The following is a 69,084-nucleotide window of genomic DNA, read 5'->3' as shown; positions in this document are numbered from 1 at the left end:
CCCACAAAGAGTTAACATTTTGAATATCCATGAAGCTCAAAAAACGCGAAATTAACATCCGATTCCATTCAGACTTGGTATATCTCAATATCATCAACACAAGATCTGTTATAAAAATGGTAGAGATTTCTTTTCCTACCTGCCCATAGGTTTCAAGATTATGAAAAACAAAACGATCAAATTTCATATATACAAACATTTTTGCTAATACACAACAAATTTGTGCACGCCACTCACAAAGGGTCACAATACTTTTATATGTCATAACTTTCAAAACAAGTCAGTGATTCTTTACAACGTACTATAAATAAATATATCTCTCTTTGGCAGAAACCTGAGATGAATATGAAATTTATGATTTTCCATAAATTGGATATAAATGTTCGATTTTCTTGTAATATTGCCCATACCAAGACTTGTATATGTATAAGATGAATCATGAAAATGGAATACTTCGATCACCTATATCTTGTATCTCACGCACATGTTAACATTTTCTAATAATTATCACATATGTCATGCAAAGTGAAGGAAGTTACCAATGTAGTCCAAACCTGGAACATCGCAATATTTATATCATATTTATTTAGGTCCGTTTCTTCGGAACCTGCTCCATTGAGGGTCAACAAGTTGAATTATCATAACAGAAGTCAAAGTCAAAATATATTTTAATAACCGAACATTGGCATTTTAACTTGTTAATGTTCCCTTTAATTTCTTGTTAACAAATATTAACACTTTTGATGCACACACTATATTTTATGGTATCAGTTCTCAATGATCTCCGGCGGTTGTATAGTATCTTCATAAAATCGCCTATTCAATGCCCCATAATAATGGTATCTCGGCCGCTTTGTGGGTTTCGATTTAACAACATGGGTCTTATTCGACGTTACATGTTCCTGCGCCAATGGCTTGTTTGTTTTCTTTGTATTCGTCAACGTTATTGGTTTCTTCGGCCTGGTCCATTGTTTGAAAGTCGTCTCAGTTTTGTTACGCAAATCATTCACAATTTTCTTCACCTGATTCACGACACGATTAACAGGCGTTTGTTTATTCGCCGTAGCATTGTCTGTTTGAAAGGAGGTAAGTGATACTGTTTAAAATACTTTGATAGAATGACATTTTATTATTTTCTCCAACAACAACTTACAGAGAGGTGTAACATTTTCATCAATTTCTAAATTTGCATTGGATTTTGAGGCACCGCAGCCGGTAGTTACTAACCATGAGTAGAGTAGAATCCATACAACTGTTGCGCGTAACATTTCGATCCATTCTTTGGTAGGGAATTGGGTTTACCGCAGCAGTTTTAACTTGTATTTATAGAAAACAAAATCGATGCAAAATGAAATTTTGAAATGGTTTGAGAAATATTAAAAAAAAAGAAGAAAGCTTTCTCATCGCACAGTCTTTATAATGGAAGTCATTCATAAAATTCTCTTGATTATTTACACTTTTTGTTGTTAATAACAACTGACACTAGCTTACAAGAATGATAAATAACTATTTTTTGTAATGTTAGAATGAAAGTTTTTCAAATAAGAAGCTAATAAGACCTCTCAGGGAAGGCCATATCATTTTCATTTTTTCCTTGTTAAAATTTCCATGAATAGTTATTTGCAAAAATATATGCAATTGCGCCGAAATTGAAAAAATATCTCATGCGATAAAAATATGACAAAACATTACAGAAAGAGTAAAAAAGCAGTAAGTTCGGCCGGGCCGAACTGTGAATACCCTCCACCATTGAGAACAAATTTGGAAATTATCAAAAAAAAAAAAATAAAATCCGTTAAAAATAATGTTAAAATCTTAAAATAGACGTTGACCTGCATAGGCAACTTATGTCATAAGTCATTACAATATTAAATTTTTATACCCTACAACACTATGTGTTGAGGGTGTTATAAGTTTTATAGGGCCATAGTAAAATATATATGAATCTTCCTATCTCGCCGAGCTGAATCGATCTAGCTATGTATGTCCGTCCGTCTGTCCATGTTAATTTGCAATCACGCTGCAGGTCCGATCCTCACGAAATTCGGCATGGAGGTAGGGTTATGGTCAGAATAGATCCCTATTGCTTTTGGAGATGATCGTATAATATTTAGGGGTTGAAATTGACTAAAAACTGAACAATTTCCTGATTTTGCAGTTCCTCTACAGGTCGCAATTATAAACCAAGCGACGCGGAAGTTAGCATGAGGCTAGAGCTTAGGGCTGTGCAGAACTCTTCCAATTTGGATGGTCATCGGATAATATTTGGTGGGTGAAATAGACCATAAAATTTGTGTTAATTAAAAATCACATTTTCCATAAAATTTTTAATATTTTCAAATTTTTCCCGCGAAATCACAAATAGACGAAAAGGTCAATTCTGACCGTTATGTTGATGCCGATAGTAAATATATGGGATATATAGCGAAATATATACAATGTGTATATACAAAGGAAGGGGATGTTAGTTAGAATGCTTATATATCAAGAATGGCTTGGGCGATTTTGACAAATTTTGTCAATTCAGAATGCCTTCTTGGCATAAAAGAATAAAAAAAAAAAAAGCAAACCGCATAAACAGATACCAATAACGATGTTAATAAAGATGTTGTAGACTTTTGTGATATTTTTTTATTTTACATTTTTTTATCGCATGCGATTTTTTTCAATTTGAGTTATAATACTGGAGTGTATATTTTGTAATGTTTTTTCACCTTACAACACCTTATATAGTCCTCAGGAAAATTTTCATAAGGGTAGGGTTAGGCTCAGAAGGGCTAGGCCCATTGTTTTTAAAGATGTCCGCAATATATTTAGAGGTTGAAATGGACCAACAACTAAAAATGTTCTTGATTTTGCAGCCGTTATAAAAGTCACAAATAGAAAGCGACAGCAAGAAAGCAACGAAATCTCACATGAAGTTAGAGTTTAGGACAGCGCGTAGAATGGACCACTACTTTCGTGTGAAAAAATACCAACATTTCCATTCTACCAAAACGCTGAAAATAACTTACAGGCGAAATCCAAAATACTTAAATGGCGAACTTCTGGCTTTTTATGCTGATTTCGTTGGCGAATATAGCCAAATATCGTAGACAAGCAAATCATATAGATGAGTCTTAATTTGGAGATACAGAGGGACTTCTTGTATTTGGAGATGACCGCAAAATATTATTTTTATTTTCCTGATCACATAATTGAAACCAATCGACACGGAATTTTGCATGAGAATAGAGTTTAGGACAGGGAAGAAGTCTAGCATTTTGGATTACTATTATATTATATTTAGCTTTAAAATGGCCCACAACTTTCTTGTAAGATTGTTTTGAATATTAGCAACACAACGGAGTACGTAAAGGGTAACATCTGGGCAGTGCTTTATGACATAATTTCAAAAGTAAAATCTTCCAAAATGGATTTGGACAAAAGGGAGCTTCTACTATATTGTAGTGTTGTAGGGTATGACATGGTCGGCCCGCGCGTCTGTAACCTTTGCTTACTTTTGTCATAATCCATTACAATATTACAATATTCAAACACGAAAAAAAATCCGGTGATAATTGTAGCTAAAATTATCAAAATACCGAATATAGGGAGATACCGTTATATCGGGGCTATACGAAGACCTGAACCTGCAGAGACAATTTTCTATCACGGACTGTAGTACCTATTAGGAACTTCAAATTTCAAACAATTTCGGTGATTATTGTACCTAAAATCGTCAAAATAAAGAATACAGTCAATTTTCTGTCATAGACTCTAGTTCCCATAAACGGAGAAAACCAAATTCGGCAGTTCACCATTTTCGGCCAAGGAAGCAACTCTTTGGCTCTTTTGAGTCTATTTTCTTTTAGTTTCGGTGTAAGTATTGCACTTTTGAAATTGCAATGGCTTTACACCGAATGTAATATTGTGATATGTTCAGCTCACGAGCCATTTTTCGGGCACTACGACGCGAACTTCGATCATGTCGCTTCTTTACTTTTCGAACCATGTCTGCTGATGTTGCTGTTTTCTTCCGTCCACCTTCTTGACGTCGGGCTACTCTACCAGTATTACGGTAACGAGCGATGGTACGAGACACATTTAAATGCTAGAGTGCTCTATCGATAGCCACTTGTGGTTTTCCAGCCAAATATATAGAAATCACACTATCACGCTTTAATTCCATCACGAATAACTTTTTTTCTGGAAAATTCTCATCAAAATGCTTTTGTACGCTTGTAAACAATGTAATGAGATGTCACTGCAATAATTTTAACAGCTGTCGGACGAGTGGCTTAGAATTGACAGCAGTCTGAAGTTGGTTGCAGTTTTTTCATACATTTCCAAAATTACATCTATATCTCAATTCCAGATACAAACAGAGACCTCAATATCAAATTTCGGGACTTCAGCCCAATAACCAGTACACAATTTATTACCACTTAGTATTTTTCAAGCAATTACAATTCACATTTCCAAAACCACCTCCATATCCTAACTACAGACACCAACCGTTACATCTACATCAAATTTCAGGATTTCAGCTATATTCTTTCACCCAATACCAAACATAGAACTTTTCGCACAGTTATAGTACACATTTCCGAACCACCTCTACATCTCAATTCCAAATACCAACTGACCCCTTATCCAGCACTAAATTTAGAATAATTTAGTAATTTTTGTACAATTATAGTACACATTTCAAAACCTCTTCCATTCATAATTCCAGGTACGAAAATATACTGACAAAGACCTCGAATTAAATTTGAGGATTCCAGCCCTATCCCTCCACCAATACAATACAATTAGTACTTTTCGTACAATTTTAGTACACATTTCCAAACCCATATTTAATTCCAGATAGCAACGAGACTTCAATAATAAACTTAAGGATTCCAACCCATTCCCTTCACCAAGCATCAAATTTAGTAAAATTTAGTAATTTTTGTACAATTACAGTACACATTTATATATACCACAGACACCAACAGTGGCATTTATATCGGATTTTAACTATATTCCTTCCCCATATTAATTAGCATTAAGTACATTTCGAACAAATATAGAACCCATTTCCAAACCGCCACCTAATCTCAAACACAGATACTATCACCTAATATTAAATTATACCAAATATAGTACCATTTAAACTGTTCGTGCACTTGTAGTACACATTTCACAAACCTACCACCATACAAAATTTCAAAATACCAGTTTCATCCGTTCGCCCTAAACCAAATTGTTTTAAATTTAGTACCATTTAGTACAGTTCGCACACTTGGTATACATTTCGAAAACAACCTTCAAAAATCAAACTTACTTTCCAACCTAGATTATCATACCAAATCGCATATACTAAATGGTACCATTTAAAAAGTTTAGTACTATTTATGAAATTTTCGTGACCTCTGTCGAATACAAAGTATTCCATTTTTAGTACATTTAGGTACTATTTCAAAAACCGCGCCTTATCACACACCTACGCTGGCCCTCGTGCAACATTTCTAAATCAGTTATTTTAACGTAGTGTTCTTAAAACTCATTGTCCTTCAGGGTATCAAGTTATCGCCATAAATTGTACATTTTTATTAATTTTTCCTTGATTACAAAAACAAAATAACTTAACTACTATTAAAAAAAATAAAACTAAAGAAATTGGATTATTAACTTAATTGGTAAATAGGAAACAGCTTGCTTTGTTCAATGTTAGAACACGTTTTAATCTATCCGAACCATTTGCCAAAGAATGGTTTGAAGCCGTGCAAACCTAAGCCATGGAGACCCAAACCATGTAAACCCAATCCACCCAATCCACCGAAGCCACCTTTGAAACCGAAGTTCAAGCCACCAAATTTACCAAAACCTAAACCACGGGCACTGCGCACCACAGAATCATCATCACTGGCTGCAGATTGTTCAGTGGCAGGTTCAACATCCAATAGAGATACGGGGACAACAGCTACTTGAGGATTTGTTTCGTCTTGAATTATGGCTGGTAATGGAACGGCAACTTGATAGGCGTGTTCGGTGTTTTCTTGATTTTCATGTTCAATTACAGCGGGAATGGGCACGGCAACTTGGAAACCCGAATTATTTTGTTGTTCCTGCTCTTGAGTTTCAGGTTTTGCACTCTCCACAGGGATTCCGTAAATATTACCCGCCAGGCAGCCAATCACAACTAATGTCACTATTACTGAATTCATATCGTGTGTGTTTCTTTTCCGATCCACTGAATCTATACTGACTTGACATCGAGAGGGTATTGACATTTTATACGCCAGATTTAGCAGCAATCCGAAAAATACTTAGAGCAAACATTAAGGGCCACATTACCATCATCAGCTGCCTCATTACTAATCATGGTCATCTCATGTGGAGGAAAATTTTGTTTTTGTAATACCCATTCCCGAAATTTTGCCTAGTTTATTTGTAATTATTACCAAATTAGTAGACATCTCAAGTGTTTGACCATCGTGGGAAGGTGTGAATGGAAAAGTTAAATAGTCGAAAATTTCTGCTCGTCTAAAAATTACCAACGATAAAATGAACAACAGTCGGTTGGAGGGGATAGCTTCGGGTAACAGTGTGAGGTATTTGCAATTTACCCGTTTCGTTGCGATGGGAATTACCTGACGTCATCACTGACAGCTCATTGTACATAAAGGAGATAATCAAGTTTTTAGTTACGCTATGCAAAAACTCCAAGTTAAGCTCAACATAAAATAGGTATGGAGTTCTGAAGTATTAAATTTTACAGATCTATACATATATAGTCTTAAATTTCACAGTATTTACATTTGAGTATAGGAAAATTGACAGAATTTAATTCATTGAGTGCTTGAAAATATCATCATCAAAACCTGCAAACACTGCTCCTTAAAATCCCCTTTAATAGGCTTTAGAATCTTTTTAAATATCTTCCTAAAATGATCTTGAGTTTAGCACTGTCAGCCCTTCAAATAATCTCCCGAAAAATTATCATATTATCATCCTAAAAACAAAATTATAGCTCTGATACTCCCTGAAGAAATATATTCATAAAAATTACTATTATCCATGATAGTCTTAAAAATGATAATCTGTTAAAAACCTCGATATCAACTCTGAAAGTCTTTAAAAATATATTCTGTTAAAATTCTCGGTTTTATCTCCTATAGTCTTTGAATATACAGGGTGAGACTTTGTAAAACTCCAACAAAGTCAAACGCCATAATTTTTACATTTTTTTTTAAATTTTATTGAATAAAAGCAAAAAAGGTCGGAAATAGCATCAAATTTTAGAATAAGATTATACTTGTTCGAATTGGTCACCTTTGGCACGGCGAAGCGCATGCTTGGAGTGATCAACACTTTGGTATTTTTTAGTGCCAACCTTGCTTTCCAAAATACTCCAGACACAATAGTCCAACGGATTGGTATCCGGAGATTTTGGTGGCCATTGTGCGCTGGAAATGAAGCGAGGAACCTCATTTTGTTATCAATCCTGGGTCCTGTTGGAATGTCCAAGGTCTGCGGCCAAAATGTTTGCGTGCCCAAGGCTTTAATACACCCTCCAGAATATTTTCGAGAAAATATTCGGCATTTATTCTGATGCCACGGTCGATTAATACGAGCGGAGAGCGACCATCGGCTATTATGGCGGCCCACACCATCTCCATGGCCGGCGCTTGAGTTCTGGTGGCCAACCGAAGGTGCACATTTTCAGCAGACCTCTTTGCCAAGTAAACACCGTCATTTTGTTTGTTTACAAACTGCTGGACAACGAATGTTTTCTCGTCGGAGAAAACCAAATTCGGCAGTTCTCCACTTTCGGCCAAGCGATGCAACTCTTTAGCTCTTTTGAGTCTATTTTCATACTGTTGCGGTGTAAGTTCTTGCACTTTTTGGAATTTCAATGGCTTTACCCCGAGCTCATTTTTCAATATTTGCCGAATGGAATATTGCGATATGTTTAGCTAGCCATTTTTCGGCCACTGCGACACGGGTTTCGATCAAGTCGCTTCTTTACATTTTGGAACCATTCTGCTGATGTTGCTGTTTTCTTCCGTCCTTTTCCTTGACGTTGGGCTACGCTACCAGTACCACCGTAACGAGCGATGGTACGAGACACAAAAGATTTATTCACATTTAAATGATGGAGTGCTCTAACGATAGCCACTTGTGGTTTTCCAGCAGAATGTCTACTATTTAAACTATGATAATATTCTTTAAAAATTTAATTAAAGATTCACTAAAGTCCTTCAAATTGTATGCTCTAAAATGGTCCCACTACAGTCCTTTAAAATATTATTTAAAAGGACACGATTATACATGTGATAGTTCTTTAAAAATATATATTCCCTTTAAAGAAAAAACGATCTTTGAAAAGATCTTCATAAAAATGTATATTTGTGCATAGATAATCCCTGAAAAATATTCCTTAAATACAGTATATGGTCCATGTTGAAATATATAAACTCATATAGCCCTTATAGTTCTTTAATATACCAACATTTTCCCCATCAATTTCATTTTTCACAATTTGATTCGACAATAAAGTCTGTGACGACCTCGAATACACCTACAAGCATGATCTAAGATGTAAGTATTTCGCTGAGACACAAACAAAACGACGAACTAAATATACCCGCAACGGAACAAAAATGTATCAATGGCACCATAACTGATTATTATGACGCCATTAACGAATTTTTTCATGTATAGTTTTCCTGAAATTTCACACCTTCCCTAAGCGTGTAACCTTTTCTGATCAATGAACCCATTTATTCATGACTGCTTGCAGTTTAAGTGTTGTTCGTCTACTTTGGAATTTGATGAAGTAACAACTTCTTCTCACGAAATTTGTTTTTTTTTTTTTTATTTTGTGGTTACATCACAGATTTTGCTAATCAGGGTTCAATTACCAATTGGGGCTAGGGTAAGTAAATAAAAAACTTATGAATGAGAAAATGAGAAACCTTAACAAAAATAGGAGTGGTTTGAACTTGAAACGAAGTTAATTGTTAGATTAAATACCGTCGGTGACCACGACTGAAAAATATGTAAATAATTCTCAATAAAAAATCATAATCAAAGTGTGTAGATAACGTGCATATTTCATGATAAGGTGTTCGGGAATATATCTCTGTGGTTTTATACAGAATTGTCAGGGGAGCCTGAAAATTAAGCTATTTTCACAGATCAACATCTGGATTACGTTCAAGCATAGCAAGGAATTGGACCCGCTCTCAAAATCATGGCATTTTAATTTTCGTAAAACACCCCAAGTATTAAAAAGTATCAGTCGTTTTGCCGACAGATGTATACCCTCAGCCTATGTCAGTTTATTAAAATATATTTTGACTTACATTATGTTTATTTAAAATGGTGTCCCTTTATGGAGGAGATAACGAAGTAGTGGTCCAATATTGTCCACTTCTCCTCTGAAGCAATGTAATAATTAGAAAGAAAATCAGACATCTATAACCAATTTTCGGGAATAATTGTTAATCATAATTTTTGCCTTTTGTGGGGAGGTACAAGAAAAAGTGAGCCGATATATTCCATATTCACGTCAGATCGTTGATTGAAAACAAGTAAGCACTTGAAAACTAGTAACAAGAAAATCAGTAAGTTCGGGCGGGCCGAACTTTGAATACCCTCCACCATTTGGAACTAATTTAGAAATTTTCAAAAACTAAAATCCGTTACAAATTCTGTTAAAATCTTAAAAATACTGAATATAGCCGTCATATTGGGGTCTCTACGACGTGAACTTACGTAGGCTTTATTTGTCATAAGCCATTGCCATATTTCAATTCGAAACTTGAAATAAATGGTGAATAATGTATCTAAAATCATCAAAACACCGTATATAGGGAGCCTCTGTGGGAGAGATACCAGAAGGGGTAAGCCGATATCTATCATTTGTAAAAATATTGAGAAAATTTAAATATGAAGACAATATGAGAGATAAAATTGTTCAAAATTTTGACCCGTTGTGGGGGATGTTCCAGAAGGAGTGGTCCCACATATTCCATCCTAACATCTGGTTTTATGTTGATATAAATATTGGGATACATACTTATTGAAAAATTTGACCCGTTATGGGGAAGGGACAAGAAGAAATGGACCGATATATCCTACCATCACACCAGATCTTGTGCTAATAAAAATATTGGAATATATGAAATTTGAAACAATTGGGCTCTTATTTAACATTTCATAAGAGTTATAATCATTTCAAATTTTGCCCTTTGTGGGGGAGTGGCCCGATATATTCCGCCTTCAAAACAGATCTTGTGTTGGTGGAAATATTGGGATGTGCAATTTGAAGACAATCGGATTCTCATTTCACATTTTATAAGAGCTATAATTGTTCCAAATGTTGACCCTTTGTGGAGGAGGTACTCGATGCAGTGGACCAATATTGGCCATTTTCGCAGCTGACCTAGCACTGACAAAAATATTGGGATTTGCAAAGTTTGTACAAAATCGAATGATTCTTTCTGCTTCTATGAGGTAAACTATTTTCTTTGAACATTCTGGCGTTTTGTGAGGAGGTACCATAAGAAGTGGACCGACACCCCTAGGTCGATTCCAAATGTCCTTTAACGGATTTCGTCCAAAGAGACCTAAGGTCTTAAACATTATTTCGATGAGGCACGTTTTGGCCGTATTAAATGATATATTCCCTCTGTAGCCATATGGCTGATGGTTTAAAAACTCGACTCCAAGAGATGTCAGAAATCAATCAATAATTTGGGTATAGCTTTGTTGATTTATTATATAGTTCGCCTTAAATCGAATTCTTCTTTATTTTAATTTTATTTATTAATTTACAATACTTAAATATGAAGCTACTAGAACACAAAATGAACAAGTAGTACTAAATTGTACTAACTTACTTATAAAACTATTAATGTCTAAGTAGTTTACTGAAAATTGCAACCTTTTTTCTATTTTTTAATGACAAAACTATTTGTCTCTACATTTGAACACAAATATCAGTGTCTGTGATATAGTTAAATCTTACATTAGTGGAGTGTTTATTATGTGTAGCATCTCAGGAGTAAATCTCTATTCATAAGCAATGCATATGTGTTTATGGGAGGGAGCATTGTTTGTGGCACCATCTATAATTGTTATAGCGAGCTGTGAACTGATGGAGATATTTCAATTTCCATTGTAAACATCACTATCTCCCTTGACAAATTTTCCACACACATTTCAGAATTACCTATGACATTTTTTATCCTTTTATAAGGCGTTGTAAAATATCTGTAATCAGTAAACTTGGCCTCACATAACGAGTCTCGTTTGAATCGAAAATCACACAATTTTGACCTTCTGGACAGCCAGAACAAAATAAATTCCTACATACATTTCAAATTTGATTAACGACAATTCTGGAAACGATATTATCATTTTTTGTGAATTATAAATCATAATCATGGTAAGCTTGATCCAATGGGATATTCTAACTTAGGATCTACTTATTTTGCTACGACATCATTCATAGCAAGCATCCTTTAAACAAATTTGAAAGTTTTGTAAAAGTTGATGATGTTTGACATTTTTCCATTTGATAAGTATTTTTCCATTTGAATATCTTATGTCTGACTCGGGATCAGCCGTGTAAATATCAATTTCACATTATTACACTCATCGTTATTATCCTCATGGTCCGACTTAGTATCATTACCTATTATTTATTGGAAATGTTCGGCTGTCTTCAAAAATCATCTCTTCTAATTCGGAGGGTTATTTGATGAGGCCAGACAGTGTTGGCTTATGCCGCGAGCAATGAATTATGATGGTATAAATATACCTTCATATTCCATATAAATGAACTTCACAGGAACATTCTGTCCGACACATTTCCCATATGTCATATGTAACTGGCTGTAATTTTGAAATTAATTTGATGATGGTGTTGTTGAGTCAGTTGTTGGAGGTTTCTTGATTTTAAGCACTGCATTAGTACCTGCAAAGTAAACAATTTAAATGGTACCATAAAAATTGTTTGTTTTAGTGTTTTTTTCCAACCTGGTTACAAACCCAGCAGTTCTTGCTCCTCAAGGTCTCTATCCACGTCATTTGAAACAATACCATCTTCTTCTTCACAAACGACTTCCTCATTAACAAAGTCATTTTCATCTGCCAGATTATGGAGGACACAGCAGGCACTTACAAATTGGCATAATTTCTCGACGCCCTTCAATTTGCAATGATAAAGCTGTCTAAACCTTTGCTTTAGCAGGTCAAATGTTTGTTCAATCCTGACACGGCCTGAGCTTAGATTCATATTAAACTTTTGCTCCTCGCTAGTCAAATGGCCATTATCCACACACGGTATTATGATATTTTTATGGCTTGCATATTCAGAATTGCCAAGAATAAAATATTCTATATTAACGTATTAGTAGTAATATAATATGAGTAAGAGTTAGTAATACCTCACCCCTACATTTATTTCCCAGATTTTGTAAGATTGGAGAATTTTGCATTTGCAAGCTGTCGTGCGAAGTTTCAGAGTATCGGACGACAATGTTAATAAATTTCCATTTTTCATTGCAAATTCCCTGGAGGTGGATAGAATTATCACCTTTCTGATCAGCATTATCGTTTTTGGAACGTGTGGGTGGGTCTATAGTGATGTCTGTTTTATCTATACAACCTATGTGGAAGGAGGAAACAATATATTAAAGAAAAAATAAGTGTTTATTTAAAACGTGAGAGATTTGTATTGATAAAACAAAAACTTACCTATTACACCAGATACACCGCACGTTGTTTGAAAATACTGGCTTGATGCTTCCTTTTCCGCCGCAGTTGGCCATTTTATGACCTGTTGACTCAAATCACTCAAGAAACTGGTAACTCTTACAATGACGCGGCTGACGGTAGAAATAGTTACATTAAACCTATTCGATAGGTCACGAAAACTACACCCTTCGTGACCGGCAAACCACAGAAATATGGCCAAATGGTCGTCACTCGACAACCTCTTATCTGGCCGCAGTTCTTTGTATTGAGCGCTCTCCAAAAATGTTCTGCTTAAAGTGTTGAAAAGTTTTCGAGTAATACGGAAGTGCAATAGGAATTCCCCGTCGGTGTATGCGTTGATGACACTATGCCTCTTCTTGGGCATTACATTTCGTTTACCTGTAAAATGTTGCCATATTACTGAATTGGATAGCAAGATTTTAATTTCTGCAAACAGATATCGACCATTTTAAAATTTTAAAAAACAATGGCTAAATCAAGTCTTAAAATTAGATGAAACAGATTTTATACAAACCTTTTTGGGGTCCAAACCTATTGTTGTCATAGAATGTATATTTAGATTGTAAATGCCCACACAACGTAAGAATCCAGAAAAAAATCCTCTTATGGTGAGAACACATAACACATAGAAGGAGCAAACCATAGACCTAGGGACCATAGTTTGCTCCAGATTTTGCTGTTGCAGTGCCTACAAAAATGCAAAATTTGGACAAATCTAAGAGGTCAGTTCAATGAAATATACATTTGAAAGTGAAACGATCAAGTTCGCCGATATCCAGGATACGAAGCAAGATATCACCCCAATTTGGGATTTGCAGAGTCGGTCAGATTGAAAGCAAATAAACGTGATGAACTTCACTGTGCTTCCATACTAAAATCATACTGGCTAGCTTGTAAGAATAAGCGGTAGAAATGAATAATGCAAAAAATATATATAATTTGGAAGATCATTGCCCGGAATGTTTGCTCCGGGTTTTCTTAGTTGTAGTCCAAAAAGTGGAAAATTTGGCCAGATAAGGTTGATGTGACCGGCAATTCGCAGATCATTCAAGAATACTAGGTCATGGACAAAAACGGGTCAACACAATTATCGTTGGAAAATGTTGCAAATGTGAACAGAAATGGAAAGTCATTGCGCTTAACCCCAACAAAATCTCGAAAGTGATGTTAAAACGATTGGATGATCCCTATGCATAGTTCCCTATGCCTGGCAAATCTGTAGGGCAGTCCTGCTACCGAAGCTAGGCAAGGTTGCCGAAAAAGTGGCTTTTAATTGCTAACTTCACTGCTGTTGTCAGGCATTACTCCCTCCCAGCATCAGAGAGAGTTTCTCAGTAGCCGATCATTATTATAGAGTGCGTAAGCAACACAATACAACAACAGCTTTACACGCCATTTGCACACATATTATGGGGCAGGACTGCCAGAGAAGTACTTGATATATCAAAGGCATTTGATACGATCAGTCACCCCATACTAGATGAGAATGAGGTGCGCAACAAGTTGAAAACGTTTGGTTTTCAACTACAGGTGGTGCTACTATTCCCTGCCCTCTCGACGACGATGAGGTAAACTTTGGCTTAAAATGCCGACATCTGAACCTATTATGAAAGACACTTTCGATCGGTTTAATCGCTACTTAATTGATCAAAACGCTTTCTGCATTGCTTGGATAGAATAGCCAAATCTTTGCTGTTATCTGTGCAAGTTACAGCCTCAATAATTATGTCCACTGACTACTGCAAGGTACAGAGATTACATGGATATCTCATCAAGTGGTCCGGCATGCCGTAGCTAACTGCGATAAGAACAGAGTACGTACAAATCTCTCATACCTAATACAATGTAATCTAAAAGCACGATCTAAAGAAGCAACAACTTCAATTCGTACTGCGCTCGAAATGGTAGCAGAAAGCAGGGCGGCTGTCCGACTTATTGCACAGGACCAAATGACACGTTCAATTGTCCAAACTGGTCGTCCTTTTTTTCATCAGAACGAACACACCTGAACATGCTGCTACAACAACAATAGAGTAATTAATAAACAAAGCTTACATGTTTGATCTCAAAAAAAAAAACTATTCCCATTTTTTCATTTAAAATACTGATTTGACTTTGGCGTAGTTGGTATTTTTCGGTATTACGGAAATCTTGTTTCAAAAAACTAAATTTATTTGAAATTTCAATGAATTCGACTGAAATCCACAATAAAAATCTGCATTTTATCGAGCACTATATGAGGACATAAATAAGTTTTCAATAGAAAGGCCATAAATTGATCTGATTAAATGTATTTTATCATGCATATATGAAAAAAGCAAAGTATTTGTTGTAATCGTAAAATTCAATTCTCATCCCATAGAAACATCAACTACGACAATGAACTCGTCGATAAAAGACAACGCCAACCGTAACAATTCATTAATAAATTCGTTCGGTTTTAACACCGTTTCCCACAAAACCATTTCGTTTCAAACACCCTTTTTATTTAAGACGCTTTTTGCTGTTGTTGTATTGTCTCAAAATCAAAATTTATTAGCATTTTCAATAATCAAATACAAAAAATAATCAATATTGTACAACCAGTTGAATAAACATGTTGAAATTTCAGCATAGAATTTCCAAAATTAAAATAATTAATATTAAAATATAATATTAATTAAAAATGTAATAAATTGTCGCTTAATTCAAAATTTATACAACTACAACTAAATACAAAAAAAGTTTATTCAATACCTGTTACTGCAGGTAAAAAAGGAAGGCAAATTTTAAAGTTAGTAAAAACAATATAATTCCATTATTTTTTCTCAGGATTGCAAGGTGTGATGAGGAAGGGTTCATAAAAAATATTTGTTTTTTTTTTTTGTATTGTGTTGTTTCAACTTAATAAAAATTTCATAGAATAGGATTATAAAGAACTCATTAACGGCATTGGAAAAACAAAAAAAAATTAGAAAAAAAATGATTTTGAACCTTTTGATGGATGGCTAACACAAATTACAATCGTTCGTTCTTTACAACCCTATTCGATTCTAGTTTAATAATTACTTCAGACATACTTAATATATATTTGTTTATATATCTATATTTAAAGTATATGCTATGATTTTGTTTTAGTCCAACATAATTCAGCTGGAATTTCCCTTAAATTAGACATTACCATTGCTGGTACTTTTCTGTTGTTCTTTTTCTTCCGTTACGGGCTGCGTTTCTTCTGTTACAGAAGGATATGCAGTGTTTTGTTCTTTACTAGTTGCATCAATACACGAGATTTCAGCTTCTCGAGTTGTTGTAGGCGTTTGATTAATATCCGTTTGAATGTCATCACTTTCCATAGTTTCATCTACAAGGGGGGTAGATGGTTTTTGCAAAATATCGTCGGTAACTTCTTCGATGGCGCTATCAATACATTTCTCGATGTTTGAGTCTTTTTCAGTGTCTCCTTGAGTTAAATTGTCATTATTCTCAGCATTTTGCTCTGTTGTGGTCATAGTATTAGCAACAGCAGCAGTTATCTTCTCCTGTACAGTGTCCTCTGTTTCTTGTTGTTGTTCCTCTACGCTGCTCTTTCGTTGCAACACCTTTGCAATTTCTTTATAAACATCTACATCATCACTGTCGGCTGCAATCTTTGCTGGTGTTTCTTCCTCACATCTTTGAGATTGTTCTTCTGGGGAAGCATCAACTTCCATTTTAGACTCTTCACTCGTTTCCACCACAGATTCCTTTGATTTTACCAGTTTCTCTATTGTTTCAGTAACTGAAAACTCTTCACTATTTTCCTTGGGCTCTTTAGATGAAGATTCAATAGCCTTTTCGTCGATAGACTTTTCTTCTTCTATCGTTGTTTTCGCCTCTTTCTGTCTTAAACTTTCTGAACTATTTTCTTTGGCATCTGCCAGCACATCATCAGATATTTCAAAAACTTCCATTGCAGTATTTTTCTTTCCATTACCATCTTCGTCTTCGAGATTTGTTTCGGTAATTTCTTTTCGCTTGTGTTCCTCATTTTTCGTTTTTTCTCTGTTGCCATTTTCCTCCTCCTTAGAGGATTTCTCCTCAAGTGAACTGTTCAGCAGATCATCTTCAATAACTAAATGAACTTCCACTGTCTCCTGGCCTGTATTTACCATCATGGTAGTACCATCCGGCGAGCTCTTCACTTTCATATCTTCTTCATTTTTCTTCTTAGCCTCCAATAAGTTTTTGACGAAGGGATATTCATCTTCAGCCCTACTCAATTCCACCTTACATTTCATTTTCAACTTCTGATCATTACGTTTCATTTCTTCCAAACGTTCTAGCTCCATAATGGCCTTCTGTTTAATCAACGTCGGATTTGGTTTGCTGGTCAATTTCTTACGTGGCTGCTTTTTCTTGTGTGGTGTTGAATCGCAACTGCTAAGCGAAGAGCCATCGTTGACATCAACTTCCAACATGCTGGCCAGAAAACTTTGAGCCATACTCATTAAATCCATGTTGTCCTCTTCCTCGCTAGGCACACCCTTCGGCGGCGTTGGGGTTGGGGTTGTGGCGGTGGTGACCGGAACTAGAGGGGGAAGAGGCATTGGTGCCGGGGAATGGCCAACTTTGATTGGAGTAATTTTTGCTGCAGTTGGAGGAACATAGGTACCCCTGGCACTCATAATATTGTTGGAAGCTGATGGTGTTTTTTGTTGGTTCAACAGTAGAGGTGTTATGACGACCCGGCTTTGAGCTATGGTTGTGGATGTTGGTGGCGTAGCTGGTATAGATTTTTGAATTTTAATGAGTGGCTGTGTTTGTGTGGGTTTAGACGCTGCCGTTGGTGTTGCTGTTGGTGTTGGCGTAGGTTCATCATCATCGGAATCCAGGGTTATAAGATCGGTTTTAGGTTCCACAATTTCAATTTCATTATCTTCATCATCACTGGCTTGTTTGTCTGCAAAAAATCAAATATGACAAAGTCAATACACTTTTAGGGATTTGTTATAACTAACCAATCAAGAAAACTTGCACAAACTTTGAAAATTAATTTTTTTTAAGAAACAAAAAAAAATAATTTCCCAAAGAAAAAGGGTTATTAATTATTTTCTTGTTTAGAATAAGTAGCTATCCAGCCACTTCTTTATAAGAGAAAAGTTGTATCCGACAACAGCATTCAATTTGAAGCAATATTCAAATCGACCCGAAGCATTGGAAAGTAAAACCATGTACTTTTTCGTAATTAAAATGCCTTGCGTTTATTGGCTTACAGTTGTAGTATATTCGTTATATTTGCGCACAATATTCTCAAGAATTTTGTGGTATTGGATGTGTATTTTTGAAATATTTATGACTACTTTAGTGAGAGAAATACAAAAAGATTATAAAAATATAAATAATTAAAAATAAAAAAAAAGTTATAATGTAAAATGGCGAGTGTACGAGAAAAGGAGACTAAAGGATAATATCCAATAAACAGATACAAAATATATTAATACAATCTTTAAAAACTTATTCTAAAGTGTGAGAAAAGTTTGGGGAATATGGGGAATGAGCTTAATTAAAATGAGATACACAATTCTAAGAATAATTTAAAAATTCCATATCATCAATGGGTAGGTTTTTGCAATACTGTTCCATTTTGGAATTTTCCGAAATTTCACCGTTTTCACGTCTGTAGCGATAATAGCTGAATTTGGCCAACTGCCAGCGTAGTTTAATCGTCTTGACTTCACCTACAAGTTTGAAAAAAAGAATCGCTTAGATTTGAGTTACAAACAGTTAAGTATAGACCTACGTTTGAATTCTTCCAATTTTGTGGCAATCTCTTGCCAGTGATTATCACGTATCATAATATCATTGTAGTCCGCATTATTTGTATCCCACAGGGCAGGATATTCCCTGACGCACTCCACTAATTTCTGAAGGAATTCTTTATCGTCTGGCATATCTTGTAATTTTGTGGGTGTTGCTTTCAGAGTTTTTTCTTTCTGTTCGTTACTCTTATCGGCATTTGCCTCTTCTTGACCACTATCATGCTCGGAGGTGTCACCACCAGCATCGGATTTCTCTGCCGTTTTACGTTCAGCTGCTTCTGCAGCTTCTCGTTCTTCTTCTTCGGCTTCTTCGTCATCTTCCAACTCAAAACAATCCTCAAAGAGCCCATTATTCTCATTGCGCAATTCACTTTCATCTATCTTATAGAGGAAGTATAGCTTGGCAAGATATTTTGAGTATTTCAATTCAAGATTAGCACGATCTTCTGAAGATTTAATGGTTTTTAAACGGAAGGTTTTATACATTTCATATAAATGTTGCCAACGGTCCTTTATGTATTCGGTGGTTACATCTGGGTACGATATAAAAGTCAAAACTAATTAGAAACGTAAAATTAAAAGAAAAAATCAATTGAATCAAGAGATGAATTAACATACTTAAAACCAAGAGGAATGACAATAAAAACCTCAAACTACGTCAAAAGTCTTTTTCTATAAGATTTTATACACTCGCCGAATTTAGACGTAGGACAGGGTATGGACAGATGACAATGTGTATAGGCGTGTATAAAATGACAAAGGGTATGGATGGATATTTGAGACTTATGACAAAGTTAATCCGTTAGAAAATGGTGGCTGACCCTTCAAGGCATCGAAAGACAGGAGGTATATGGTTATACTAAAATCTAGACATATAACGAGAAACGGGGAGTGCCTTTCGAATCTCCATCTAATATCTCTTTTAACCTTTTTAATGTCTGTAAAAAAGGTATGTTGGGCAACGAAGCGTCTGACTATATAGCCAGGCACTGTTATCCGTCTTCTTATTTAACTGCAGAAATTTTTGTAACCTCCTCCGCTTGCCAATTTGTTTTCACCTCTTGATTACTAATTGAATAAATCATAATTTGTTTCTACTTACTCTCCATTGATTTGGCCAATTGTTTCCAGACAGTGCAACGAGTTTGTTCATCAATTTTATCGGCCTCCGGGTCCATTGATTTTCTCCACAACACTGGATTTGTTTTGACAAATGTTATAATTTTTAAATCTAATGGATCGATTTCAATGGGTTTTATGGCTGGTTGATAATTATGCGGATTTCTTGTTACTGTAACAGCAGAAGAACCACCATCTGCGCCTTTTCTACTGCCAAATTCATCTTTTTCTCGACGTATTAAATTCTTCTCCATCGCATCCAATTGCCGGCGATCATATGTGTCACCATCATCTTCACCACAATCAACGGGCAGCCATTGATTTGGTGGTAAATCACGATTTGCCAAAAACGCCATTGCCTTGTCAAAGTGTCCATTGAAACGTTTTCCATCGGCAATACGTTTTTCAATGCGTACAAAACGTTTGCGTATATTCTTCCAACGTAGCTTAATATTTTCGTTACGATCAAAATGAGCTGCAATTATGCGCCATTGTTTGCGGGTCACCTCAAAGTTGCCATAATCCGGATGTCGAGTGCACCATATTGAGGGATATTGTGACACCAGACGCGTTAGTTTCCGATCATAGGCATGAGATTCTTCATTGCGACGCATGGATTCTTCGGTGCCCTGCATAAAACCACTACCATAACCACCCATAGATCTGCCATAACCATCCTCGTCGTCATCATTATCCATATACGATTCATCGGGCTCTTCATTTTCTTCATTCTCTTGATCGTAGGTCGGAGCAGGAGAATCATCACCACCAGCTAACCATTGATCGCCGCCTTTTGTTGTTTCACCTTCAGGTGCTTCCAATAGACTATCTTCGCCATTTTCATCATCGGATATTTCATTTGATTTACCTTGTCCCAATTCAAATATCGGGGGCAATGGTGATCGTGGGCCATCTTCACCATCCTTGAGATTGGCATGTAAACTTTTGCGATATTCATACACTTGATTGTGAAAACTATTCGAACCAGTATTGAATAAATCAACATCGTCCAACTGGCCATAGCAGACATAATCAACAGCTGAAGGTGGGTGAAGCGGCGAAGTAAATGATTAACCATGAAAAAAGGAGGGAATAGATAATTAAAAGAAAAACAATTAAAAATAACGTCAAATGAGTTTTAATTTCATTGCCTTCAGACATTTTTTCTTTTACTCGATCGTTTTCTTTTCTTTTTTCATACGGCGTGAAGAAAAGAAGCAACGATGCGAGTATTACAACACATGGACCAAAAATCAAGGTGCCATTGAGAGACACATCGTTTTTTTTCTATATATGAGTTAAAAATTCATTAGCAGTTGGTTGGGAGAAACAGGAACTGCATCGAACTACTTCTATGGAGTCCATGCTGGTTATTTTAATATCCAATATTTATTTAATATAGAATAGTAGCAGCCGGAAGTCAATGAAATACAACTCATTTTCGGTTAGTCTTTAATATCTTTTATGTACTTACATTCCGGTTTTGTAAATTATTTTTTATCTTTAGTGAAGCTTTCTTCATTTTTTTCATTAATGATTATTTAACATATTTTCAGAACATCTTGTTTTTCGTATAACACTTAATTTAAGTCCATGTGTAAGAAAAATGACTTAAGACAATGATAAATACATAAATAACATATTTTTTATAAAATTTTAAATTACAACTACTAAATTAATTATGGATGCCATGGGGTTGGAATTTAGTCCTATTCACTATTATGGATCGTACATTAATTCCTAGAATGCAATGGGCCTTAAGACCTTCTAATTAAAGGGTTTCTTACCATGATGGTATTTAAAATCGTACATAAATTGCATTCTGATGAAATGTCAATGACAAAACATCTTGTGTGTGTCCGATGCTTTTGGACAGAAAACCGTCTTCTACTACGTAAACAGTTGGGACCTTCTTTATCCCTTCATAAGGTATATTTTTGCACTCTACATTACTAATGTTCCAACTTCTACAATCCTCCATCTAATGTTTTCAAATTTGTTCATACTGTTAATACAATGGTTTGTAAGTGATGTTTGTGCCTCACAAAGCAAAACCTAAACCGCAACTAAACTTGAAACAAGTTTTTCAGCCGATAGACCTTCCAGACAAAAATATGTTCTTCAGATATAAACCATCTCTTAATTGTGCTCCTTTCCTAGTACTTTCTTTCAGATGCATGCTTTTTCAGCTAGTATCCTTTTGCTTTGCTTCCCTTATTCTACTCTCTCCTTTCTTTCAGAATCACTGTTTTGGATAGTGTGGCCCAATGAACACTTTTTCGCAAAGGGTGTCAGAATATTTAAATTTGTATTTAATATATCATGCGTATCTTTTCCAATACACAGTTTGAACATACCAAAAAACTTATATTTCTATTGTTCCTTGTTCCTTACGGCAAATATGCTTAGTGAGTTTCGAGTAACACAAAACAATAAAAAGGGGCTAAACCCCTTTGAAAATTGTATTCCCAACTTTAATCGTAACTGAACCGTTCCATGCATAGCTAAAACCCAGCATATGTGGTGGAATCAGCCGGTTTGCAATTTCCATTTTCAAAACTCTTCATGCCCATGATATACAGGGTTGCCCATATTCGACGAACCCATGACTCTTTGGGTCCATTCCAATCGACGAAGCTTGTCCGCAGGCAACATTCTTTGCGTCAATTGAATTTTGTACGGCAACAAATGCAAATCAATGCGAATAATCCGTTGAAAAGTGGACCGAGCCATCCCCAACTGCTGAGAACGGCGTTTTTGGGATGTTCTTGGGGAACACTGGCTCGTACGGCAGCGATATTCTCGAACGATCGTCTTGGTCGACTTTTATATGGCCTCTTCGGATTAGAAAAAGCCTTACCAATCGAAAATTTTTCGTATAAACGCTTAATGGTGTTCTTAGAAGGCGCACTTCTCACATTTTTTTATGTTTTAAAAGCACGTTGAGTTTTCACAATTGATTTCTTCTGTTGAATGTAAATTTCAACTATTTCGCGTGGCGTGTATGTCATTAAGCGATGTGACATCTCTGTCAAAAGTTATGGCGTTGCCAGATGGGTCCGTCGAATATGGACAACCCTGTACCTTCCATAAGATGAGATGCTCCTAAATTGAAAAGTCTAAAAGAGATGTGAAACGTCGAATAAAAATCCTGAGAAAAATAAAGATTTCAGTTTGAAAAAATCTAGAGCTATAAAACTGTTGGACATATTTGATATTCCGCTAGGAAATTTAAGGCCAATTTGTTTATCCCCCTATAATCGGACCGTATGATTGCGATTATCGCGTCCCTCCACTGTGTGTTTATAATTTAACATTCAAATACATACAGGGTGAAATAAAAAAACTGCAACCAACTTCAGGCTGCTGTCATTTGTAACCCAATCGTCCGACAGCTGTTAAAATTATTCCAGTGATAGCTCATTATATTGTTTACAAGCGTACAAAAACATTTTGGTGAAAATTTTCCAGAAAAAAATTTATTCCTGATGGAATTCAAGCGTGATAGTGTGATTTCTTTATATTTGGTTGGAAAACCACAAGTGGCTATCTTTAGAGCACTCCAGCATTTAAATGTGAATAAATCTTGTGTCTCGTACCATCGCTTGTTACCGTGATACTGGTAGCCTAGCCCAACTTCAAGCGGGCGACGGAAGAAAACAGCAACATCAGCAGAAATGGTACAAAAAGTAAAGAAGCGACTTGATCGAAACCCGCGTCGCAGTGGCCGAAAAATGGCGTGAGCTGAACATATCGCAATATTCCATTCGGCAAATATTGAAAAATGAGCTCGGTGTACAGCCATTGAAATTCCAAAAAGTGCAAGAACTTACACCGCAACAGAAAGAAAATAAACTCAAAAGAGATAAAGAGTAGCTTCGCTTGACCGAAAGTGGTGAACTGCCGAATTTGGTTTTCTCCGATGAGAAAACATTCATTGTCCAGCAGTTTGTGAACGAACAAAATGATCGTGTTTACTTGCCAAAGAGGTCAGCTGAAAATGTACACCTTCAGTTGGCCACCAGATCTTAAATGCCGGCCATGGTGATGGTGTGGGCCGCCATAACAGCCGATGGTCGCTCTCAACTCGCATCAATCGACCGTGGCATCAGAATAAATCCCAAAATGTTTCCTCGAAAATATTCTGGAGGATGTATTAAAGCCTTGGGCACGCAAACATTTTGGCCGCGCTACCTTGGACATTCCAACAGGAAAAATGTGAAAATTATGGCGTTTGACTTTATTTTTTTATCTCACCCTGTAATTGGCCTGAACAAATACGATTTATTAAAATATTATGATAAAACGCATTAGTAGTAACTAACACAGAGGTATAACGCTCACATATTTCACTTCAGTATGTCACAAAAATCCTTTAGTATCTGAAGAAACAGACAGATTCTAATTCTAATTGATAAGGGAATTGAATTTTTAACCGAATGCGCACTCTTTGAACTCGTGTTCAAATTCAATTATACGAAAGCAAGCTTAAAACTATTGCTACAGCAATTTGGACGTGTTTATCTTCTTATTACCATATTGGTATTGCAAATGTACACAACCTTTATGGATACAGAAAAATCGTTTTTTTTTTTCAAATTTTTCGAAAATGTGAGTACTACAACCACTCTCTATTCGAATAGAGTACTCGGAGTAATAAACAATTTTAAGGCTATGAACAACTCATAAACAAAAACAAAACAAACTTACCTGCTGCCAGTTGGCCATTTTCTAAACAATCAGCATCATTACCAAAGCCAAGATGACGCATATCAGCCAAACATTTATCTTGCAGCCCTTTAAAACGACCAATCGCATAGGTGAGCAAATACGACAAATGTATATAGAGTTCCTTAACTTCCAAATAATTTTTGGCCTGTTTATAGGCATTCGAATTAGTCAATGTTTGAACTTTGTTCGTTAGATGTGTACAAATTTCCATAGCATTGAACACTTGTTCCTGGAGCTGGGTGCGGGCCTGCCCTATTGGAGTATCGGGGAAAATGTGACGCACCATAACAGGACGAATCGGTTGACCGGGGGCCATTTGTGGGGCATTGGGTACGACTTGTGCCTGTGCTGGTATTTGACCATTTATAGCCTGCAATGGAGTCCCATTGTGAGCAATAGCATTAATTGTTGTAGAACCAATGACGTTATTATGATAACGTACCACCTGCGGTTGGCCAGGTGTTTGAATGGCATTCGGTCCCGGATACGGGTGTGCGGTAATTTGCACTGGCCTAGAGGCAATTGTTTGTGGCACCACCCTTTGTTGCTGCTGTTGTTGGGACATTTGTTGCCAATTGGTTGTTGGCGCCTGATTGGAGCCCGGAGGCGGACCCTGTCTCTTGACCTGAATCAGTTTGCCATTGGGCAAACGGAATGTCTCCTGTTGTGCAGCGGAATTCAAATCAATGCGATAACCATTAATGGTATGATACACTGGAGCGGTATTTCCACCCGGTGCAGGTGCCCGCGGACCAATGACAGTACGACGTACAATTGGTGGCTGAGTAGCTGGTCTTAATTTTATGGCAGTATTTCTCAGCAACAAAGGCGGCGGTGCCGAAGTTTTGGGTGTAGAACTGCTCACGCTTTGACCACCAAAGCTGTTCGGCGATTGTTGTATGGATATAATTCTGGGCGATGGGCCGGATTGTGTGGACAAAGGTCGCTGAGGGGTGCCACCATTATTTTTCTGTGAGACGGTAATCTGGCAATCCGGTTCCAACATGCTAAGTAAATCAGGTGTACAAACCACTTCATCATTGTTTTTCGGTCTTTTAGCATTGGGCTGTTGTGGTGAGGGCGTTGTTCCATGTTTTGCAGCTTTCTTTGCTGAACCCGAAGAACCTTGACTACGCTTGGATAACACTGAATCTAAACTTTCCATAGAATCAGACATATTGCCACACTTTGCTTTGGCCAAACGGCAACATTTACTACGGTCACGACGGAGAAATTGATCTAATTCCTGTTCGCTCAGATTCATGGCATAGGCTTCTCTGAAAGCATTAAAGGAAAACATTAATATGAAAGGATGAAAAAACACGGATTTTGACTTCCATCATACTTACTTCTTTTGCTGTTCTATGTAATTCATTAGTGCCCAATGCTGTGCCCTCAGTGGCCACAAGATTTTCGGGGCACAACTGAAACAATTCCAATTTTCATTCTGTTCAATATCGGCCACCACACCACGAGACAAATTCTTGACAATGCAAGATTTACAAAAGACATAGGGACAACTGGAACAGCAATATACCTCGCCACCTTGACCACACCAACGGCAATACAATTCCGAGCCATCTTCGCCCTTGCTAAATTCGCCGCTATTATAGAAATCGTGACATTTCAAACAATGTGTAACCCTTAGAATTGGATGCATTTTAATTCCAGTCTCCTGTACGGGTGCTGTTCCAATATGTGTCTTACATACTGTACAATGAACTTTACGATCACGTACAATGTCCACCGTTGGATAGGCTTTGAGATAAAAACGTTTTTCTTCTTCTGAGATGCTCGAATGGAATTCATAGCTAACAGCTGGAAATGAGAATAAGGAAGAAGATAGTATTAGAGGAAATTGTAAATTTCAATTGTATATGTAAATCAGATTTTGTTTTTAAAGTGTATTAAAAATATATATAAATATTGATTACAGTTATAGACGCTTAAAAAGGAAAGGAATTGATCAGTGTCCAATTCAATATTTTCAAAAACAAATAGGAATACTTTCGACATCAGATGCAAGACTTCAAATTTGACTGCAATTCTTACATTGAGGACAAGAATGAAATTAAATCCCCTGAAATAGGTTTGTCTGGCTACTCTTCCCGCAGGAATTGTCTAGCAACTTCTATCTGAGTGAGTAAGATAGTTTTATTCTCTTTCGCAAGAATACTGTGGAAAGTAAACAGACGGAATGCATGCAAATAATCATCTGATTTGATCAGTTAAAAAATATATTGGACAACCATAAAAAGATGCAAAGCACGCAAAAATATTACAAATTTTTGCCCTTTGTGGAGGAGGTACCAGAAGTAGTCCGCTGCATCCGATCTTCAATTTTTAGATAATCGAACAATTAATTTGCATTTTATAATTGTTACGATTACTTAAAATTTCAGCCATTTGTGGGGGGCACTAGAAGGATTGGAACTACATTCCTCAATTTTACACCTGACTTAGCATTGATGTAAACATTAGGATTTGCAAAGTTTAAAGAAAATGGGATGATCATTTCCCTCTTTATAAGACCTTTTTTCTTGACCATTTTTTTATCGTGCGCGTAAGCCAGACAATCCGATCGACTGCATAGGCCCTAAAACGGATTTCGTCCCAAGAAACCTAGGGTCTAAATCAAATCAAATGATATATACTCTCTATAGCCATATGACTGAGGGTATACAACGATGTAGCTGAATAAGTATAAGTAAGCTATGGCTGAATAAGTAATTAAGTATGGCCGCTTTTTGTCCAAATTCTTCACAATTAGAAGCAACAAATTGTTTTCATAAACATGTAAAAGGGCTTAAGGAATAATGAAATATGAACCAAACTGTTCAATATTTTAATTCGTCTACAATGTACGTTTTTTCGAATCATTGATTTTAAAATCGTTTCGTTTTTATTTTTCAATAGAATAAATACAAATAAAAAATTGGCAGATGCAAAGTTGCCAACTCAAAACAAATCCGAGAATTTTGTACCAAGATAGAGTCAAGCCCAAAAATATTTGCTATAATGATACTCACGACCAAGTCTAAAAATAATAAGCTTTGTCCAAAAATAAATACTTATGGAAGTACAAAACGAAACAAAAATAAATCCCACTGATCTTCATTTGAGCTAAAAAAACAGCTGATTCTTAAAAGACCACTTTAATTATATGCGATCGCTTTGCAGTTTTTAAACAAATTGGAATCAGCTGTTTTGCTTACATCTACCAGGCGTTAGTTAGTGTACTACTATAGGATTTAGAGCACGGTTCCAAAAACTATTATTTTAACAGGTTATGTTCCCTCTAGGAAAATTTATTTGGAAGCTTTGCAACGCTACGCCATTTTAAAAACTATAACTCGAAGCTTTCTATCTAAGGACACAGGCTTTCATTGAAAGCTTCTGCAAAATTATAGCAAATGATAATTTTAGTAATGGCCTTATAGCTGGTTAAAATACAACACTGCATTATGTCAAAAGGTGTGTGTCTATACTAGAATATTACCTAAATTCGCCCGGCAAAATGGACTTGCACGGCACGGCAAATTAATTCGACCGAAATTTAACAAAATGGCAGGCAACCTATACTCTCATTAGATATAATGAAAAAAAAATTACAAACCTCACAAACATTTAATATTGAAATTTAACTAAATATCTTTGTTTCCTATAGAATTAACAAATTTTGGCGCAATTCATATCTAAACGTAAACACTCATTCATTCAACACAAACACAATCATATGAACGTGAACAAACCTTTGCTGCCGTCAGCCACATTGGATGGCGATGCCATTTCTAAGCTGGAGCTCCCTCCAGCTATCGCCGCCATAGCCTCACTCATAGTTTTTTGGAAATGTTCTTAAAAACTAGCCAGACACACAGTTACCGCTGGCCGACCAGGAGTTGGAATATTTTCAACACCTTTTGTTCTTTTTTCGAAGAAATTATTTAATTTTCACTTTCGACTGCCTGTCCGTCCGTCCATCAACAACAAAAAGTTGTTCCCTTTGCCTTTCGTTTGCTTCTTCTTTTCGAGAAAAAAAACCAACAATCAAGTTATCGCACAAACACACACTGTTGTTTAATTTTGCACCTTTCTTCACATAATATTGCTTAACTTTTCTCGATTTTCAATAAAAAATATTTTCCAATTTTTCTTTTATAAAACTATATTTCTTTTGTTTTTCCAAATAATTTTTCTTCTTTCTCTTCTTGTGGCCGCAACAAAAATGTACTGTATGCTTTGACTCTTGGTAGTAGTCGTCGTTCGTTGCGTTGTCGTCATATGCGAAAAAATTATATGTGAACACAATATTCATCAATATGGCGGACGCTTCGTTTTTGTTCGTGCCATTCAAAATATGCTATGCTATGTGTAAAATGCTATACGAGCAAATGACACAGAGAGGGAGAGAAGAGACGAGTACAAGGAATGTGTGGTCGTTGTCATCGTTGCTTGACTGGTCGACGCCATCTTGGTTCAAGAATCGTAAAAATCTTTTGTTGTAATAAAAAAGTGGTTTATAGGTTATCCGGAAGGTAGGTGTAGGTGGTTGGTCACCCATAGTTGTAATTATAGGACTACAATTATAGGCTAATGTAGGATCTTGGTTTTGATCTATAATGAATTCCGAAGCGATCCATAATGATCAGCATTTTTTAAAAAAAATATACTTAATTATTGCAGGTAAAAAATGCAGGCCCTTAGAACCGGATTAAGCGATGGCCTCGTAACACATTCAAAGGTCTATTAGAAGTTACAACTCGCAGCGTAAAGAAGTGAAAGTATAAATGCCAGAATTCCTGAGAGCCTGCCCTGAAAGTAAGTCTTTGACCCCAATAGGTAATTGTTGTTCATTGGTAAGAATTCTTTCCAGGTAAGAATTATAGTTATAAAATTCCAATTGTGACTATAAAATAATCATATCTCCATTTAGCTTAATAATCGTATTTAAAATGTTTTGACTATGTAGTAAAATATTTTTGCAGATAAAATAGAGTCAAAATGGGCATGAATTCACTTTTAAGTATGATTCCGGTTTTGAAAACATAAATGTAAAGCATTTTTCCATTTCACATCGAAAAATAAGAGAGTCAAAGTTTTTTCACTGATCTGAAATTTATTTTCAAAACCCTGAAATACAACTCAGCGTATAGTCCCCGATGCTAATCTGCGATTTATTAGCAGCGGTAACCAACATACTAGCAGAATATTGAAATGGCATAGTTATGGATTTGAAAGAACACAGAACCCATATAGTCGCTCTTAGTAAGGGACTAAACATGGGACTAGCGAAGTGTTCACAAATTATCGATATTCCTATATAAAACAATTCTTGGAACATTAATGATTAGAAATATTTAATTCTTCGCAAAGTCACTAATATCAGAAAGCTGCTTAAATGGGAAGACCAATTAAAGAGAAACGATTTGTTTAACGTGTGGTCATTTTCAAATCAGAGGACTTCATTATTATACGATACTACCGCCACACTCTATAATTGATTCCACACACATGGATAATATCTCATAATTATCGCCAAAAGTTATCCTTCCTATTTTCGTCACATTTTTGCAGAAATCTACCCTAAACAGCTAATGAAAGCAAAGGCAGCCTGTCTTTAATCCAACGTTTAATCTTATGGCATTCTCATATATATTAAAACGCCGTCATTTAAACCTAGTATAAACTCATAGAGAATGGATAACACACACTAATGTATTGTCTATATATCCAAGCTATTACCACGATGTCGGTGTATTTATATAATTTCGTGAAGTTATATTGAAATGAACAGCTGTAATTGTAGAGAAAAAGACCGGTTGTACATACTACTCGTTTGCATCTCATTGTTTTAATACCAAAAAATACATCTGTGTATGGCTATAGCAGTTCAACGATAAAGTGTTATGGTAACACCTCAAATTTGCTTTACTGTTAATATATGTTTACACAGGGTAAAATTCAACATATTTTTTGTTACAAAATTAAATGGAAAAGTACAAAGAAAACAATAAATAAATAATAACGTAAATTAAAAAAAAAAAAAAACGAAAAGCAAAAATTTGAAGAAAAAAATTAAACATTGATGAAAATAAAATATTTAACGTTCTTGGTTCCAAATTTGCGTACTAATCAATAATAAAAATGTTTAAAAAAGATCTGTAGAAAAAATTAGAAATCTGTAATGTGATTATCTAAAGCATTTTTTTAGTTAACGACAAATATCGGTAAAATTAAAAAGCAAAATTATGAATGAATATTAAATACCGGTAATTAAAAATTATTGAAATTTGTTAAATTGTGAAAAATACATATCATTACAGCCTCCGGTTTGCGTCGTAAAAGAAAACATATAAAAATCGACTTATTTTTGGCAAAGCACTTAAAAAATTTTGACATTCTTCTACCATAAAAGAAAGATAGGGTTAAAAATCGAACTAAGTCAACCTTAAACTCCTTTGTTCCTCTACGAAGAAAACACCCGATGACTGTGAAAAAAAAAAAATCGTTTTATGTGTATTTAAATGTATTTTTGCCACATTTTCCACGGATTTTCTACGAATTCGTCTGCAAATAGGTTCCCGTTGTGTATGTCCACCATGTAACGGCCCCACCCACTTTGTTTTTTTTTAAGTTAACTGCATTCTTCAACCGATCTCATAAAGAGAATATATGTTATTATAGTAATTTTTAACAGTTCTAGAACCGAGCATATGTAGTTATTGTTTTGAAACTGTTCATATATTTGAAAGAAAATCCAAACATTTAAATGTTGAATTTTTACGCCGAAGTCACGATTGTAGCTTTAATCTGTTTCACCTCTACTATTGCCCGCATTTTGTATTACGATTCGAATGTGAGCACGAAAGAAAAATATCTGGCTTGCTTCCAATACACATGTTATTGTGGGAGTTACTAAATGAGAACATCACATTAGCTACACGTGTACACATGGCAGAAGAATACAGGTAGATGCATCAACGCTTGGGAGCATTGATATGTCAAATATAAATAGATTTTTATATGTTTCTTATACTACGTCATTTGGAGGCTATTATAATTCGCGTGTGTGTGTACATCAACGTCTAATAACAGCACACTGCAAGTTCTGTCATTTGTCGTACTACAATATTAAAGGAACTACTTGTTCCTCACACAGTTGTATATTTTCGGTCCCATTACAAAGAATTTCCCCAAAAATTCGCAATAATTATTTGTCTATAAGAAACAGCTGATAAAAACAGATATAAACAAAATAGCCGACTGATGGAAGGCTGAAAGTAGCAGAAGAATATTTTAAAAAATCAGTGGTGAAATTGAAAGCAAAAGAAAATAAAAAAACGCTGACAACTAGAAAAGCAAGCGAAAAGAAATTATGTCGGCCACAGATTTTTATGGTTGGGATTTGTTATTTAAAACAATTGCCACACAAATAAACAAAAAGGATGACTTGCTAATTGCATTGGTTCATTTTGTGTTGACGAAGAATTCACAGTTTCGTTGCATTGGTTTGGGGGACGATGTAAGTGGAGTAAATGAAGTTGGAGCAATGCAACTGAGTTTATTTTATGCTTTATTTTTTGCTTAGAAAACCTTAACTAGAGAAGACGAAGAATCTGGTTCAGAACTTTTGCCCGACAATTGGAATGATGATGAGAAAAATTATGCCCTGCGTTATGTTCATAATAAGCAATTGTACTTATTGTTGGGTTTACGCACCGAAGGCTCATTGATTATTACTTTAATGGATGTCAAGTCGCACAAGGTATCCAATATCTGTCTAAATGCCGAAGAATTGGTTAAAGAACTAAAGGGAAGTTTGACGAAAATGATACCAACAGCATCCGAGTTAACAGATCGCTATCGCAAGGAGTTATTGGAACCGGTAAGATACTATCAATTCCGCTTTGAATAGGCATTTGAGGTGATTTTTTGTTTGTCACTATCTTTACCAATCAAATTCAAATTAATAGAGAGGATCCAAAAAGGGCTAACATACATTTTTGAAATAAAAATATGAATCATTTATTTCACATCAATATACGTCTCTTGTCTCCCTCAAGTTTAGTTACTCAATAAAAAAGTCTCCACAAGTGACCATTTAGAATTGGGCTGTACATCTTTAAAATATTTGTAGCAGCTATATATTAACATTTTGTCATTATAGGTATTTTCTGGAACAAGCCGTGAAGTTACAACCCAGACTACAACATCAACATCTAGTCCAGATCATGACCCCTTACGCGTTGGGGAACCAAGACGCCCATTTGGTGGCTCAGACCCAGATCCGCTGCGTATTGGAGAACCCAGGCGACCATTCGGAGGGTGCGTTACGGGTTTAGGATAAAACTTAGCACAAAACTAAATGTTTTTCTCTCTTTCACAGCCCTCCACCATTTGGTTTCCCCGAAGTAGGCCGTGGGGATTTGGACCCTTTGGGCCGTGGCGGTCCCGGTAACTTATTTCCATTCCCGTCACATCCAGAATTTCGTATTGGCCCAAATAATGGACCACGTCCCCGTTTTGATCCGTATGGACCACCAGAACGTGGTATTAGACCCAATCCAAATCCAGATCATTTCCCACCCCCTGGTGGTTTTGGTGGAGATTATTATATGTAAGAGCTGTTTGAAAACAACAAATGGCTACAACAAAAACACTAATTTATAACACGGATAATTTTATAATTGAATGAAGAATTTTTATATTTAGCAGGAAATAAATATGGGGAAATTTCAAAAATTAATTTAATCTTAGAATTTGCAAGAAAATGGCTTTAAGGATAAGACTAAGACTAAGCTTTAAGGATAAGAAGACAGACTTCTTGAAGAAAAGAGTGAATAAAGGTGGCAGCAATTTAAGCTTTGAATTACAACGAAGGATTTCAATTCATAGAAGACAAATAAGAGGCATTTGAAGACATTTCAATGCTTATTTCTGCGGAAGAGTTATAGATCCTTTCTTTATAAGGGCTATCATAATATCAATTCTTAGGTATTTTGTGCATAAAATGTACATTATTTTTTGCTTTTATGCACATTGAAGACACAAAAAAGATGCAAGGGAAGACTTTTGAAGAGCTTTTCTGCGTATAAAAGAACTTTTCAGGACCTTCTGAGTATGGAAGGCCCTTACAAGAAAGTCTTGATACGGCCTTCTCTGTACAGAAAGCCTTTTAATGGTCTTATGTGAAAAGATAATTATTCCATTATCTTCATTGATAAAATATATTTACAAAAAAATGATCTTTATATAGAAAGCCTTTAAAATTTCTTCTTCGTATACAAATCATTCGGTCTTCTGTGTTTAAGATTATTTTATTATTCTATATGCATATGATATTGCATAGAAGGACTTAAAAAAAAATTTTGTATTGAATACTTTTAGAACTCTTTAGATGGTCATTCTATAGAAGACGTTAATTTGGGATGTATAAAAGGCTCATGATCGTAAGATATTGGAATTGCTGTTTTATTGCATTCTTGTACAAATGAAATATAAGGGCTTCTTTTCTCCATACGATGAACACCAAAATTATTGGGTTTACCCAATTATATGTTGTTTATGGGACTAATGGTCTTTAAGCTACATAGGCCCAAAGTCATCGTGTAGATTGTTGGTTCATTGTGTTAATTTACATCTAAAGCATAAGGGCTTCCATTTCTTACACGATAAACACAGTGTTAGTGTTGGCAATTTTTATGTTAAAATGGAAACTGTAGCACTGTAAATGGCAAGAATCAAACACCAGCTAAACTTTAACTACAACTTGGTCAATTTTATGGTTTATGCTGGAGCGAGACGTAATGGTTTCCACCATATACCTTATAATAACCATGACTAAAATCGTATTGGAATACAATATATTCCTCCGATAAAAGGACTATAACCGATTCTACACTTTGGAGAGGACATAATTATTCCATAACGAAATGTGGACTTTTCTATAATCGATCTTGCTTGTCAGTTTTGCATTGAATTTTCCTTTGGTCTATTCGGATGTGTATAACATTATTTTCACAGCTATTTCTTCTGACCAAAGGTACCCACATCACAGGCTATTTAATACTATATTGAAATCTTAAATGTAAAAATCATACTTTGTTACTTAAAGTAAATTTCATGCATTGTATGCTTACCTGGTTGGACCTGTCTTTCGATTTTCTTCGGTTGGAGAAATAATGTGGGAACGGCATCGGGTTGTAGCTTAGTCTTAATATGATTGGCAAAACAGTGGTTCTCGAAATGCACTTGACACACCTTCTCGTAGGAGCATTTAATCTCTCGACCCACCATACCCAATTGTTGTAGCCATACGTCCATATTTTCCAAGTGGAAACTGAACAATGGTACTCCCTGCTCAGTGCAGCCTTTAACAATACAATGGCGCTGTACTGGCATTTTGTTGTGTTTTATTTTTTCTTTTTTGGAACTTTTATTTAGAGTTTTTCAAAGGCTCTGAACTAAAATGGCGTTAGAAAAGGATATTTGGTGGAATTGATGTGTTTGGTTGCAAGGCAGCTTGACCAACAAAGCTGTCTGTCTGTCTGTTCGGTATGTATTTCGACCCGACCGAACGACGGGACTGTAAACTAAACAAACCGGGTGACAAACTTGCATTACCGCAGAATGTGAACACACCTACAATTGTATTTGGCTGGCTGGCTAAATGGCTGTGTAAACAAATACAATGCCGTTAATGAAAGTAACTGTAAAGGAGAAGATAATCGGAACTAAAAACAAAACGGAATTCGTAAAATGGCCAGCAGGGGTTATCAGTTCACTGTGATTGGCTGAAACAGAAACATCTGTTGTAAATGTAACATATAACTCATACTCATGTTGCTGGGTGATTTTACTGATTTTACTTTTGGAAAATTGCTCAGTTCACTGAAATATTGCAACCTATTCTATCGTGTCAGACCAGGAGGAATTAGCATTATGTTAAACATTAAAGATTATGTTATTATTGGCCATAATTTCTGATTATATGTGAATGATTTTATATGTTAATTCTTTAAAATCGGATGAAGATATATATAGGAGCTATATCCAAATCTGAACCGAACTGGATAAAATTTGATCTATGAATTTCTAGGTTGTATCCGATATCTGGTGCTAAATATCAGTCTTGTGGAGTGCATATAACGAATGTAAGGGACTTGAAGCCAAAATCGGATGAAACATATATATGGGAGCTATAGCTATATCTGAACCGATTTTTACTAAATTCGAATCACATGCTTGTAGGCTGAATTCGGTCGGATGTAGCAAAATTAACACCATTTGGATTGGTATTAGCCATTTGGTGCACAAGAAACATAAATTCGGATGAAGATATATATGTGAGCTTTATTTAAATTTAGATCGACCTGCATTTTGTTTACAAAAATACATGGACAGACGGACGGACGGACAGACAGACGGATAGACGGACGGACATGCATAAATCGACTCAAAATGTGAATTTATGATGATCAGCAAAAGGAACTATGGGTCTATCTCGTTTCCTTCTCCATGTTACAAACAAATGCACAAAGACGTAATACCCTTACCACTATGTGGTGTAGGGCATACAAATATAATGCTGAATGGCGTATGTACGTTAAAGCGAAAGTAAATGTTGTTTTCTTCCTCATACGTGGTAGGCCATTTGCCCAAGAGTTGGAATTTATAATATTTTTTATGTATTTGAAGATCACATAATACCAAATGGTACCATTTTAGAAGTTTACTGAAATTTTAGTAATTATCGCAACCTTAAAGTTTGAATTTCCAAAAACACTTTGGTACATGTTTCCTGTACTTCATCGGTGAATATCATTTCACATTTAAGAATCTCAGTTCATTTTATATCAAATTCAGTACCATTTAGTACACATAAGTAAAAATGCCCATAACAATCTACATCATACAATCCAATGGAAATCTTACTTCCCAATTTTCTGGATTCCAGCCCTATCAGTTCACCCAAATCCAAATCCAAATTGTACCAAATATACACATTATTACGAATTAACAGAGTTTCATACATACCCCAAGCTTATACTCCCACAGTAATCCCAATTCCAAATTTCAGGATTCCCCATCGATTCGCCAATATACAAAATGTACCAGATTTAGTACCATGTAGTACATATAAGTACGAATTTTCAAATCATCATTTTCTACATACCCCGATCCTACAATCCCTCAATAATTCCAATTAAAGCTTTTACCGGTTCTCCTAAAATTTAAATTGTAAAAATTGTAGTACCATTTAGTGCACATAAGTATGAATTTTCAAAACGCCCTGCTTACCCAAAAACTACAATGCAATGGTGATTTTATTTCCAAATTTCAGCTTTCCATCTCTGATGTATCACTCACATCGGAACTGTACCGTGTGTAGTACCATTTAGTACACGTAAGTACCAAAAATACCTACATAACGTAGTCCTGCAATACAATAGTACTCCTATTTCCAAATGAAAGCATTCCAGCTCTATCGGTTCACCCAGATCCAAATTGTACCAAATGCACATAAGTACAAATTTCAAAAACTACCTGCATATCCCAATCCTACACTCCAATAATGTTAATGTTAATTCCAAATTTTTGGATTCCTGCTCCATACTTTTCTTTAAATTAAAATTGTACCAAATTCAGTACTGTATAGTACTTTTCGTATATCTGTGTACACACTTTCAAAACAATCTACTTACATCGACACTACTCCTTAATCTTGATTGATAAAGTGCATATTTCGAGGTGTTAGTAACGGAATGACAAACTTAATATACTCTCCATACTTTGGTGGAGGGTATAAAAATATGTGAAGGAAGGGGAAACTTGCCTGCCATATTCAGGTTACTTTGCGAGGTAAACTTTCAAAACGCCCAAAACGCGTGTCCTCAACTTTCATAATCAACAATATTTTCCCAGTAATTATTTTTTGTGTTACATAGTGTTATTAAGCCTATACTCTGCCCCATATCCAGTGACCATCCCGACTAGCTCTTCAAATCGCGGATTTCCAATATATCACAATCTGTCCTCAAGACCTAATAATCTATTTGCTCCTCTTCGATAACAAAGATCAATCATCTTAAAGAACTATTTTCAAATATTTTCAAAATTCTCAATCTCACCTTCTCTCTGCATGCTGACGAAATGTGTATTAAGCCAAACATTTCTTTGTCTTAAATGGAAAGAAAAAGTTCAAGGTCAATGCAGAATGGACAGAAGATTATCGCTAAGCAGGCAGAAATTATCACATTCTGTTCGAAAACAATTCATCTTCAACAATTAACGAGCATCAACGAATATCTTTAGACGTTTGGGCAATGATTAGAATTTAGTCAATTTGAAACTTTCCACAGAGCTTGTTGTTTGCATTTCCATACAGGTTTTCCAGACTAGCTATCCATCCAGAATGGCGTCTCCCAAATGGGCCTTGTTTGTGGCATATTTATGTGTTTTTGGTTACACAATATCGGCTCTGTACACCTTTACCGGGCTGATTGGGGTGCATAATATGGACGAAGATGATGAAGACGTGACCAAGGGTGAAAAAGCTGTCGATGGCAAGGTGGTGGATCCTGACGAACTAACCATGAGTGGCGAAAAACTTAAGCAGTTTAGTCGTAAGTGAAAATACTGATGGAATTTTGAACAAAACTAAATTTTTCACACTTTTTATTGTCTCAGGTAAGGAGATAGCCATATATGTCACAGATCTTGTTAGTGCTGTTATAATGACCATGATATCCATTCTTCTTGTTATGGGCCTTAAGAAGGTATGACATCTCCATGTCACCCTTTTATAAAAGCGTAAATGAGATATTGTTCTTTTTTTTAGCAAAATTACAAATTTGTTGCTCCCTGGCTGGTCTTGAGTTTCTTCGATGTTGTCGTTGACTTGTCTACGATGTTCTTTGAGGAAGAGTCTGACGTTGAAGTTGCTGTCTGTTTAGTGTTTATTTGTAAGTACAGATGATGTAAAGCCAGCTACATAAAATCTAATTCGCTCCACAAAATTCCAGTGTTCATTGCCTCCATGTGGTATCCGGTTTACAAACAATACAAAAAGATGCGTCATCCAAAGGTTGTGGTACCAGAAGCCTCTAAAATGGCTGTGTATCAACCAGGAGAATTTGTCCATTGCACCACTACAATGGCTACCGCACCTGTCCAGGAAGTTTGAGGATAATGAATTGTTATGTCGTCCAAAGATTAATAGTTTTGCAATAAAAACCTTGTATGATATTTTAGAAAAATTTGTTTATTTTTCTTTCGATTGTTGGTTTTCATTCAAACGAAAAAAAAGTATATTTCGAAAATCATTATTTGAAAATTTTCTTTAGATTTGTTTTTTTTTAATATTTGTTTTTTTCTAATTTTGGGAAGATCAGCTTGTCTTCTATAGATGAAAAGACACTTTGGTCGCCTGCATATAAAAACTCAATTTGAAAATGGCGCCCAACGTGAAATGTGGGTCATATTACAGGGGTCATAACTTTCCCCTGCATATAAAAACTAACTTAGAAAATGGCACCCAAGATGAAATATAGATTGTACCGCCGTCTTAACAGTCAAAACTACCAAATAGAAGATAGATAGAAGTCACACATTTTCAATAACATTTTCCTTCATTTAAGAAATTTTCGTCGAATAAAAAAATACCAATGTGCTAAAAAATCTTCTATGATATTGTTGCTGAGATGAGGATAAATATGAATATCAAGGTTATTAGTCTCAAATGTTCTTTATTTAAATCCTGTGGAAAGGATACATTCACGAGGGCAGTTACATTGATTCGATTGCTATGTCAGTATAAAATGCTGTTTCCACATTCAATCATTGCAGCAAGTTAAAAATAGCTGGAGAGGAAAATTTGATAATGGATGCCCAGCATATGTACACGACATTCGCTACACTGTCTCCAGCTTTACGTTAGAGGTAACTTGCTTAGCTTGAGTTCTTTCAAAATTTGAAAATATTTAAAAGTTAGAAAATTCAATATGTCTTTAATAAAGACAGAAGCGATTAGAAAATGGCGCCCAACATAAAATATGTTGGTGATATACCCAGCTGGGTCTTGCCACACGTTTTCAATATAATTCTCATCTGGTTAGCCGCTTATCTATCAGGATATCCTTGGGATCAGCTATCTGACATTCTGCGGTTCTCTTATTAGACATTTTTGGCTCTTTTGGATTTCCAGGACATTGCTCGGTTCACCAACCAAGACTTTCTTCTGTTCACCATCAGGACATTCTTCGCCTCTACTAGCGAGACATCCTTCTGCTAACCTATCAGCACATTCTTCGTCTCACCTATCAGGATATATATCGGTTCACCGTTTTGATCACCTTCGGCTCATCTATCGGCCCATCCTTCGTCTTACCTATTAGAACATCTTTTGGTTAATATATCAGGACATCTTTCGGCCCATCCTTAAGGTCGTCCTTCGGCTCACCTATCAGGACATCCCCTTTTGTTCATCTATAAGGCCATCTCATTCTGCCTACATATTAGGACAGAGGACCTGTAAAAGGATAAATATATTCTTAATTGACAGCCAAAACAGTGGAGTTTGAAAGAATATGTTTTGGGAAAAATAAGATTCCAAAGGCGGGAATTTAAAAACAAATTAAAGGACTAACAGAGTACAAATACCTTTTTTTAAGAATTTTTATTAAAGGACTTTCTGATGCATAGACGTTGATACTTAAAGAATATATCTTTAGAGGAATATCAAAGTCTAAGGAATAGGGATTTTTAAATTTTTACCAAGAGCTATCAGACTCGCGATAGTGGATTTCTAAAGACGACTCCGCGTCTATCAAGAGTCGGCTATCAGAAATTCCTTCATATATCCATAAATACTACCATCTGTTCTTCTATGGAGACCATCTTTTATTCTACCGGGTGAGATAAAAAACTACAACAAATTATGATCTTCAAACGGCCAATGAAACCGTCATACGCTGCTCTGCGGTATTTTGGCCCATTCCCGACCAACCTTGCTTTCTAAAATACTCCAGTCCAACGGATTGGTATCCGGAGATTTTGGTGGCCATTGTGCGCTGAACATGAAGCGAAAATTAAAATGAAGCGACCTCATTTTGTAATCATTCTTGGGTGGCACGTGCTGAGTGCGATGGTGCTGAGTCCTGTTGGAATGTCCAAGGTCTGCGGTCAAAATGTTTGCGTGCCCAAGACTTTAATACACCCTCCAGAATATATTCGCGTTAATATTCGGCATTTATTGTGATGCCACGGTCGATTAATACGAGCGGAGAGCGACCATTTTGTTTGTTTACAAACTGCTGAACAACGAATGTTTTCTCATCGGAGAAAACCAAATTCGGCTGTTCACCACACTGGGCCAAGCGAAGCAACTCTCTAGTTGTTTTGCTTCTATTTTCTTTCTGTTTCGGTGTAAGTTCCTGCACTTTTTGGAATTTCAGAGGCTTTACCCAAAGCTCATTGTTCAATATTTGCCGAGTGGAATATTGCGATATTTTCAGCTCACGAGCCATTTTTCGGCCACTGCGACGAGGGTTTCGATCAAGTCGCTTCTTTACTTTTCGAACCATTTCTGTTGATGTTGCTATTTTCTTCCGTCGACTTCCTCGACGTCGCGATACGCTACCGGTAACGAGCGATGGTACGAGACACTAAAAATTTATTCACATTTAACCCTTTCAGTGTCAATGAAAATTTTTGTCGAGATAAAAATCTGAAATTCCGTACTAATTTACTAAAATGTGCTCAGAAATTCGAAAACGAAACTAATAGAATAGAACTGCAATATTTTTAAATAGCGAACGTGTCTGTTATTAAAAAATATCAAAAATAACGGTTCGTAAGAAAAACAAAAAATGGCAAAGAAAGAGAGTACTTTTAAATGTCAAATATATTTGACAAAAACACTGAAAGGGTTAAATACTGGATTGCTCTAACGATAGCCACTTGTGGTTTTCCAGCCAAATATAAAGAAATCATCCTATCACGCTTGAATTCCATCACGAATAACTTTTTTTCTAGAAAATTCTCACCAAAATGCTTTTGTACGCTTGTAAACAATATGTGAATGAACTATCACTGGAATAATTTTAACAGCCGTCGGACGAGTGGTTTAGAAATGACAGCAGTCTGAAGTTGGTTGCAGTTTTTATCTCAGCCTGTATTCTATAAGGTTTCTTCTGTTCGTCTAAAATAACTTTTATCTCCATAAAGGCTCTCCTCTGATTGTTCTAAAAGAGTACATAAAGTCTATAAAGTCTCCCTGCTTTAAGCCCATAGAACAAATTTTCTAGGAAAATCAAGGAACTCATATTGAAACTATCATTTTTTAATTTTGCTCTTTTATTGTCATCGAATCAATTCAAATCAACATTTTTTGTTTCAAACAGGAACTATAATCGATTTATTTCCTGGCTTCATTACATATCCCTCGTAAGTATGGTCTGGGACCACAGCATTGACTTCGGTGACGTGGGGGCTTTGTTTGGCATAGAGAAAACGTTTGTATTGATAATAGACGGGATACCACATTGCAACAACAAAGACTAGAAAAAGAATGGAGATTAATTAAATTACACCAGTCAGAGTGATTCAAACGGAATATACTCACTTGTGGATGCAATATACACACTCGATTTCTCCTTGGGGGTTTCGACGAAGAAGTTTATTAAAATGTCGTAGACCGCATCGAGTATCGAACAGACAAGCCATGGTAAGAAGTAAGTATGTTTTTTCTAAAGAAAAATTTGAGTTTTGGTAACATTTTTAAGAAAATACACACAAAGATGAGAGAACTCACCTTAATGACACCCATCATCAGCATATTGGAAGAAATAATCATGGCCAGGGCGAAAATCAGTAGGACCGTGTGGTAGGAGATTAGGGCCGCTATATGTATCAATATGTGAATATAGAAAATATATATTTTTCGGTTCTTCATCATCTTTGTTACTTACACTTCACCTCCGGTGTATACTCATTAGTGTTGGTATCGGGATCCACAACATTTGTTCCATTTCCCTTTCCCACAGAAATGTGGATTTTATACAAATCTACAGTATTGTCTATACCGAAATACGTAAATATACAAATATATAGCAGAGCTACAACAAAAATCCAATTGCTACAATGACCCATTGTGAACCAACGATTCGAACAGATGGCTTAGCAAGAACTGAATTTAAAACCAAATATTTACTTATTTTTTGAAGAATGTTTTTAGATTCAGTGTTCATACATTCGTATCAGAGAGTTTGACCTAACGCTATCTCATAGGTAACCATCCGGATCATCAAACAAACTAGATTTGTTAGGAAACCGTGTGTTATATTGTTATCAGGAGGTCAGTTTAAGAATTGCAAAATGCCTCAATTCGGTGGCATTCATCAAAAATGTGGACTTGAATAGCTATAACTCTTGTTGGCATGATGGGCTTGTTTACAAAATAATTAAACGAATAAATTAAATTATATATTTTAATATTTTTTTTAAAATATTTTTAAGAAATATTAGGGATTCTCTAACTCATTTATTAAGTTACCGACAAATATTGGTAGAATTAGAATGCATAATTATGCATAAAAAAGTTTAAATTAAAGTTGGCAGTCGCTATCAATAGGACTTAGCGACTTTTTTATTTTGGTCGCTAACTTGTAGAAATGTTTCCTTGGTTACCGAAGTTATAAGCATTCTAATTTTTATCGATTTGTAACTCCCACTAAAGGGCAAAAACGCAACATTAGAGAGAATATTTTGAACTTTTACAGACAAAAACAAGTAATAAATAAGCTAAGTTCGGCCGCGCTGAACTTTTAATACCCTTCCCCCATTTGAAGGAACTTGAAATTTTTAAAAAAAAAAAAAAAAAAAAAAAATCCGTAAAAATACAACTTAAATGAAACCCTCTATATGGAGGCTATACGAAGACGTATCCTTCATAAGTAATTTTTGTCATAGGCTTTAAAACCCATTACGAACTTCATTGCGAGATTTGAAACAATTCTGGGGGATAAAATCATCAAAGTATCGAATATCGGGAGGTATCGTTATGCGGGGCTATAGGAAGGCGTGGAACTGCATACGCGATTTTCTGTTATAGGTTGTAGTATCCATTACGAACTGTAAATTCAAAATTTGAAACAATTCTGGTAAAAAAAATGTCGCTAGAATCATCAAAATACCGAATATTGGGAGGTACTATACGTAGACATGGACCTGCATGGACACTTTTTATACGCTTCACCATAGTATGGAGGGTATGTTAAATTTGTCATTCCGTATGTAAGACTTCAAAATATACATTTTAGACCTCACAAGATTATATATTCTTGATCAGAATAAAATTCTATGTCGATTTAGCGATGTCCGCCCGTCTGTCCGTCTGTGGAAATCACTCTAGCTTCGGAATGAAATGAAGTAGGCTGATAAAATTTTACTCAAATATATATTATGTCTGCAGGACTTTTGGTATTGGTCCATGTAGGTCCACGTCTTCGTATAGCCCTCTTATATCGGTACCTCCCGATTTTCGGTATTTTCATGATTTCAGCGACATTATTCATCGGAATTGTTTCAAATTTGGTATTTGAGGTTCGTAATGGATACTGCAGCCTATGACAGAAAATTGTCTATGCAGGTCCACGTCTTTGTGTAGCCACCATATGACGGTACCTATCGATATTCGGTATTTTGATGATTTAAGCGACATTTTCACCGGAATTGTTTCTACAGCTTAAGACAGAAAATTGTCTGTGCAAGTCCACGTCTTCGTATAGCCCCCATATAACGGAAACTTCCTGATATCCTGGACTTGAAAACAGACCTGCATCAGATATACTTTGTGGGTGTCTCTAAATTTTTCGTTTTTTGCCTTTGTTTTCTACCATAATGATTCGCTGCAATTTGAAATCCGGTAAGTTGCATTCAAGATAACCTAGCCTCAGTTCTAATGGGGTCAAATGTAGAAAAAATATATATTATCAGAGTACATTAAAAAAACAAACGAAAAGAACATTACTTTAAAACTCTGCCATCAAACTTAGTTATTCAACGTTCATCCACAGCATTGGTTTAGTTCTTCTCCGGGCTAGAAAAAATTTCCAGCAATATGTCGCCCAGGACTTCTTGGATCTTTTCCATAGGTGTTTTCTATTCGTGCATATTCACCTATTTGGGTCTACATCATTTCATCAAGATATGTAGCAAATCTACGATAAATTTGAAAAGTCTGACGAAGATTCGGTTACCAAGGATTTTGTGACTTTTGTAAAATGTAAGTAAAGGCATTTACATGAAAGGAAGTTTTTGAATTGTTTCTGGCTTTTTATAGCTGGAGAGGCATCGTATCATGCAATGTCTTTGATTGGTACAGTCACAATGGTAATTTCTTCGCTTATGCTGATGATAGGTGTGAGCAAGGTAGGTACCTACGAGATATCTTCAGACGTCAAGGCCCTAAAAACAAATATCTTTTCTTTTTCTATAGGACAAACATAGCTTCTTTGTCCCCTGGCTTATATGTTCCTGGCTGAATGTAATCTACGATATTTTGGCCACATACTTTATGGCATACTTCGAAGAGAGATCGGAACTGTATGTTTTGACTACAGGTGAGCATCACATTATTGGAATCATGTTAATGTTTCCGTATCCCTTTTCAACGAGAAATTTTATATATTTTTTAGTTTTCGTTATTGCCTTGTGGTATCCGGTGTATTACCAATACAAGAGTCTGCGAATGTTTAAACATAGACCAGTTGTCATTGCAAGTTCCCTGGAAAAGGTTGGCAACTCAATGCACTCAAAAAATCGATCGGTTATTGAGCCCGTTTAAAAGAGCTTTGAAAAAAATATTGAATAATGTCGAAATGGACAAAATAAATTTTGAATGAAAAAATGCGTGGATTATTTTTATACACTACACCACAAGGTGGTCATTTGTGCATTTGTTTGTAACAGGCAGAAGAAAACGAGATAGACCCATAGTTCCTTTTGATGATCTGCATAGAATCACATTCTGAGTCGATTTATGCATGTCCGTCCGTCCGTCTGTCCATGTATTTTTGTAAACAAAGTACAGGTCGCATTTATTGCCCGATCCAGATGAAATTTTGCAGAGATCTTTTGTTTGGCCCAAGGACGAACCCTATTAAAATTGGAGATAATCGGTCAAAATTTAGATATAGCTCCTATATATCTTCGTCCGATTTCCCTTTTATTGTGCACCAAACGTGTAATATCAGCCCGAATTGTATGGAATTTTGCACATACACCCAAATTAGGCCTGAAAATATGTATGGCAAATTTGATCGAAATCGGTTCAGATATAGCTATAGCTCCCATATATATTGTTCATCCGATTTGTTATTTTTGTCCACCGCCGCCGTAATATGTACTATGCAACAACAATATTTGGGGAAATATATCAAATACAGTTCAGAAATATATTTGCTAAATTTTATCGAGATCGGTTCAGATTTAGATATAGCTCCCATATATAACTTCGTCCGATTTACCTTTTATTGTGTACCAAACGTCTAATATTTGTCCAAATGGGATGGAATTTGGCACTTACGACCGAATTGAGTCTAGAAGCTAGTATGTCAAATTTGAAGATCGGTTCAGATATAGCTATAGCTCCATATATATTATTCATCCGATTTGTTATATTTGTTACCCATAACCTTAATATGCACTCCGTAACAACGATATTCAGGGAAATATATCAAATACAGCTCAGAAATATCTTTGCCAAATTTTATCGAGATCGGTTCAGATTTGGATATAGCACCCATATATATCTATATCCGATTTCAAATTAATTGTGCACCAAATGGGCAATACAATTCCGAATTTAAAAGATGCAAATGCTTCGGCATATTTAGTCCTTTGAACTTTAATTTATATTTATAATCATAACGTGTATGTTTGAATTCTCCCATAAAAACTTTTAATTGTTATTTGGAGGTCTACTTAATTAGCAAAGTGGTGTAGGGTATCATAAAGTCGGCCCCGCCCGACTTTAAGACTTTCTTTACTGGTTTAAAATGGATGATTTCCTTACATATTTTCTGATCTCTCGATATTTCAAGGTAGGTCTGCCGATCTTATAAAGGAATATCTGTCGATATTATGAATAAATTATCTTCATAAGAGGTCTTATGAAAAGTATAGATCTTCTAATCGATCGGGAGATCTTTTTATCTACATAGAAATGTTATTGTTAGAGATCTATGTCATTTCTCAGATAGATGATCTGTAGATATTCTCAAAGAAGATCTTCTCACATAACATCTGCAGATCTTCTCGATGAAAAATTTTCGATCTTTTCGGGCAAGTTTTTTTGCTTTTCTTCTGGAAGATAGAGATGCCTTCTCATAGAAGCTAGCGACATCTTCTCATGAAAGATTTTTAGATTTTGTCGTAGAAGTTATTTAGACGTAGCTCATAGATGATAGGGAGCTCGTTCATAACGTCTTCCTGGGCACCACGTCGTATACACCTAATCCTGGCCTTTAGCAAGTCTATACCGACTCCCTGGCTGTCAGCTCACCCGTACAGATAGCTCGTTTGCACCTAGCCTTCTAGAAATGTTCTCGTGAAAGATCTAGATTATTCCGCAGATAGATGATCTGTAGAGATTCTCAAAGGAGTTCTTCCCACATAACATCTGGAGATCTTTTTGAAGACACAGTTTAGATCTTCTCGGCATGATCTTTAGTTTTTCTTCCAGAAGATACAAATGTCTTCTCATAGAAGCTAAGGACATCTTCTCATGGAAGATTTTGAGATTTTGTCGTAGAAGTTACTTAGAAGTATCTGATAGATTTTCGGGAGCTCGTTCATAACTTCTCCCTGACCACCTCGTCGTCTACCTGGCCTTTAGCAAGTACAGATTGTCTGTACCTTAGCTTGTTTTTACCGAGCCTTTAGCTTGTTAGTACAGAATGCCTGGCTTTTATCTCATCTAAACCGACTCTCTGACCAGGAACTCGTCTATACCGACTCTCAAGTCTGCAGCTCGTATATACCGACTATCTGGCCTGTAGCTCGTTCATACCGTCTCCCTGAGCCTAATCCTTTGCCTTTAGTTATTCTACACAGACTGCCTGGCCTTTAGCTCGTCTATACGAACACTCTCTTGCCTGCAGTTCGTTTATACCGACTCTCTGGCCTTCAGCTCGCCCGTAGAGACTGCCTGTACTTTAGCTCGTTTGTAACGAGCCTTCAGCTCGTCTGTGCAGAAGCCTGGGCTGTAGTTCGTCTAAACCGACTCTCTGAGCAGCAGCTCGTGTATACCTATTCCATTGCCTTTAACTATTCAATACAGACTGTCTGTCGGTCCTTTCATGTTTTTGTTTTTTATACCCTCCATCATTCTATTGAGGGTATATTAACTTCGTATAGCCCCCGTATAACGGTACCTCCCGATATTCGGTATTTTGATAATTTTAGCGACATTATTCACCGGAATTGGTTTCAAATTTGGCATTTGAAGTTCGTAATGGATACTACAGCCTGTGACAGAAAATTGTCTATGCAGGTCCAGGTCATCGTATAGCTCCGATATAACGGTACCTTTTGAAGATGCTACATAATACCCATTTATAATATGGTAATGGCTTATAACAAACAATGCCACGACGTATAGACCCCAATATAACGGCTATATTTGGCGTTTTTAAGATTTTAACAGAATTTCTAACGGATTTTATTTTTTGAAAATTTCCAAATTAGTTCGAAATGTTGGAGGGTATTAAAAGTTCGGCCGGCCGAACTCACTGCTTTTTAACTTTTTTCCCATAACTTTATAATGTTTATTCGACACACTCAAATGTTTTTAATCTCTCGCAACCTTGACCTAATGCAATAACGAAAACGTTTCATTGATCTTCCATGCGAGAGTAATCAGCCTTGGCATTGCTACTTTGAATACATCTTTCCATGACTGGACAGAGATTATCTCACAAACTATATTATGGTGAATACTTATACGATATGTTAAAAAATGTGGACACTCCAATGCATTTCAATGTAACCACTTTCCGGGACCCTGTAATTCCGCAGAGAAAGCTTTGCACATTTGTCCGCCCTCTGGAACTCAACTGATAAATAGAATCATAACGGATTTTCAAAAACAATCTCAGCATTCAGAAAGAGAATCAATTTATAAATCGATCTTCAGTTTTATTCGAAACCGCTGATAAGAATGTTCGCTATTCATTGAAATAGAAAGAAGCGTGTTCGTTTTTTCTGTGAATAAGATTTAATTTCGCCATATTAAAAAAATAATACAAATAAAAACAAAAGAAAACCAAACAAACAAACATGCCACCAAAATTGGCCACGAGAGTTGGCAATAAATCGCCCTGGTTTTGTGTGGCCTGTGTCATGGCCATTTTGGCCATTATTATTTATGCCTGTCTCACCGCGTACAATGTCACAGGCCTGTTGATATATTATCAAATAATTGAAGAACAAACCAAAGATACGGATCCAGATGTTTGGACAAATGAGCTAAGAGCTCTACTTAAACACATTAGCGGTATGTAGAAAAGATCATTCGAAATCCATTGTTTTTTTGTTCGAGATAAGGAATTGATTTGAGTACACATACACTCGTATAGAATTTATAGAGAACATCATACCAAAATATTGGGATTGTTTGAAATTGTCTTAGGACCATGGAGGGGGTTTACTTTAAGGGCTTGAGGGATAGCAGAATACGAACGAAAAGGTGTTGAAAAGCTAGGGAGTCGGTATGGACAAGGTAATGGTCAGGGGTCGGAATAGACGATGTGATGGCCAGGGAGTCGGAGTAGACGAGCTGAAGGCCAGGGAGATGATATAGACGAGTTTCTGGTCAGGGAGTCGGAGTAGACGTGCTGAAAGCCGGGGAGTCGGAATAGATGAGCTGCAGGCAAGGGAGTCGGAGTAGACGAGTTGCTGGCCAGGGATTTTGAGTAGACGAACTGATGGGCAGGAAGTCGATATAGACGAGCTGAAGGCCAGGGAATCGGTATAGATGAGTTGAAGGCCAGGGAGATGGTATAGACGAGTTGCTGGCCAGGGAGTCGGAACAGACGAGCTGAAGGCCAGGGAGTCGGAATAGACGTGTTTCAGGCCAGGGAGTCGGAATAGACGTGTTTCAGGCCAGAGAGTCGGAGTAGACGAGCTGATGGCCAGGGAGATGGTATAGACGAGTTGCTGGCCAGGGAGTCGGAGTAGACGTGCTGAAAGCCAGAGAGTCGGAAAAGACGAGCTGAAGGTCAGGGAGTCGGTATAGACGAGGTGATAGTCAGGAAGTCGGAACAGACGAGCTGAAGGCCAGGGAGTCGGTATAGACGATGTGATAGTCAGGAAGCCGGTATAGACGAGCTGCAGGGTAGAGAGTCGGTACAGACAAGTTGTAGATTAGGGGTAAACAAAGACAAGAGAGCTGCGCGTCGGGATTCCGTATGGTAGGGAGTCCCTTTTGGCATTTAAATTTATAAACGCTTTGAAACGCGTCAAGGTAGTAGAAAAGAAGCTCATAAAAAATCAGTTAGTATATCATCATTTTAATCTTCCACCTTTTCTACCTTATTCATTTTCCAGCAATTAATCTATATGCCAACATTGCCAGCCTTTTCGTTTACGTAGTCATGTTAATTCTATCGGTGCTAATGATAGTTGGTTTGGAAATGGTAAGTTCTATGCAAAAAGATATTCCCAAAAACTCAATTTAACACAATACTGAAATAACGAACTCTCTTCATAGAAACGTCATCAATTCATTTCACCATGGCTAGTGGCGGGCTGCATTATGGTTGGTTGCGGCTTCTGCCTGAACATCGTTACATCCCAGAGAGATAGCCTCTTGGATTACATTGTGATGGGTAACTTGTTTTGGTGTGAATTATTGTTATTTGAATACATGTATCTTTTATCAAGGCCTCCAAATATTTACGTGGTTTCCCGTCTATACCTATTACAAAAAGCTTCGCCCGACACGTTACTGGAAACAATACGGATTTATTAACGTCTATCGCGTCTGGGATCAACCGGAGAAATTTCATCAATGGCGTGGACAGTTTCCAATTTTTTTGCCAAACAAAAGTTGCACATCTGAGGGAGAAATAAAAGCTTAAATAAAATTGTGATTTTTATTTGTAAATTATAAAAAAAAATAATGAATTAAATAAATTTTTCTGAATGAATGGCATCCCTAAATTATGGGTAGTAATGTCACTTCGGCAAATTTTGTATGGGTTCTCAGGTGTGGGGAAAAATGCTCACTTTTTCGAATTGGTTTTTCTATCTAAAGGAACGCCTCATATGTTCCTTCCGATACAAACAAGGCATTGGTTACTAATTTTTTCTATAGAAAATAAGACTCATTTCTTCTCAAAATTTAAATTGAAAATATTATTGTATTACTACTCGCCTGTGCTCCGGCTCTCTTTCCATTGATAATAATATTATTAATTTTTTTTCAAAACAATTCAGTTTAATTCATAAGAAAAACTAATCTTTAGTTTGTTTTGAGACGATTGTTTAGATTGATCGCCGTAACGCTATACGTTCGAACGTTTAAACGAATTTTTGTGTTTAAGGCTTATCATGTTATCATCGTTTCGAATTGTCTTCTCGATTGCCATCTATACGACGGTAATGTACACGCTGCTGCTGATCCATAATGTGGTTCTTATCAAAAACTATCATGAGAATATAAAAAATGCGAAAGAAATGGATTATACGTCATATGAAGATGATAGCGATTATGATGGTAGTAGACTGAGGATGGATGAATTTGAAGGTATGTAGGCTAACTGAGGCAAATTTAGGACCTTTGTCTTCTAAAGCATCAAATAATGAAGGAGTTTTAAAGACTTTTTTAAAAAGTTTCGCTAACAAGAGGCAAGGGTGATATCGATTTGTAATATGTATAAATTTGTATACAGGGTGAGATAAAAAACTGCAACCAATTTCAGACTGCTGTCATTTCTAAGCCACTCGTCCGACGGCTGTTAAAATTATTCCACTGACAGCTCATTATATTGTTTACAAACGTATAAAAGCATTTTGGTGACAATTTTCCAGAAAAAAAGTTATTCGTGATGGAATTCAAGCGTGATAGTGTGATTTCTTTATATTTGGCTGGAAAACCACAAGTGGCTATCGTTAGAGCAATCCATTATTTAAATGTGAATAAATTTTTAGTGTCTCGTACCATCGCTCGTTACCGTGATGCAGGTAGCGTAGCCCAACGTCAAGGAAGTGGACGGAAGAAAACAGCAACATCAGCAGAAATGATTCGAAAATTAAAAAAGCGACTTGATCGAAACCCGCGTCGCAGTGGCCGAAAATTGCTCGTGAGCTGAACGTAGCGCAATATTCCATTCGGCAAATATTGAAAAATGAGCTCGGTCATGAGTCATTGAAATTCCAAAAAATGCAAGGACTTATACCGCAACAGAAAGAAAATATACTAGAAAATAGAAGAGCTAAACAGTTGCTTCGCTTGGTCGAAAGTGAAAATGTGCACCTTCGGCTAGCCACCAGAACTCAAACCCCGGCCTTGGTGATGGTGTGGGCCACCATAACAGCATATGGTCGCCCTCCGCTGGTACTAATCGACCGTGACATCAGAATAAATGCCGAATATTATCGCGAAAATATTCTGGAGGGTGTATTAAAGCCTTGGGCACGCAAACTCTTTGGCCGCAGTCCTTGGACATTCCAACAGGACTCAGCACCATTTCACTCAGCACGCGTCACCAAAGAATGGCCACCAAAATCTCCGTATACCAATCCATTGGACTATTGTATCTGGAATATTTTGAAAACAAGGTTGGCATTAAAAAATACCAAAGTGTTGATCACCTCCAGCAATCGCTTCGCCGGGAAAGGGCCAAAATACCGCAGAGCAACATTCGGGCAGCGTGTGACGGTTTCATTGGCTGTTTGAAGGCCATAATTCGTGCCAAAGCTGACCAATTTAAACAAATCTAAACTTATTCTAAAATTTGATGCTATTTCTAAAGTTTTTTGCTTTCATTCAATAAGATTTAAAAAATAATGTAAAAATTATGGTGTTTGACTTTGTTGCAGTTTTTTTTTTATCTCACCCTGTATATTGTTACTAGATGTTGTTCCTTTATCCAAAAGCCCAGTAAGTGAGAGAATTTGAGAGAACAATTTTAACATTTGTGTTACTGACTGTTTACAAATTCTTATTGAGAAAATTTCGATTGTTTTGTAAACAAACAAATTTGAGTCTTTGATACAAAACGGATACCAAAAGTACTAAGCGGTACTAAATATGATACAATTTGAATTGGGAGAAACAAATAGAACAAGAATCCCGAAATTTGGGGCGTAGAATTGGGAGGTAGGTTGAAGATAGTTTCTGAAATTCGTATTTACGTGCACGAAAAGTACTAAATGGCACTAAATTTTGTAAAATTTCGTTTTGGGTGAGTCGAGATATCTTTAATGTTGAAATTCGGAAATAAGATTATTATTGCATTGCAGGGCTAATGTATGTAGGTAGTTATGGAAATTTGTACTTATGTGTACAAAATTGTACTAAATTTTAAACAATTTGGATTTTGTTGAACCGATAGAGCTGCAACAAAGTAAAACGTCATAATTTTTACATTTTTTAATTTTATTGAGTGAATGCACAAATTGTCGGAAGTAGCATTAAATTTTGGAATAAGTTTAGATTTGTTCGAATTGGTCACATTTGGCACGAGTTATGGCCTTCAAACGGCCAATGAAACCGTCACACGCTGCCCGAATGTTTCTCTGCGGCATTCTGGCACATTCCCGGCGAAGCGCTAGCTTGGTATTTTTTAGTGCCAACCTTGCTTTCCAAAATACTCCAAACATAATAGTCCAACGGATTGGTATACGGAGATTTTGGTGGACATTGTGCGCTGGAAATGAAGCGAGGATCCTTATTTTATTACCATTCTAGGGTGGCGCGTAATGAGTGCGAAGGTGCTGAGTCCTGTTGGAATGTCCAAGGTCTGCGGCCAAAATGTTTGCGTGCCCAAGGCTTTAATACACCCTCCAGGATATTTTTGCGATAATATTCGGCATTTATTCTGATGCCACGGTCGATAAATACGAGCGGCGAGCGACCATCGGCTGTTATGGCGGCCCACACCATCACCATGGGCGGCGCTTGAGTTCTGGTGGCTAACCGAAGGTGCACATTTTCAGCTGGCCTCTTTGCCAAGTAATCACTATCATTTTGTTTGTTTACAAACTGCTGGACAACGATTGTTTTCTCATCGGAGAAAACCAAATTCGACAGTTCACCACTTTCGGCGAAGCGAAGAAACTCTTTAGCTCTTTTGAGTCTATTTTCTTTCTGTTGCTGTGTAAGTTCTTGCACTTTTCGGAATTTCAATGGCTTTACCCCAAGCTCATTTTTCAATATTTGCCGAATGGAATATTGCGATATGTTCATCTCACGAGCCATGTTTCGGCCACTTCGACGTGGGTTTCCATCAAGTCGCTTTTTTACTTTTCGAACCATTTCTGCTGAGGTTGCTGTTTTCTTCCGTCCTCTTCCTTGACGTCGGGCTACGCTACCAGTATCACGGTAACGACCGATGGTACGAGACACAAAAGATTTATTCACATTTAAATGCTGGAGTGCTCTAACGATAAGTACTTGTGGTTTTCCAGTCAAATATAAAGAAATCACACTATCACGCTTGAATTCCATCACGAATAACTATTTTTTTCTGGAAAATTCTCACCAAAATGCTGTTGTACGCTTGTAAACAATATAATGAGCTGTCACTGGAATAATTTTAACAGCCGTCGGACGAGTGGCTTAGAAATAACAGCAGACTGAATTTGGTTTTTTCATCTCACCCTGTAGTTCTAAATTTAGTATAGAGAGAAGGAATAGAGCTGGAGTCCCCAAATTCGGTGTAGATGTCACTACTGGTGTCTGTGGTTAAGATATGTAGGTGGTTTTGGAAATGCATCCTATATTTGAACGAAAAGTACTAAATCTTACTAAATTTGGTATTGGGAGAAGGAAAAAGGCTGGAGTACTCACAAATTTGATTTTGAGGTCTCTGTTGCTATCAGTAATTGAAATGTGGACCTGGTATACGAAAAGTACTAAGTGGTATTAATTTTGGATCACTGTTGGTGTCTAAAATGGATGATGTAGAATATTATTCGGGAATTCAGAAATTTTTTATTGAGGTGCTTGTTGTTATATGTGATTGAGATATATTTGTTGTTATATGTGAGATATGATATGGAATTTGTACTGGGTGTAAATTCTCAGCTCTATTCTGAAATATGATATGGATGTCACAAATGGTACTACAATTGAGTAAATTTAGTAATGGGGGAAATTGCAAGCTGAAGGTAAGGTCACTATTGCTATCTGAGGTTGAGATATGGAGATTGATTGTTTTATAATTTTAAAGTGTGTACTTTAACACTACGTAAATAACTAAATGCTACTCATTTTTGTATTGACTGACTTTTGCCGAAATAAAAATTCTTCTACGTAACATAACTGAGCACTTAGCACAAAATACATTTCCTTTGAAAACTTGGATGGGCACACTCAATATTTCCTTGACTTATTAGTGATGCAAAAGGTGGCTTGACTACTTTGGAATGCCAAAAAGTTAATTAATATTATCTTTTTATACCCTACACCACAAGGTGGTCAGGGTATTATGTCTTCGTGCATTTGTTTGTAACAAGCAAAAGGAAACGAGATAGACATGTAGTTCCTTTTGATGATTTGCATAGAATCACATTCTGAGTCGATTTATGCATGCCCGTCCGTCCGCCTGTCCATGTATTTTTGTAAACAAAGTACAGTTCGCATTTATTGCCCTATCCAGATGAAATTTTGCACAGATCATATGTTTGGCCCAAGGACGAACCCTATTGAAATTGGAGATAATCGGTCAAAATTTAGATACAGCTCCCATATATATCTTCGTCCGATTTGTTTTTTATCCCCTGCCGTAATATGCACTTTGTAACAACAATATTTGGGGAAATATATCAAATACAGCTCAGAAATATCTTTGCCAAATTTTATCGAGATCGGTTCAGATTTGGATATAGCTCAAATACATAACTTCGTCCGATTTAGTTTTTATTGTGCACCAAACGTCTAATATTTGTCCAAATGTAATGGAATTTGGCACTTACGACCGAATTGAGTCTAGAAGCTAGTATGTCAAATTTGGTAAAGATCGGTTCAGATATAGCTATAGCTCCCATATATATTGTTTATCAGATTTGTTATTTTTGTTACTCACAACCGTAATTTGCACTCCGTAACAACAATATTCAGGGAAATATATCAAATACAGCTTAGAAATATCTTTGCCAAATTTTATCGAGATCGCCTCAGATTTGGATATAGCTCCCATATATATCTTTATCTGATTTCAAATTTATTGTGCACCAAATGGGCAATACAAGTCCGAATTTAAAAGATACAAATGCTTCGGCATTAAATGAACTTTAAATTATATTTAAATTATATTTAAATTATAATTAAAATCATAGCATGTATGATTGAATTCTCCCATAAAAACTTTTAATTGTTATGCGCAGCTCTACTAAATTAGCAAAGTGGTGTAGGGTATCATAAAGTCGGCCCCGCCCGACTTTAAGACTTTCTTTACTGGTTTAATGCTCGACTGTCTTTACTGGTTTTAAAACACATTTGACTTTTTCAAACCACCATTTGTTCTTTTTCAAATGCTAGGCACCCATGTTTATACCGTAACCGAAGAACTGAATTGGTATGCTGTTATGTGGACCCTGTCAGTGCTCCTGATTGTAGGCGTAAAATTGGTAAGTTCCATTTGTAAAGTGATACAAATTCGTAAACTCTCCCTCTTTAAAAGCAAATCCATCAAGCAATTGCTCCATGGCTGCTAATGGGTGGTATAGTCGTTGTCATCGGTTTCATTGCCGGCACCATCATTGGTAATCCTGAAAAGTATATTTTGGAGCTTTCCGTAATAGGTAAGGTATACTTCCAAATATAGTTCTTTTGTTTTTAAAATTAGTCTTCTTATTTGTTCAAAGCTATTCAAGCAGTGACGTGGATACCCGTCTATTTGCATTACAAGGCGTTGCGAGAAAGTTTCTACTTCAAACCGAAGAATTATGTACGGCCCAACAAATATGCTGGAGCTATGGATTAGAAATTCATTAACTAAATAAATGAGTTGGTTAAAATGTATAATAATAAAATTAATATAAAAAACAAACAAACAAAAATTTGGTGATATACTTGAAGGGTTTGTTATGACACGAGGAGGCAAGACACGTGTAAGACACTTGTACCTCCCAGAAGCTAAAGACAATTTAAGGGCTTAAACACAGATACCATCAGTAATATAAATATCAAATTTCATAATTTTATCTCTATCCCTTCACTCAGTACTAAATACAGTACCATTCAGTTCTTTTCGCGCAGTTATAGTATACATTTCCGAAACAACTTCTGTGTCTCAATCCTAAACACCAACAGTTACATTTATACCATATTTCGAGATTCCAGCCCTATTCCTTCACACAATACCAAATTTAGTACTTTTCGTTCAATTATAGTACACATTTCCGAAATCACCTCCATATGTTAAGGCTACAGATGAACATTGACTAAATGCCAAATTTCAGATTTCAAGAACTATCAGTTCACCCAATACCAAATTGTACCAAAAAATAGTACTATTTAGTACTTTTCGTGAACTTGCCATACATATTTCCAAAACGAATTTCGAATTTCCAAAAACCCTTTAGTACTTCTATCTTGAGCTCCATCAGTATCTTCTGTTACCGTGATACTGGTACGGTAGCCCGACGTCAAGGAAGTGGACGTAAGAAAACAGCAACATCAGCAAAATGATTCTAAAATTAAAGAAGCGAAGAATGGTTTTACAATTAGGTTCCTCGCTTCATTTCCAGCGCACAATCCAACATCTCCGGATACCAATCCGTTGGACTATTGTGTCAGGAGTATTTTGGAAAGCAAGGTGGCACTAAAAAATACCAAAGTGTCGATGAGCTCAAGCAAGCTCTTCGCCGGGAATGGGCCAAAATACCGCAGAGCAACACTTGGGCAGCGTGTGACAATTTCATTGGAAGTTTGAAGGCCATAATTCGTGCCAAAGGTGACCAATTCGAACATTTTTTGCTTTGATTCAATCAAATTAAAAAAAATGTAAAAATTATGGCGTGTGACTTTGTTGCAGTTTTTTTATCTCACCCTGTATATACCTTATGGGGTCTACGACGAATATTTTGAGAATTTCAAAATTACAAGAAACAAACTCATAAACAAACGTTGTTTTTATAAAAACAACAATAATGGGATTTTGCCTGACGATTTTGCAACATCAAGAAAATCAAACATTTAATCCAATTTTGTGTGAAATGATAAATTCCGATAAATTTCATATCCATATCAAATTTATGGCTGAGAGAAATATTTAGATAAAAAACCAGTTTGTAAAGAATAGCTTTTGTCTTTAAATATGTTTCGTAAGTTATGACAGAGAATTGTGACTCTTCTCATCTCATCTTCACAACAGATCTTGCGTTAGAAGAAATGTTTGGATGAGTGACATTTGAGAGAGTTAATTCGTGTTTTATGAGCGGTTTGATTTTCCATCTTCACAGCAGATCTTGAGTTAGTAGAAATAATGGGATGTGTGTAATATGAAGAGGGCCGGATGTTTATTTCGGATTTTACAATCGCTTTGTTTATTCAAAACTTTGACCTTTTGTGGGGAAGGTACCAGAAGGAATGGTGTGAATCGGATGTTAATTTCGCGTTTTATGAGCTTCATGGATATTTTAAATGTTTTCCATTAATGGAGTGGGCCCATATTGTCATTTTCTCACCTGACCTAGAACTGATGCAAATATTAGGATTTGCAAAATTGGAGAAAAATCGAGTTATCCTCTCTCTTTCTGTGCAGATTTTTTTTTTTTTTTTGAAAATGGTGACCTTTTTTGGGGGAGAAATGAGAAGAAGCTGACTGATATTGACCATCTCCGAATTCGATCGAGTTTGATAATAATATTACGATATACCAAGTTTAGATACACTCTTCGAGAGTTATCGTGCGCACCAACCAGCAGACAGACAGACAGACAGACAGACGGATGGACGGACGTCCCTAGATCGAATTTGGTCCAAAGAGACCTAGGGTTTAAAACCGTTATTTCGATGAGGCACGTTTTGGCCTTAGTGTGTAAAAATAATAATAATAATTAAATAATATATAATGGAACTTTAATTTTTTTAAGGATTTCGAGGATATCCGATTTTTTATTAAGTGAAGTTTTCACTTAGAGGATGGTATAAAAAGTTTGAACCAGCCTAAGCCCGTTGTTATATGTTAAATATAAATGTATTAAGTATTTTTTTAAGGACGAACTAAGTCAGGTTCAAGTTCAAGTGTACCGAATAGTCTGCATTCAATATAATGCACCGTTCTTAAAGCAATAATCCCATATTCCAATTTTTTGGCAGATGCCATATGACCAAAAAACCTTTGTTAAAATTCTCTAGATTTTCCTTCAAAAGAAACCTATCCGTCTAATTTAAAACTTCGTGTGTCAGCTTCTCCAGCTTCTCCTTATCTCGAGAACCACAAATAAAACAAAGTCTAATGATTAGAACCTAACCTTTGATTTTTCGGCTTGGTGTAGTCTTTTACAGATCACAGAAATTTTAAAAAAATAACACACAAAATTGCATTTGACAACGTAACAACTACAACAAACGAGCTCATAAAGGAGCATAGCTTAGAATGAATGTTTTTTTTTATCAAAAAAAAAAAAAAAAACAAATTTTGACCTATGGCGATAACACTAACTTGGCCCGAGATTATAATTTGGCAATTAATCCACAAGCAGACAAATGCGCTTTAAGACTGTCGAAGGTGTAGCATTTTCAGTCAGTTGATTTTTTGCTGCTGTGCTCTAAGTTTGTTAAGAATTTTGCATTCCTGTACGCTTTGCTGCTATCATTATGTCGCGTTCTACATTTGCCGTCGTGATTGGTGTCGTGAGTGCAGTCTGGCATTTTATGGTTGCCGCATTGTTGTTTATCATTGGCAATGTTTTCGATGAAGTTGTTGAGGAAGAGAGTGCCTCGGAGGTGAAGGATGCAACCGTCGATCCTGAGAAATATGCTGCCATGAAGGAAATGATTAGTGGTAAGTTTGAAGATAATAATTTTGGGAAGAATTTTTTTTTAAATTGTATTTATATTTGCGTTTGTGGTAGATTATGTTATGGGCTTCTTGTTCCTTGGTATCCTTGCCTGTATTTTTGAAATGATTGTTTCTGTCCTGTTGGTTGTTGGGGTCAAGAAGGTGAGTGTTGATAAAGTTCTTAAATCGAAATAAATGCATTTTAGCAGATAGTCCTTGAAAAATCCACTATTCAAAAGTCCTTATTCATAATCAACCGATTATCGACAATCGACTTTATATACAGAGTGAGATAAAAAAGCTGCAACAAAGTCAAACGCCATAATTTAAAAAATTTTTCTACATTTTATTGAATGAAAGCAAAAAATGTCGGAAATATCATCAAGTTTTAGAATAAGTTCAGATTTGTTCGAATTGGTCACCTTTGGCACGAATTATGGCCTTCCAAAGGCAAATGAAACCGTCACACGCAGTCCGAATGTTGCTCTGCGGTATTTTGGCCCATTCCCGGCGAAGCGCTTGCTTGAGGTGATCGACACTTTGGTATTTTTTAGTGCCAACCTTGCTTTCCAAAATACTCCAGACACAATAATCCAACGGATTGGTATTCGGAGATTTTGGTGGCCATTGTGCGCTGGAAATAAAGCGAGGAACCCCATTTTGTAACCATTCTTGGGTGGCGCGTGCTGAGAGCGATGGTGCTGAGTCCTGTTGGAATTTCCAAGGTCTGCGGCCAAAATGCTTGCGTGTCCAATGCTTTAATACACCATCCAGAATTTTTTCGCGATAATATTCGGCATTTATTCTGATGCCACGGTCGATTAATACGAGCGGAGCGGCTGTTATGGCTGCCCACACCATCACCATGGCCGGCGCTTGAGTTCTGGTGGCCAACAGAAGGTCCACATTTTCAGCTGACCTCTTTGCCAAGTAAACACGATCATTTTGATTGTTTACAAACTGCTGGACAACGAATGTTTTCTCATTGGAGAAAACCAAATTCGGCAGTTCACCACTTTCGGCCAAGCGAAGCAACTCTTTAGCTCTTTTGGGTGTATTTTCTTTCTGTTGCGGTGTGAGTTCTGGCACTTTTGGAATTTCAATGGCTTTACCCCGAGCTCAATTTTTAATGTTGCCGAATATTGCTAATCAGCTCACGAGCCATTTTTCGGCCACTGGGATGCGAGTTCCATCAAGTCGCTTCTTTACTTTTCGAATTATTTCTGCTGATGTTGCTCTATTCTTCCGTCCGCTTCCTTGACGTCGGGCTACGCTACCGCTATCACGGTAACGAGCGATGGTATGGTATGGACATAACGATAGCCACTTGTGGTTTTCCAGCCATATATAAAGAAATCACACTATCAGGCTTGAATTCCATCACGAATAACTTTTTTTGGAAAATTCTCACTAAAATGCTGTTGTACGCTGGCAAACAACATAATGAGCTGTCACTGGAATAATTTTAATCGCTGTCCTGTACATTCGATATCTTAATATATTTGTGAGCACCTAAAAGTACTTAGGAAAATGTGAAACAGCTACTTTATATATGACTCCACCATGCTAACAACTATTACCTTCTCCATCCAGCAACGCCCTCACCTAGTTGCCCCCTGGGTTTATGTAACAGTTATTGCTCTGGTCCTGCAAATGGTGAACATTTTCGTTGATGCCGACGATAGCAAAGATAAAACTGAATTTTTGGAAATCATTTCTTGCGGTAAGTTAGAAAAAGTTTTCAATCTCTTTTGAAATTGACAAAATGCAATTTTTTGTCGTTTTAGTATTCTATGCTGCCATCTGGTATCCCATCTATCGTCTCTACAAGAAAATGGTTAAGGAACAAAAGACTGTCATGCCCCATACCGTCAGCAGTCCTGTGAATCCCCATTATGTTCCTTATGTTATGTCCGTATCGGATTCCAAAACAGTTCCTCTATCGGATTTTTCTCACAGCGCTAAATATGTTCATGCCGAAGCTAAAGTTGAGACCGTTGTTCCAGCCCAAACAATGTATCCTGAAATGCCCGCCGCTCCCGTGTATCCCACCAAAGTTTAAGCCGATTTGTTTCGTTCGGAATTGGGCATATTGTTTCAAAACGAAGTGATTAAAAATAAAAAAGCAAAATAAAACTGTGGGTAGATTAAATAAATTATTTTATCTATATATATAAAAATCAATTCTTGTTTGTTGGTAATGGAATCAGTTGAGAACGGGTGGACCGATTTGAATAATTTTTGTACAAACATTCGTCATACCCCGAGTTAGGTTTTAAAAAATATTGACACCGCCTACTTTTACGCCCACTATTTCGATTTATCTAAAATCCTTACATTAGCCAAAATAATAAAGATATCGGTTTGAGAATTATTACATGAGATATTGTTGGCTTTCCATCCAACCATAAGTATTTATTTAAGGCCTAAGGAACTCGCCTACTTTTAAATCTATCTCTCTATATGTAAAAGAAAGTTGTGTTAATTACTACGCTTATAACATAAAGACCGCCGGTCTGATTTTAACAATTCAGACAAATTCAGAATTGCCTCTTGGCAGAAAAGAATAAAATCTAAAAAAAAAAATAAATTTAAAAAAAAAAATTAAAATGTACAATAGTAATGTTTTATATTGCATATTTTTTTCCATTTTGACTTACTATTTTCGAATGTACAATTGTAGAGTTTTTTTTTTTTTTTTTTTGGAATTCTAATATGATGTGTAGTTTTTTTTTTGGGTAGTAGAAAGCGACAACGGATAAAACTGTTATTTATAGACTTTATGTATTTATTGGGTAATACGAATAATATCATTTCAGAAGAGGATAAGATATAAAAATTCTAAAATCGGGAAAAATCGACATTTTTTCAATGGAATCGAATTTCAAAATAATAGTGCGTTCTACCGACAAACTTCGTAAGGACCTTTTAAAATTTGCGTATAAAAATCAGCGAACCAGTTGAAAATTCTTTTTCTTTTTTCAATTCTTTCTTTTTTCTATGTTGAAGTGTACATTTCTTATTGTTTTCAATTCTGAATGAATAATATTAAAAATGAAATGAGTGCGCAATACGAAATGGCGATCTTTCATGTATAAAATTCCAGGACCTTCAGTTGGAAGATGAAAATTACCGAAAAAGCGTTTTGCGGTTCATTTCAAAAAGTGGACCTGCTTCTTTCATATAACAATAGTTCGTCCAATGAGAACTCAAAATGCAAAATACATTGGGACTGCAATCAGTGAAATACCGACTATAAAGGTCGCAATATAGTAGAGCGATTTCCTTCCAGAAATTTTTCCTAAACATTCAAGATACCTTTAATCGCTTTGGAAGGTCATGATATGGGTCATAACCCCCGATAACGGAACAATTCGATTTCAAGTATATTCTACATTTTAACCATATTTTTCGTATTAATTTTGGCTTATGTTGATAATTTAAGAAGAAACCATCATTACAAAAAATGATCACGTTTCTTGTCACCATCATATGATTTAAGGTATTTTCGGGGTCTTGGCCACTTCTTCCATTTTGACATCTTTGTTTCTAAGGGGGAAGAAAACCTCTTCTCATAATTTTTTTATTTTTCGGAAAAGGGCCCATCTTAGTCTTGAGGCTACCTAGGGTAAAAAATCCTTGGGTAGAAAACCTTCTTACAGATAATTATTCACATAGGCTTTTATTTAAGTATAGTCCCCGCATTAGTATACGCCCAAGTTCACTTTCCCAACCAATGTGTGGTCAGAAAAGAAAATTTGGTATTCTATTGAATTTGTAACCCCAAGAGAATATTGGTTGGGAACGTAGATTTGGATGTACGTCTATAAGAAGTAAACTCCGAAATGTCAATCTGGGACTCTTTCAGTCGGAAATTGTGGCAGAAACATGAAAAAATACGATATACGAAAAGTAACACGGGACCGTTGTCATTGAATTATACTATGATGAAAAATGTGGACTTTATTGGATCTCCAACGCACCATTTAAATGACAAACAAATTAAATCCCATCTTACGGTAATCGGAGCAAAAGAGTAATTTTTTGGCTATTCTGACAACATTCTGCCTTCAAGTATGAGGTGGACAAAACTAAATACCACGTAGTACGGGATTTTAAACGTTGGAAATACAAATTCCAAATTATAGCTCATTTGAATGGAAATGTTAAGTTTTTTACAATACCAAAAATTGAGCTGAATTTTCACATGGGGCTATTATAGATGTTATTTATCATATATGTATTTAACACAAAAATTAATTTCTATTTAGTCATGGAGTCATTACTTGTAATCAAAATTGTGCCGCTTGCATAAGTCAGATCTGTGATTTATTAGGCTTTAAAAAATACGAATTAAAGACTAAAAGTACGGACCGGCAACGCGGACCGGGCCAGCTTGTCTTCTTTATATTTAATTTGGCTATATTCAAATTGAAAATAAAAACAAATATTGTTTTTTTTATTTTTATTATCGGTTCACGATATCGTATAGCCTTCATACAACGATGCCCCTCCGATATTTTTCAATGAAATAGTCTGAAAATAAACACAAGGAGTTCCTTTTGAGTACTTTACCCCCATGAAATAGAGCTGGTTATATAAGTCTGCGATTTCGAATAGCCCCTATGCAACAGTAACCCCCGATATTCGGTATTTTGATAATTGTAGCCAATTTTTTAATGAAATTGTCTTAAAATCCACAAAAGGATTTCCTTCTGAGTACTTTAAAACCAGGAAGGTTATCTACATCTATAAAGAGGAAAATGTTTGTATGTTTGTTTGTAATTTATGGACTCGAAAACCGCTGAACAGATTTTCCTGAAAATGTCCAAGTATACTACAAAATTGCTTGAAAGTAACATATACCATGTAAATTTTTGAAATTCCACTTGGAATTGCAGATATAGAATCAGAATCGGAGGTACCTCCAAAAATTTAGATTTTATATGCACATATCTATTAATCGATTACAGAAACAAAATTATATTTGCCAAATTATTTGGAATGTGTGATGGAATTTGTCTAACAAATTTGTTTGCTAAAGTATATTCAAATCGGTTAAGATTTGGATATAGCTCCCATATACATTTTCGGCCCATTTCATGTATTTGATGCACCAAACACGCTATGGAATTCTAATTTAAGTGACATTTGGAATGTGTAACGGAATTTAAAACGAATATACATTTGCCAAATTATATTGAAATCGGTTCAGATTTGGATATAGCTCCCATATATATTTTCGCCGATTTTACATATTTGATGCACCCAACGCGATATGTATGTCCGATTCCAATGAAATTCGGACAGAGAGATGAAATCTGGTACCAAAAAGAATTGGCAAATTATATTGAAATCGGTTGAGGTTTGGGTATAGCTCTCATATAAATATTTCGGCCGATTTCATGTGTGTTATGCACCAAACACGATATATATGTCGGATTCCAATGAAATTCAGAATATGTGGCTGAATTTGGTTATTGACCCCTAATTTGACAAATTAATTAGAAATCGGTTAAGATTTGGATATAGCTCCCATATATGTATGTTCCTGGCCGATTTGACATATTTGACGTACCAAATTCAATAAAGATATGCAAGGTCTGACAAAATTTGGTGTAAAAGTAAATTTTGTCAAATTATATTGAAATCGGTTCAGATTGGGATTGGAATTTATTAAGAAGCATTGGTCCAAAACGCCTTTGCAATTGTATTAGGCTAATAGTAAAAAACTACACAACAATTTATTTGAGGATACGACTATTACGGGGAAGTACGTTGCTACATCGAATTCTCTAATAAAGAGTGATTTGTTAAGAGCTTGATAACTTTTTTTTTAAAAAAAAACGCATAAAATTTGCAAAATCTCATCGGTTCTTTATTTGAAACGTTAGATTGGTCCATGACATTTACTTTTTGAAGATAATTTCATTTAAATGTTGACCGCGGCTGCGTCTTAGGTGGTCCATTCGGAAAGTCCAATTTTGGGCAACCTTTTCGAGCATTTCGGCCGGAATAGCGCGAATTTCTTCGGAAATGTTGTCTTCCAAAGCTGGAATAGTTGCTGGCTTATTTCTGTAGACTTTAGACTTGACGTAGCCCCACAAAAAATAGTCTAAAGGCGTCAAATCGCATGATCTTGGTGGCCAACTTACCCGTCCATTTCTTGAGATGAATTGTTCTCCGAAGTTTTCCCTCAAAATGGCCATAGAATCGCGAGCTGTGTGGTATGTAGCGCCATCTTGTTGAAACCACATGTTAACCAAGTTCAGTTCTTCCATTTTTGGCAACAAAAAGTTTGTTAGCATCGAACGATATCGATCGCCATTCACCGTAACGTTGCGTCCAACAGCATCTTTGAAAAAATACGGTCCAATGATTCCACCAGCGTACAAACCACACCAAACAGTGCATTTTTCGGGATGCATGGGCAGTTCTTGAACGGCTTCTGGTTGCTCTTCACTCCAAATGCGGAAATTTTGCTTATTTACGTAGCCATTCAACCAGAAATGAGCCTCATCGCTGAACAAAATTTATCGATAAAAAAGCGGATTTTCTGCCAACTTTTCTAGGGCCCATTCACTGAAAATTCGACGTTGTGGCAGATCGTTCGGCTTCAGTTCTTGCACGAGCTGTATTTTATACGGTTTTACTCCAAGATCTTTGCGTAAAATCTTCCATGTGGTCGAATAACACAAACGGCGACGAATCGACATTTCACGGTCTTCAGCAACACTCTCAGAAACAGACGCAATATTCTCTTCTGTACGCACTGTACCCATTCGTGTGGTTGGTTTAATGTCCAATAAAGTAAACTGAGTGCGAAACTTGGTCACAATCGCATTAATTGTTTGCTCACTTGATCGATTATGTAGACCATAAATCGGACGTAAAGCGTGAAACACATTTCGAACCGAACACTGATTTTGGTAATAAAATTCAATGATTTGCAAGCGTTGCTCGTTAGTAAGTCTATTCATGATGAAATGTCAAACCATACTGAGCATCTTTCTCTTTGACACCATGTCTGAAATCCCACGTGATCTGTCAAATACTAATGCATGAAAATCCTAACCTCAAAAAAATCACCCTTTAGCAGCAGAAATGCCACCTAACTTCAAAAGATTGCAATTTCTTGCACGCTTGGCATTTGCTATGAAATTAATCAATTCGAAGGTCAAACCCTTCGTGTATGCGGACTAAATTTGACATGTTCCTGCTTTTCTCATAGTCCTGTCATTTTCACGCGTTGGTAGACCCAGCTATTTGTTTATTTACGCAATTATTTTGGGTCAGAAGAACTGGGCACACATACTTCTTTAAATCTTTATGTATATAATTTAAAATAGTATAGTAATAGTATGAGAACAGCTTAGCCGATTTGTTTTAAATATTCTTTTTGCTATTTGTAATTACAGTGGAAACGTTTTCACGAAAGAAAATATTGAGAAAAGCTTCTACAAAAATTGCCGAACTAAAAAAATTGACTCTTCTATGTTGATACGAAATTGTTTATAGAATTGTTTAAGAATGCCTTTTGGAATCGAAAATTCTTATTGAAAAAAAACCGGAAAAATTTAGAAATTTTGCAAATTTTCTATACAATTTTTATTAAAAACGAGTAAGCAAAGGCTATGATCGTGCGGGGCCGACCATGTGATACCCTACAACACTACAATATGTTAGAAAAAATCGCATGCGATAAAAAATATGAAAAAATAAAAATATGTCACAAAATAATACAAAATCTATATTAACATTATTAGCATCTTTTTATGTGATTTTTTTAGATTTTTTCTTTTATGCCAAGAGGGCAATCTGAATTGACAACATTTGTCCAGCCATTCTTGAGATATAAGCATTCTAGCTAACATCCCCTTCCTTTGTATATATACATTGTATATATTTCGCTATATATATCCGATATTTTTACTATCGGCATTTACGTAACGGTCAGAATTGACCTGTTCGTCTATTTTTGATTTCCCCTGGCCTTAAAATATTCGCGGTTTAGTGGAAAATTTGACTTTTATTTATCACAAATGCTATGGTCTATTTCAACCACTAAATATTACCCGATGACCATCAAAATTGGAAAGCTTCTGCGTAGCCCAAAGCTCTAGCCCCATGCTAACTTTCGCTTCGTTTGGTCCATAACTGTGGACCAGGTTTTGGTCCATTTCAACCTCTAAATATCGTGCGATCATCTCCAAAACGAATAGGGTTCTATTCTGACCATAACCCCACCTCCATTTTCAATTTCGTGACGGTCGGTTCATAATTGCGACCTGTAGCTTGATTACAAATTAACATGGACAGACGGACGGGCGGACATACATAGCTAGATCGACTCATATCGGCGAGATAGGAAGATCCATATATACTTTCCTATGTGGGAAACCAATATTTCGAGGTGTTACATAATTTTTGGCCCAATCAAACTTATAATACCCCCAACACATAATGTTGTAGGGTTTAAATACTTATCAATGAATCAAAACGTTTTAAATCATATCTTTTAAATTTGGGCTATGCCTAATGGGGAACAATTAATGGGGAATTATTACCGGTTTTGATTTCACAATACTAAGAACTTTAATGTCAAATTGCAGTTCATTCGGTTGAAATTATAACAAAACAAGTAAGCAAAGGCTACAGTCGAGCGGGGCCGACCGTTGAATACCCTACAACACTACAATAAACGATACAGTTTATATAGGCGAGATACTCGAAAGAATTGCACAAGATATTGTGACAAATAATAAAAGAAAATCATCAGGTTTCGTTCTCTAATTTTCGAATAATAGCAACTTAAACTAATTTGCTCATCTCCAATTTATTGGTAGATGTTGCACGTAAATGGTCTTCCTAGACCCAAAATCTCTCAGAAGTGGCAAAAGATTAACATTTATTATTGGTTTTTGACTGAAACGCATCTATATGAGATACAGACATTTGCAATGTCCGGTAACCCCCATTCAAATGTGCGTGAGGATCGGGCGATTATTACGACCTGCTGACAATTTTGCAGTTTTTTGGTCCATTTCAACCCCTAAATATATGGCGATCATCTCCAAAAAGAGTAGGCTTCTATTCTAACCCTCATATTATCCCCATGCAAAATTTCGTAAGGATCGGGCCATAAATGCGATCTGTATATGATATCCTGATATCCTAACTACTTAGTTTTTTAAGCTGTAGAAATATTACCAAATGTTTATTTCAAAATGAAAATATGCCAAAAATGTGACAAAATTGAAAAAATATCAGGAAATTTACAAAATCAATATTTTTCGATTTTTTAGGCGTTTTTTCTTTTCTGTCGAAATCAGTTCAGCCGTTCTCGACATAAAATAGATCTTTCAAGCATATCTTCTTTGATAGACATATATATCGCACATATTTTGCTATATATCCGATTTGTTGGGTGTTAACATTAATGTAAAGATCAGAAGTAACCC

The 69,084-nt window shown here is 36.0% G+C and overlaps 10 protein-coding genes across 13 annotated transcripts; 6 read left to right on the top strand and 4 right to left on the bottom strand.

Annotated features, from left to right (window-relative positions):
• Positions 1-681: 681 nt before the first annotated feature.
• LOC101892721 (uncharacterized) lies at positions 682-1,299 on the bottom strand. The gene is made up of 2 exons (XM_005178349.4): positions 1,154-1,299; positions 682-1,072 (listed from the first exon to the last, which is right to left on the bottom strand). Exons 1-2 carry the CDS (start codon positions 1,266-1,268, stop codon positions 768-770), a joined length of 420 nt encoding a protein of 139 aa, XP_005178406.1. The 5' UTR covers positions 1,269-1,299; the 3' UTR covers positions 682-767.
• Positions 1,300-11,885: 10,586 nt separating this feature from the next.
• On the bottom strand, positions 11,886-13,120 carry LOC101892548 (uncharacterized). The gene is made up of 3 exons (XM_020035009.1): positions 12,736-13,120; positions 12,575-12,646; positions 11,886-11,953 (listed from the first exon to the last, which is right to left on the bottom strand). The coding sequence occupies exons 1-3, from the start codon at positions 13,118-13,120 to the stop codon at positions 11,886-11,888; spliced, it is 525 nt and encodes a 174-aa protein (XP_019890568.1).
• A 2,586-nt stretch (positions 13,121-15,706) lies between these two features.
• On the bottom strand, positions 15,707-35,004 carry LOC131803687 (uncharacterized). Of its 4 annotated transcripts, XM_059125201.1 has the most exons (6): positions 34,526-35,003; positions 25,736-26,204; positions 24,366-25,663; positions 19,639-20,694; positions 18,518-19,069; positions 17,953-18,455 (listed from the first exon to the last, which is right to left on the bottom strand). In XM_059125201.1, the coding sequence occupies exons 1-6, from the start codon at positions 34,785-34,787 to the stop codon at positions 18,301-18,303; spliced, it is 3,792 nt and encodes a 1,263-aa protein (XP_058981184.1). In that variant the 5' UTR covers positions 34,788-35,003; the 3' UTR covers positions 17,953-18,300. The 4 variants fall into 4 exon arrangements, with proteins under 4 accessions (XP_058981191.1, XP_058981180.1, XP_058981193.1 ...); XM_059125208.1 differs by lacking the exons at positions 17,953-18,455; positions 18,518-19,069; positions 19,639-20,694 and adding an exon at positions 15,707-17,677 and having other exon boundaries at positions 24,366-24,756; positions 24,829-25,663; positions 34,526-35,004; XM_059125197.1 differs by lacking the exons at positions 17,953-18,455; positions 18,518-19,069; positions 19,639-20,694 and adding an exon at positions 15,707-17,677 and having other exon boundaries at positions 34,526-35,004.
• LOC131803694 (proteasome inhibitor PI31 subunit-like) lies at positions 31,551-33,261 on the top strand. Its single transcript, XM_059125214.1, has 4 exons — positions 31,551-31,908; positions 31,975-32,271; positions 32,554-32,711; positions 32,773-33,261. Exons 1-4 carry the CDS (start codon positions 31,762-31,764, stop codon positions 33,005-33,007), a joined length of 837 nt encoding a protein of 278 aa, XP_058981197.1. The 5' UTR covers positions 31,551-31,761; the 3' UTR covers positions 33,008-33,261.
• Positions 35,005-37,670: 2,666 nt separating the features above from the next.
• Positions 37,671-38,644, top strand: LOC101889047 (uncharacterized). Its single transcript, XM_005178326.4, has 4 exons — positions 37,671-38,011; positions 38,076-38,164; positions 38,227-38,350; positions 38,411-38,644. Exons 1-4 carry the CDS (start codon positions 37,801-37,803, stop codon positions 38,569-38,571), a joined length of 585 nt encoding a protein of 194 aa, XP_005178383.1. The 5' UTR covers positions 37,671-37,800; the 3' UTR covers positions 38,572-38,644.
• Positions 38,645-41,718: 3,074 nt separating this feature from the next.
• On the bottom strand, positions 41,719-42,589 carry LOC101888872 (uncharacterized). Its single transcript, XM_005178325.4, has 4 exons — positions 42,356-42,589; positions 42,199-42,287; positions 42,010-42,133; positions 41,719-41,944 (listed from the first exon to the last, which is right to left on the bottom strand). The coding sequence occupies exons 1-4, from the start codon at positions 42,534-42,536 to the stop codon at positions 41,781-41,783; spliced, it is 558 nt and encodes a 185-aa protein (XP_005178382.1). The 5' UTR covers positions 42,537-42,589; the 3' UTR covers positions 41,719-41,780.
• Positions 42,590-44,409: 1,820 nt separating this feature from the next.
• On the top strand, positions 44,410-45,306 carry LOC105261495 (uncharacterized). The gene is made up of 4 exons (XM_011292140.3): positions 44,410-44,670; positions 44,728-44,816; positions 44,884-45,007; positions 45,083-45,306. The coding sequence occupies exons 2-4, from the start codon at positions 44,751-44,753 to the stop codon at positions 45,229-45,231; spliced, it is 339 nt and encodes a 112-aa protein (XP_011290442.1). The 5' UTR covers positions 44,410-44,670; positions 44,728-44,750; the 3' UTR covers positions 45,232-45,306.
• A 3,268-nt stretch (positions 45,307-48,574) lies between these two features.
• Positions 48,575-50,609, top strand: LOC101888693 (uncharacterized). Its single transcript, XM_005178324.4, has 4 exons — positions 48,575-48,942; positions 49,995-50,083; positions 50,158-50,275; positions 50,331-50,609. The coding sequence occupies exons 1-4, from the start codon at positions 48,726-48,728 to the stop codon at positions 50,525-50,527; spliced, it is 621 nt and encodes a 206-aa protein (XP_005178381.1). The 5' UTR covers positions 48,575-48,725; the 3' UTR covers positions 50,528-50,609.
• A 280-nt stretch (positions 50,610-50,889) lies between these two features.
• LOC131803406 (uncharacterized) lies at positions 50,890-56,657 on the top strand. The gene is made up of 4 exons (XM_059124693.1): positions 50,890-51,195; positions 56,155-56,243; positions 56,297-56,417; positions 56,481-56,657. Exons 1-4 carry the CDS (start codon positions 51,000-51,002, stop codon positions 56,597-56,599), a joined length of 525 nt encoding a protein of 174 aa, XP_058980676.1. The 5' UTR covers positions 50,890-50,999; the 3' UTR covers positions 56,600-56,657.
• Positions 56,658-59,356: 2,699 nt separating this feature from the next.
• On the top strand, positions 59,357-61,767 carry LOC131803405 (uncharacterized). The gene is made up of 4 exons (XM_059124691.1): positions 59,357-59,626; positions 59,697-59,785; positions 61,217-61,346; positions 61,411-61,767. Exons 1-4 carry the CDS (start codon positions 59,440-59,442, stop codon positions 61,683-61,685), a joined length of 681 nt encoding a protein of 226 aa, XP_058980674.1. The 5' UTR covers positions 59,357-59,439; the 3' UTR covers positions 61,686-61,767.
• Positions 61,768-69,084: the final 7,317 nt, after the last annotated feature.

The sequence above is a fragment of the Musca domestica genome, unplaced genomic scaffold (genome assembly GCF_030504385.1).
Source record: "Musca domestica strain aabys unplaced genomic scaffold, Musca_domestica.polishedcontigs.V.1.1 10, whole genome shotgun sequence".
Lineage (NCBI taxonomy): Eukaryota > Metazoa > Arthropoda > Insecta > Diptera > Muscidae > Musca > Musca domestica.
This window is presented reverse-complemented; position numbering and strand designations above follow the sequence as displayed.

Excerpts from the sequence above, each read along its gene's own strand:
- LOC131803405 (XM_059124691.1), top strand. The coding sequence starts at position 59,440 with ATGTCGCGTTCTACATTTGCCGTCGTGATTGGTGTCGTGAGTGCAGTC. Across the intron at positions 59,627-59,696 it reads CATGAAGGAAATGATTAGTG|ATTATGTTATGGGCTTCTTG; the intron begins GTAAGTTTGAAG and ends CGTTTGTGGTAG. Across the intron at positions 61,347-61,410 it reads TTTGGAAATCATTTCTTGCG|TATTCTATGCTGCCATCTGG; the intron begins GTAAGTTAGAAA and ends TTGTCGTTTTAG.
- LOC131803694 (XM_059125214.1), top strand. The coding sequence starts at position 31,762 with ATGTCGGCCACAGATTTTTATGGTTGGGATTTGTTATTTAAAACAATT. Across the intron at positions 31,909-31,974 it reads GCATTGGTTTGGGGGACGAT|AAAACCTTAACTAGAGAAGA; the intron begins GTAAGTGGAGTA and ends TTTTTTGCTTAG. Across the intron at positions 32,712-32,772 it reads CCCAGGCGACCATTCGGAGG|CCCTCCACCATTTGGTTTCC; the intron begins GTGCGTTACGGG and ends TCTCTTTCACAG.
- LOC131803687 (XM_059125197.1), bottom strand. The coding sequence starts at position 34,787 with ATGCCAGTACAGCGCCATTGTATTGTTAAAGGCTGCACTGAGCAGGGA. Across the intron at positions 25,664-25,735 it reads TACATAGAACAGCAAAAGAA|AGAAGCCTATGCCATGAATC; the intron begins GTAAGTATGATG and ends TAATGCTTTCAG. Across the intron at positions 17,678-24,365 it reads AAATGGCCAACTGGCAGCAG|ACAAACAAGCCAGTGATGAT; the intron begins GTAAGTTTGTTT and ends GATTTTTTGCAG.
- LOC131803406 (XM_059124693.1), top strand. The coding sequence starts at position 51,000 with ATGTTATCATCGTTTCGAATTGTCTTCTCGATTGCCATCTATACGACG. Across the intron at positions 51,196-56,154 it reads GAGGATGGATGAATTTGAAG|GCACCCATGTTTATACCGTA; the intron begins GTATGTAGGCTA and ends TTCAAATGCTAG. Across the intron at positions 56,418-56,480 it reads TTTGGAGCTTTCCGTAATAG|CTATTCAAGCAGTGACGTGG; the intron begins GTAAGGTATACT and ends ATTTGTTCAAAG.
- LOC101892721 (XM_005178349.4), bottom strand. The coding sequence starts at position 1,268 with ATGTTACGCGCAACAGTTGTATGGATTCTACTCTACTCATGGTTAGTA. Across the intron at positions 1,073-1,153 it reads TGAAAATGTTACACCTCTCT|ACAATGCTACGGCGAATAAA; the intron begins GTAAGTTGTTGT and ends CCTTTCAAACAG.
- LOC101888693 (XM_005178324.4), top strand. The coding sequence starts at position 48,726 with ATGCCACCAAAATTGGCCACGAGAGTTGGCAATAAATCGCCCTGGTTT. Across the intron at positions 48,943-49,994 it reads TCTACTTAAACACATTAGCG|CAATTAATCTATATGCCAAC; the intron begins GTATGTAGAAAA and ends TTCATTTTCCAG. Across the intron at positions 50,276-50,330 it reads CTTGGATTACATTGTGATGG|GCCTCCAAATATTTACGTGG; the intron begins GTAACTTGTTTT and ends TCTTTTATCAAG.
- LOC105261495 (XM_011292140.3), top strand. The coding sequence starts at position 44,751 with ATGTCTTTGATTGGTACAGTCACAATGGTAATTTCTTCGCTTATGCTG. Across the intron at positions 44,817-44,883 it reads TGATGATAGGTGTGAGCAAG|GACAAACATAGCTTCTTTGT; the intron begins GTAGGTACCTAC and ends CTTTTTCTATAG. Across the intron at positions 45,008-45,082 it reads ACTGTATGTTTTGACTACAG|TTTTCGTTATTGCCTTGTGG; the intron begins GTGAGCATCACA and ends TATATTTTTTAG.
- LOC101888872 (XM_005178325.4), bottom strand. The coding sequence starts at position 42,536 with ATGGGTCATTGTAGCAATTGGATTTTTGTTGTAGCTCTGCTATATATT. Across the intron at positions 42,288-42,355 it reads GTATACACCGGAGGTGAAGT|CGGCCCTAATCTCCTACCAC; the intron begins GTAAGTAACAAA and ends TGATACATATAG. Across the intron at positions 42,134-42,198 it reads TGATGATGGGTGTCATTAAG|AAAAAACATACTTACTTCTT; the intron begins GTGAGTTCTCTC and ends ATTTTTCTTTAG.
- LOC101889047 (XM_005178326.4), top strand. The coding sequence starts at position 37,801 with ATGGCGTCTCCCAAATGGGCCTTGTTTGTGGCATATTTATGTGTTTTT. Across the intron at positions 38,165-38,226 it reads TTGTTATGGGCCTTAAGAAG|CAAAATTACAAATTTGTTGC; the intron begins GTATGACATCTC and ends TCTTTTTTTTAG. Across the intron at positions 38,351-38,410 it reads TGTCTGTTTAGTGTTTATTT|TGTTCATTGCCTCCATGTGG; the intron begins GTAAGTACAGAT and ends ACAAAATTCCAG.
- LOC101892548 (XM_020035009.1), bottom strand. The coding sequence starts at position 13,120 with ATGCCCAAGAAGAGGCATAGTGTCATCAACGCATACACCGACGGGGAA. Across the intron at positions 12,647-12,735 it reads CGGTGTATCTGGTGTAATAG|GTTGTATAGATAAAACAGAC; the intron begins GTAAGTTTTTGT and ends CCTTCCACATAG. Across the intron at positions 11,954-12,574 it reads CGATAATGCTGATCAGAAAG|GTACTAATGCAGTGCTTAAA; the intron begins GTGATAATTCTA and ends TTTACTTTGCAG.